The 62,385-nt window shown below is 36.0% G+C and overlaps 3 protein-coding genes and 1 pseudogene across 3 annotated transcripts; 3 read left to right on the forward strand and 1 right to left on the reverse strand.

The window, feature by feature from the left end:
• The first annotated feature begins 13,689 nt into the window (after positions 1-13,689).
• Positions 13,690-14,633, forward strand: LOC129073765 (olfactory receptor 51H1-like; annotated as a pseudogene).
• A 6,879-nt stretch (positions 14,634-21,512) lies between these two features.
• On the forward strand, positions 21,513-22,508 carry LOC129073766 (olfactory receptor 51T1). Its single transcript, XM_054577426.1, has one exon. It carries the CDS (start codon positions 21,531-21,533, stop codon positions 22,506-22,508), a length of 978 nt encoding a protein of 325 aa, XP_054433401.1. The 5' UTR covers positions 21,513-21,530.
• A 5,180-nt stretch (positions 22,509-27,688) lies between these two features.
• Positions 27,689-28,624, reverse strand: LOC129073767 (olfactory receptor 51A7-like). Its single transcript, XM_054577427.1, has one exon. The coding sequence runs from the start codon at positions 28,622-28,624 to the stop codon at positions 27,689-27,691; it is 936 nt and encodes a 311-aa protein (XP_054433402.1).
• A 29,821-nt stretch (positions 28,625-58,445) lies between these two features.
• On the forward strand, positions 58,446-59,397 carry LOC129073768 (olfactory receptor 51F2-like). Its single transcript, XM_054577429.1, is given in 2 exon segments — positions 58,446-58,790; positions 58,792-59,397. Coding segments are annotated over 2 exon segments (951 nt in total).
• Positions 59,398-62,385: the final 2,988 nt, after the last annotated feature.

Raw genomic sequence — 62,385 nt, forward strand, 5'->3', positions numbered from 1 at the left:
GGATATCTCCTCTTTTAAAAGTTCTTAAGATTTGGCAGAGAAGAAGTAGCAACACCAAGAAACTTAATAGCATAGAGAATGTTGCTAAATAATCAAATGGAAACTGACTAAACTCACATTATCAAACACATAGCTACACACATTCCATTGCCTTCACAAACTCATGTCCACATGAATCCATCTGTGTGTGTGACTATTTGCATGTGTCTAGGTCTGTCTGGAAAAAGTCCAGCCATTGTTAATATAAGGAGAACAGTTTGTACAAAATCGATGTAACCTGGCAGCTAAGGAGAGTGGACTGCAATGCATATGTCTGAACAATGATGACTTCACTGTACTAGTCAGTAGAGGCTGGTGAATGAGCATGTGTACTGTGTGGCCATCACATTGAAAATGACTGAGCGAGTAGAGCAGTGAATCTGCATCAAATTTTGCATTAAGTGTCAGCATTCCTCCACAGAATCCATTTGGATGATTCAGAAGGCCACAGCTACAGGCAACTGGTGATTGGCAGCTTCACCACAACAACTCGCCTGTTCATGCATCACATATCATGCAGAGTTTTTAGCGAAACATCAAATCGCCCAGGTGACTCAGCCCCATTATTGTCCAGATTTGGTGCCTTGAGACTTCTGGCTTTTCCCAAAACTAAAATCAGCTTTGAAAGGGAAGAGATTTCAAACCCTTGGTGAGGTTCAGGAAAATATGACGGCGGCTGATGATAACTGGGAGAACTGTGTGAAGTCCCAAGGTGCCTACTTTGAAGGGGACTGAGGCGTCACTGTCTTATGCACAATGTTTTTTGAATCTTGTATTTTCTTCAATAAATGTCTCTATTTTTCATATTACATGGATGGATACCTTCTGAACAGACCTTCTATATGTACATTCTCATACATACATATGTGTGTGTATATTTTCTTCTACATGACTAAGTTTATTTCACTGTATTTATAATGGTCTACATTTTTATGTAGACACTTCAGTGAAAAAAATTGTTCAAATTAATATTTAATCTTTACACATTTTAACAATTTTTAAATTCCTGTAACTCCCTTTTAAAATATCAAGGAACAGAAAATAAAGGTTATTGACCAACAAACAACCGTACATGAGATATGAGAGTAATCACTCACAAGATTTTTATTTTGAGAGTCTCCTAACTCACCAGAAACTTGGGGTCATTCTTCTTTCATTAAATAGTATTTAATCACTTTCAAACTTGTTTTCAAAACATATGAAATTACCCCTTTCTTCATTTTATATAGTTATTAAATAGTATAGTTCACTTCTCCCAGGCTAGTTAACTAAGTGTCCTTCTTCCAATAATTGTTTATTCTGTGGTCAGAATAAACTTTTAAAGTTTGGAATGTAATTTATTCATTACAAGCAAAAGCCATTACTTTAAGAACTTCTATTGTATTTAGAATAGAGTCACGGATCCTTAACAACCACAATAAGGCATGATTCAAACCCTGTTTACCTCTCTAGAACCAACTCACACCATTTCTCTCTACTTTGGTCTCTTCAATCCAGCCAAATTTTCAGTGTTTAAGTTCCTGGATCTCGCTAATATAATTCCTGATACAGGATTTCCACATATGGTCTTCCCTATTCCTATGCCTTTCTCCACTTCCTATATAGTTCCTCTTTGCCTAACCAAAGCCTGCCTGTCCTTTCCAAGTGAGCTTTTTTCAAATGCCCGCTGTCGTTTAAGACTCCTCTGTATGCTGTTTTCGCATTCTGGGCTTTTTCTTCTTGTTAGCTAGTACAGTTAATTAAACATTGTATAAATATTTGTTTAGTGTCTCTCTCTCTGACTAGAAGTTAAACTCCCTGAAAGAAAAGAATGTTAATCTGCTCATCACCTAACAGACCATATTCTAAGCATATAATAACTTTTGCATGTGTTGAAAAAATGAATAAAACAATGAATAAATTAATATGGTTATTCTTTTTTCCAGAAGTCTTGAAAACCATCAAACTCCTGCCTAATCTTCTCCATGTGGGTTGAAAATTAGAGAAAAATGTATTTTTATAAGAGAATGTGGAAAAAAACTTAAAAGAGGAGTCTTCGAGAGGTAATATGGCATCTTTGTTTTCACCTAGGTACCTGTTTTGAGAAACAAGGAAAAAAAATCTCTAGAGCTGTTTCGGGAATACTGAGCCCAGGTGAGCATAAGGGTGTGGGGAGGATCCAGTGCACAAACCAGGTGAACTTCCCTGCTTGCTCATCTCTCCTTGTTGTTTGGGAGAAAACAGTGCAAAGAAGTTAGTTTGTAGATTCTGAGGAATCCTTGAAAGATGGTGTAGTACATCTACAAAGTTTGTGTTGTGTGTTGTAAACAGAATCCAGGCCTCTTTCCCAATAAATCACAATGCTCAGATCTAAACAAAGTGTGTGATGGTAGTAGTCTAACCCTCTTGCTGGGTTTTGAAAATGGGGCTTTTTAATACTTTACATAGTAACTGAAAGCTCTTTGCTGCTGATTCCCTGTCTCTAGCAATTCTGATGGCTTTTGCTAGGGTGGAGTAAGCTGGTCCATCTTTACTGAATTCTTTCCTTGGAAAGGCTTGAAAAATCTTTGATATTCTTTCAATAAGCTCCAGGGTCTGCTGAAGCACTGCTGTTCTATGGAGATTATTGATTTTTGTTTTTCTCTTCCTTTTTACTGCTTTTGACTCTGTTTACCCAAATGTGTTTTACCCCATTTTCTCCCTTTTGTACTCATTCCCTTTTCTATTATCTATCTTCCTTTTCTTTTCCATTCTCCCTAAATTTTCACTTCACCTCTTTTTTTCTAGTTCCCAGTTTAATTCTCATTTACTCTTCCATCCAATCTTTATTTCATTTTTTATGCAGTAGTCCCTCCCCAACAATATGTCTTCTTTTTTTCCTAATAGAAACATCTGCATTTTACTTTCCATCTTTTCTTTATTTCTGCCACCCATGACTCTATAGACTTCTCATTGTCCTTATCATTTCTCTCATTAGAATTTCTATGAGGACTTAATGAAATAATGTTCATAAATAATCCTGCACAGAGCTTGCTATGTGGAGGGCATGAAAATAGATTTTAAGTTTAATGTATTACCTGTATCAACTTCTGGGCTCCAGTTCAGAATTAATTTGGCTTCTTTCCATCCCTGAGACTAGCAAAGAGAGCACTTATAAAGATTTCTCAAACCTCTGGTGGCACCTGGAACCATCACGATTCTATGAAAATTGTCTAATTGCTCTGGAAAAATCCCCTGAGGTGTGTTATGCAGTGCCACCTGAGCTTTTCCACCTGGATTTCCCTGAGAACCTCAAACCCATCTTGTTAGCCACATGTGTGTGTTAAATCACTAAATAGGTTCTAGGATTGCACACCAACATCAGTCTAGGTCTCCTAACTCCAAAGCCGGCCTCAGTCTCAGTGATGACACAATGCTGTGATTTATCCTGAAATGGGGTTGGGGTCTACTGTTGCTTTTGGATGGAGAGATAAGATTGCCTGAACTTTCCATCAGGAACACAGAAGACAAAGTTCTTTAAATTTGTTGGAGTTGTTTGACTTCCTGGCTTGTTATTTCAATCTATTGAATATAATTATTTTCATTTTTTTCTGTAATGATAATTTTCATCAATGAGATCATTCTTAAAATTACAGAAACAGCTGATTATTCCATCAGTGTGTGCCTCTTTATGGTTGGTCCTTAAATAGTTCACAGACCCTTCCCTTACCTTCATGTCCCTTTTGAGGTTTTCCTTCAAGGCATAGTCACATTATAACAGAATTGAGACACTGAATGCCAAAGACCAGCACAGTTCTTCCAGATTTCAAGGCAAACTAGGCTCTTGATTCCTTAAGATCCAATGAACTCAGAAAAAGCTGTTCATGTCTAATAAATTTATTCATTAATGACTTTAGATACATTGAATTCCTACTATATACTAGATGTGCCATGATAACCAGAGAACCAAAAGAAGGAACTTTTTTTCTTCCAAGATCCTTAGCCAAGTACACATGAAAAACAGTATCAGAAATGGGAGTGAAATGTATTCTCAAGCAGAATACAAAAATCAGACATAAATAATTCTTATGACGATATTCTCTTTTTTCAGGCACAGTAAAGAATTATGGCAGAAGTTTATCTATTTATTTTTGGTTTCTAAATTCATTTCTTTCCCAGTGTGTGTTACAACTTATAGGAGACCACATTTGCCATAAACATTATGAGCTGGTGCTTTGTAATTTGTTTCTGCATATTTTAAAATAAGAGTTTATGACTATGTCTAGCCAATATCATGTGTTTTCAAGAATGTAGAGTAGTTGAAATTCTTTTACATTGCTGATGTGAATGTAAAGTGATTTAGCCACATTGGTAAACAGCTTTATATTTTTCTCAAAATTAGACAAATACCTGTTTTCCTATCCAGTAGTTCCTTTTCCCAGATATCTGCCCAAGCATGTCCACACAAAGACTATATGCTAATGTTTACGGCAGCATTATTTATAATAGTCAAATGCCATAAACAATTCAATGTATATCAAATAGTGACTAAATAAATAAATGTTTTATTTATATAATGACATACTACTTAGCAAGGAAAAGGAATAGATTATGAAAACATTCAACAACATAGATAAGTTTAAAAACATTATGTAAGTGAAAGAAACCAGACACAATGGCAATTTATGCTATCATTCCATTTGTACAAAATTTCTAGTAAATGCAGACTATATAAAAAAAAGCATATTTATGGTTTCTTGGAACTAGAGACAGGTCCATGGCTATTCTCCAACCACCATCAGGAAATCTTTTCTTTTCTGTTATTGAGATATAATTGACATGTGCATTGTGTAAGTTTAAGGTATACAATGTATTAATTTCATACAACTATGTATTGAAATATGATTAATTTTATAATGTTAATGCCTCTATCACATCACATAATTATTATTATTTTTTTTTAGTAAAAACAATTAAGATATACTCTATAGTCTTTAGGACTTATTTATCTGCTAATTTCAACTTTCCCAATTTTTCCAACCCCAGTCCCTGACAACCACTATTCTATTCTCCATTTTTAGAAGTTTGACTTTTTTAGATCCCACATATAAGATATCATACAGTATTTGTCTTTATTTGACTTATGATTTACCTCACTTATCATAATGCCCTCAAAATCTACCCATGTTGTTGTAATGGAAGGATTTCCTTTTTAATGGCTGAATAATATTCCAGTGTGGTTGTTTGTTATGTTTGTGTGTGTGTATCACAACTTCTTTATTCACTCACCCACTAACTCTTTTTATGAGGTGGAAGTTTTAAAACTGGTTTGGGGTTTCACAACTATATGGATTGTGTGGATTGTGCACACAATGTATGCAACTAGGTTGATTGTGATATGGTTAGTGCAAGTTCCTTCCCTTTTGTAGTGAGGAAAGTTTAGGTTTGATCCTCTCCATTGTCTATCCCTAGTATTAAAGGAGATAGAGCTACACCAAATCTAGCTGAGAATACAAGCTGACCATACCAACTATCTTTAAAGCATGGCTTTGTTCAACCCCAAACAGACATGTCATTCCCATTTCTGATACTGTTTTTCATGTGTACTTGGCTAAGGATCTTGGAAGAAAAAAAGTTCCTTCTTTTGGTTCTCTGGTTATCATGGCACATCTAGTATATAGTAGGAATTCAATGTATCTAAAGTCATTAATGAATAAATTTATTAGACATGAACAGCTTTTTCTGAGTTCATTGGATCTTAAGGAATCAAGAGCCTAGTTTGCCTTGAAATCTGGAAGAACTGTGCTGGTCTTTGGCATTCAGTTTCTCAGATGGTTAATGTAGTGGTTTCTTTTGTTGTCCTAAACCCTCAGAATCAATTTTCCTTACTCTTCCTTTTGCTGATTTTGACTACCTACTAGTATATTATATTTCATTTCTGACTTATCAAAGGACCTGCTTCCAATAAATTCATTACAGTAAGCATTCATGATTACGTGAGATTGCTGAGCACAGATCCACAGGATCCACCCTCTTAAGCATGGCAACAGCCCCCATCTGCAAGCCAAATTAATGTTGGCCTAAAAAGGCTGGGGGACCAAGAGATTTCAGTGATATAGAATTGCATAAAAATATATAAATGACGTATGGGTCGCCAGGTAGATACATTTAGTAATAGATAGATTTTATAGCTTATAAATATCTTGAAAGATAATTTTCACAGTAAATCAAACATTACAAAGCTTATAGATAATGGATGAACATTGATTATAGCTAAACTTTACTAAGTATTTATTATTTGCCTGGTGCTTATCTAAGTACTCTATCAATAATCCTAACAAATATTCTTTACAATGCCATAGTAGGTAAAATTATTTTTAATTTTCATTTTAAAGAGTTAAATAATGAAAAGAAATTATTAATTGACTTGTCCAAGGTTGTAGAGCCAGGATTGAAACCCAGCTGGTCTCTCTTTAGAGTTTTTAGTTTTAAAGCTATTTTCCTCTGCAAACTTCCAGAAGTGCTTTAGGACAGAGATGTCTAATTATAATGAAGAATGAAGAACACACCATAAGAAAAAAAAAACCAAAACAGGGCCTGAGTAAATGAGAGATATAGGTAAAGAGAGACAGAGATTACACAGTATATAAGTGAAAGATCCTCAAGTCCAACTGGATCTGAGATTTTCAAGAAGTCAGCGATAATGTTGGTATTCTTTAAAACTGAAGCCCACAGTATTAATTTTTCAAATTTCAATAGAGCTTTCTGTAATAATGAAAATTTTCTACACCTGTACATCCAATATAGTAGGTATGAGCCAAATGTGGCTATTAAACCCTCGAAATATGGTAAGTACAATGAAAGTGCTGACATTTTAATTTAAGTTAAATGTAAATAGTCACATGTCTTTATTTACTTTTAATTTATTTTTTTATAGTTGAAGTACAGTTGTCTCCATTTTCCTGCTGCCCCTTTCCCCTGCCCCACTCACCACCACTTGTCACCCTCAATGTCCCCCCACTTGGGCTTTGTCCATGGGTCTTTTATATATGTTCCTTGACTTGGCCCTTCCCCTCTCTTTCGCCACTATCCCCCTCCCCGCCCTGCTCTGGTTACTGTAGGTTTGTTTTTTCTTTCAATGTTGCTGGTTATATTTTTCTTGCTTGTTTGCTTTGTCGATTATGTTCCACTTATAGGTGAAATCTTATGGTATTTGTCTTTTACTGCCTGGCTTATTTCCCTTAGCATAATGATCTCCAGTTCCATCCATGCTGTCGCGAAGGGCAGGTGTTCCTTCTTTATTTATGCTGCGTAGTATTCCATTGTGTAAATGTATCATAATAGTTTTTCGATTCACTCGTTTATTGATGAGCACTTAGGTTGCTTCCAATACTTGCTATTGTAAATTGTGCTGCTATTAACATTGGGGTGCATAGGTTCTTCTGAATTGGTGTTTTGGGATTCTTAGGGTATAATCCCATCAGTGAAATCAAAAGGCAGTTCTATTTTTAGCTTTTTGAGGAAATTCCACACTGTGTTCCACAGTGACTTCACTAGTCTGCATTCCCACCAGCAACATACTAGGGCTCCCTTTTCTCCACAACCTTGCAAGCACTTGTTCGTTGATTTGTTTATGTTGGCCATTCTGATTGGTGTGAAGTGGTATCTCATTGTAGTTTTAATTTGCATCTCTCTGATAGCTAGTGACGCTGAACATCCTTTCATATGTCTCTGGGCCCTCTGTATGTCCTCCTTGGAAAAGTGCCTATTCAGATCCTTTGCCCATTTTTAATGGGATTGTTTGTCTTCCTGGTGTGGAGTTGTGTGAGTTCTTTATATATTTTGGAGATCAAACCCTTGTCCGAGGTATCATTGGCAAATGTATTTTCCCATGTGGTTGGTTCCCTTTTCATTTTGCTAATGTTTCTTTTAGCCGTGCAGAAGCTTCTTATTTTGATGAAGTCCTATTTGTTTATTCTTTGCTTTATGTCCCTTGCTCTAGGGGACATATTGGTGAAAATATTGCTGCATGGAATATCTAAGAGTTTCCTGCCTATGTTCTCTTCTAGAACTCTTACGGTGCTGTGAGTTATATTTAAGTCTTTTATCCATTTTGAGTTTATTTTTTTGTATGGTATAAGTTGGTGGTCAAATTTTTTTTTTCTTGCATGTAGCTGTCCAGATCTCCCTACACGATTTGTTGAAGAGGCTATTTTTTCTCTATTTTAAGCTTCTTCCCCCATTTGTCAAATATTAATTGACCATAGAGACATGGGTTCATTTATGGGCTCTTTATTCTGTTCCATTGATCTAAGTGTTTGTTCTTAATGCCAGTTCCACACTGTTTTGATTAAAGCGGCCTTGTAATATAGTTTGATGTCAGGTATTGTGATCCCTCCTACTTTGTTCTTTCTCAAAATTGCTGAGGCTGCTCAGGGTCATTTATGATTCCATATAAATTTTTTAAATGTTTGTTCTATGTCTGTGAAATACATCATTGGTATTTTAATATAGATTGCATTCAATCTATAAATTGCTTTGGGTAACATGGACATTATGATGATGTTAATTCTTCCAATTCATGAACACAGTATATGCTTTCATTTATTTGTCTTCCTTAATTTCTTTCTTCAGTGTTGTGTAGTTTCCTGATATGGGTCTTTTACCTCTTTGGTTAAGTTATCCCTACGTACTTCATTTTTTCTTGTTGCTATAACAAATGGGATTTTTTTTTGCTGATTTCTGATTCTGCCTGTAAAACCATCTGGTCCAGTATTTTGATTACAGCTTCAATGTCATGAGCTGTTATTTGTCTGTTCAGGCTTTCTGCTTCTTCATTCAGTGTTGGATGGTTATATTTTTCTAGAAATGTGCCCATTTCACACAGGTCTTCAAATTTCTTGTCATATAATTGTTCATAGTAACTTCTCCTCTTTCACTTCTGATTTTATTTATTTGAGTCCTCTCCCTTTTTTTCTTGATGAGTCTGCTTAAAAGTGTGTCAATTTGTTTATCTTTCCAAAGAGCCAACTCCTGAATTTATTGGTCATTTGACTTGTTCTTTTAGTCTCCCTGTCATTCATTTCTGCTCTGATCTTGATTATTTCCTTTCTTTTACTTGCACTTGGCTTTGTTTGTTGTTGTTTTACAGTTCTTGGAGCTGTATGGTTAGGCTGTTTATTTGAAATGTTTCTATCTTGTTAGGGTAAGCCTCTATTGCTATGAACTTCCCTCTCAGGACTGCCTTTCCTGTGTCTCATAGGTTTTAGACTGTTGGGTGTTCATTTTCATTTGTTTCCAGAAACTTTTTGATTTCTTCTTTGATTTGATTATTGACCCATTCATTTTTTAATAGCATGCTATTCATTCTCTAATAGTTTGAATGTTTTTGAATTTTTTCCTTGAGGTTGGTTTCTAGTTTCAAGCCCTTGTGGTCCGAGAAAATGCTTGTTATGATTTCAGTTTTCTTGAATTTGTTGAGGCTTGTTTTGTGTCCTGTCATGTGGTCTATGTTTGAAAATGTTCCATGTGCATTTGAAAAGAATGTGTGTATTGCTTTTTTGAAATGAAAGGTTCTATATATATAATTTAAGTCCATTCGATCTAATGTGTCATTCAGTTCCACAATATCCTTGTTGATGTTTGGTTTGCAAGATCTATCCATTATTGACAGTGAGGTGTTAAAATCCCCTACTCTCAGTGTGCTGCTGTCTATATCTTTTTTGAAGTCCTTCAAGCTTTTCCTGATATATTTGGATACTCCTATTTTGGGTGCATATGTTTTTACAATGTTTATGTCTTCTTGATGGATACTCTTGAGTATTATGAAGTGTCCTTTCATGTCTCTTTTTATGGCCTTTGTTTTGAAATCTATTTTGTCTGATATAAATATTGCTACTCCTGCTTTTATTCCTGTCCATTTGCTTGCAATTTTTTTTCTATCCCTTTACTTTCAGTCTGTGTAGGTCCTTCATTCTGAAGTAGGTCTCTTGTTTTCTTATCCATTCAGCTACTCTATATCTTTTTTTTGAAGCATTCAATCCATTTACATTTAAATTCATTATTGATAGGTATTTATTCATTTTTTTCCCCTTTGTACCTGTGTTCCTCTTTCTTGCTCCTTTCTCTTCATCTTCTTTAAGCAGTCCCTTTAGCATATCTTACAGTGCTGGCTTGATGGAGGTGTATTCTTTTAGCCTTTTGCCTGGGAAACTCTTTACTTTGTCTTCCTTTTAATTGAGGGCCTTGCTGGGTAGAGTAGTCTTGTTTGTAGGCCTTTGCTTTTTATTACTTGGAATATTCCTTGCCATTCCCTTCTGGCTTTTAGTGTTTCTGTTGAGGAGTCAGCTGCTAGCCATATTGGGGCTCCCTCGTATGTTACTACCCATGTCTCCCTTGTTGCCTTTAAAATTCTCTCTTTGTCTTTGATATGGCACATGTGTTTAGTGTAACACTAAACTCTTGACTCTCAAGAAACTTGGAGTAATTTTTTCTGAGCTTCATTCATTCCACATATCCTCTTGTGCCCCACCCTGGGTTTTTCTCTAGAGACTTGCTCCTTTCTCTGATCCAGGCTCCTATTCCATTTTCTTTGACCTGTGTACTTAGATGGGCTGTAATGATACACATTTCACTTCATTTTTATGGAGAACTTTGCTTGTATTTGTGTGTATGAATGTGTATAACCAATCATATTTGGGAGACTCTCCAAGAGATTCTTATAAAGGTAAAACACAGACAACATTAAAAGCCACTATCGCACTGCTCCTTCTTTCAGTCCTGAACCCTTATCAGTTGTGTGGCTTAGACTAGCCTCCCAAAGAGGGACTAGCGCAGCTTCACATTTGGATATATCTTCCTTAAGATAACAGTAATCATTTAATCATTTAAATTGGAGAGAGCTAATTATGTGGCACCAGGATTTTCATAACGATTTTTGTCACTGCAAGTGTTAGTCATTAATGTCTATAATGGCCCATAGGTCTATCTAAGCCTTAATCAGAGTTACTGTAGAAAATACAGTTGCTGGTAATTTGTGGTGGAGTTTATTAGAAAAGCCACTAAATAGTATGAAATTCAGGTAACAAGAAGTTAAGTCTAGTTGAGTTTCCAACACCAGGGATATTGACTTCAATGTAAACAAAGTTTAAACCAGTCTTTGGGAGATGCTCCATGAACAGATTTCATCTGACCCAACCAGCTGTCAATTGTAATACTCTTTGCAAATACTAAAGGGCATTCTGCTCCATCAGGAGTAGCAGAGAAATGGATGTCAGAATTCCTTTCCAGATATACCTTAGGACAGAGAAATCTAATTGCAATGAAGAATGAACAACATGCTGTAGAAAAAAACAGGACCTGAGTAAATGAGACTGAATGGGAAGACTTGGAATATTTCTGAAAAAGTACTAAAGCAAGTCTTTGCTGGCTCATCCAGCTATTTGCTTTCTATTAATATGTCCACAATAATAAATTATTACAAACACAGTGGCTTTAAATAACATATTTATTATCTTACAATTCTGTATGTCAGAAGTCCAGCATGGCTTTTACTGGGCTAAAATCAAAGCATCAGCAAGTCTGTATACCCTTCTGAAGACTTGAGGGAAAATCCTGTTCCCATGCTTTTTCCAACTTTTAGAGGCCACCCATATTCCTTGTCTCCTGGTTCCTTTCACTTATCTTTACAATTAATAACTCTCATTGAGTATTTCTCATGCTGCTATCTCTGCGCTTCTGTGAAGCTGGGAAAATGTCTTAACTTTTAAGGATTCATATGATTAGTTTTGACCTACCTGGATAATTCAGGATAAATTCGCCATCTCAAGATATTTAACTTAGATCACATCTACAAAGTCCCTTTTGCCAGTGCAAACTAACTGTAGCACCGCGGTGAGACGGGGCATGCCAGCTGGAGGAGTGGGGAGCGCCCCTGGTCCCAGGTCCAGGCAGCAACTGCCACGGGGGGATGGAGCGCAGCGTGGGGAGCGTGGTGCTCCCAAATATGAGGGTTACAGTCAGGGGCAAGCTGGGATGGGAGCAGGGCTCTCAATTCGCAGAGCCCGCCCCAGGGTTGTCACGGATGGGGGAATAAACCCAAGTCCTTGCAAACACTTCTCTGTTTGCCAGGAGAGGGGACATGGCACATCCTTCTAGTGGGGAAGGCTCAGAGTCCCTTTGTTCAAAGGCTTTTATTGAAAAGGTTATCAGTGGGGCTAGGTAACAGGAATGTACAGGTTATCTTGTTACATTTGTATGTTAATGTTCACAGAGAATAGGTGATGCTTTGAAGAAAACAAATGGCAGGAACACACCAATTTACATGGGTCCGAGAAGAGACTAGTAAATAAGAGAGATGACTAAACATGAGAGCATAGTACACATGAGTGTCTAAGGGTATAGGGTTAGGGTCTGTGAGTAATGTAAATTTCCTTACCAGCATGAGCTGGCTATAGCTTTTGAGGGAAAAAAAACAAAGCACTCTTTAAATAATTTACTTTTAGGCCTGATTTCCCTGGGAACCTCCAGATCTGGTTTAGGACTGTCTCTGGTATTGTTTTGAGCCTGAGCCAGGTCGGGGTAGGGAGCTGCCAAGAGACAAGGAGAGTTCTTTCAGATAGAATGAGGATTCTGGCCATGTCCAAGCTGACCTGAGGGCTGTGGGCCTTTTTGCCCTTTCTCCATGTCCCCCAATTTCTTGTCTGCTGCCAATGCCTCAATCAATATCTGTCTTAGGTTGGTATCTCAGCATGAGATAACTTACCCGTCATGGATTACTGATCATCACATGACAAAGCAGAGAGGCAGGAGCTATGCCCCTGCCAGAAGGGACAGGTTCTGTCTCCTCAGGAGCCTGTTTCTCTAAGGCCTCCCTGATTATTTCCAGCCTTGGGGCACTCCTGCCTGTCGGCGAGGTTACAGTTCCTGAAACCAGACAGGGCATTTCCCAACAGCTAACATATTAATGTTTCAATGATTTGGAGGTGAACATCCTTGGAGACCATTACTCTGCTTCCTAGAGTATGTCCTTCCAAAATTACCTGGAAGACAAAAGTAACTTCTCCCTCCACTACCTGCTACACACTCAGGTCTTTTTAGTGCCCATACACTCCTAAAAATGCAGAAGGTCAGGGCTTTAAAGTCCTTAAGGAGTACTTTCTCCTCTGTCCTACATTAAACCGATGAAAAATTGAGTCCCAAAGAGAATTACCTCTAAATTCCAACAATTTAAGATCACAATCAATATAGACACATATATGCACATCTGCATATCTGTTTATAAGCAGCCTGTATATTATATCTGTGCTTGCTAACACTTACTGTATGGTTATTGGCATCAGTGTTCATTACCTACATAAATGTACAATGTCAAATTCTCCTTAGACAAGAAACAGGACAGCTAACGCCTTGGTGTTTCTACATGAAGTGTATCCCTATTGGGTGAGGTGTTGATTCAAGTTTTTTTTTCCTCCCATGTATTTTAGTATATAATGTTCAGTAATAGAATTATTGCTTCATGGGGCAGGGCCATTTGTTTCTGTATAGGACTGTGGACATGAGTATGTTAAAATAATATTTAAGTCACCCTCTCTTATGACTACCATCTCAATACTTAATGCCACTGATTAAAATTGAAGACTGGTTGACTTAATAAGGTTTTCTCTTTTTGCTTGCTCAGACTTTCATTCCACTATGTCACCATTCAACCAAACTTCTGATAACCAGCAGACCTTCACCCTGACTGGGATTCCAGGAACGCCAGATAAGGACTTCTGGATGGCCTTGCCCCTCTGTCTTCTCTACAGTACCACAGTCCTGGGTAATATCATCATATCTATTGTCATCAAAGTTGAGCAAAGTCTTCATGAGCCCATGTATTATTTTCTGGCTACGCCAGCTGCCATGGACCTCAGCCTTTCACTGTCTTCCATGCCCACTATGATTAGTGTTCACTGATTCAACTGGTACTCTTGATGCTTGCATCACTCAGATTTTCTATATCTACACCTTTGGGGAAGGTGGAGTCGGGTGTTCTGGTGGCCATGGCCTTTGATCACTTTGTGGCTATTTGCTTCCCTTTGCACTCTGCTACCATTCTCACTCATGGAGTTATCAGCAACGTTGGGACGGCAGTACTGCTGCGGAGTGTGGTGGCTGTGCTCCCTGTGCCTTTCCTTATAAAAAGGCTACTCTTTCGCTGCTGCAACGTCCTATCCCATGCATATTGCCTCCATTAGGATGCCATGGGGCTTGCCTGTGCTGATACCCATATCAACAGCATCTATGGCCTGCTGGCTGTGATCTTCATCATCGTACTAGATGCTTTGATCTTTTCGATCTCTTACATTCTAATCCTCCAGGCAGTATTGGGCATTGCTTCCCAGGAAGAGAGACTCAAAGCTCTCAACACCTGCCTCTCTCATATCTGTGCAGTGCTGTTGTTCTATGTGCCCCTCACTGGCATGACTCTGATTCACCGATTTGGGAAGCACTTGTCACCAGTAGTACACACACTCATGGCCAATATCTACTTGTTGTTCCCTCCTGTGCTCAATCCTGTTGAGTACAGTATTAGAACCAAGGAGATCAGGCAGCAGATTATCTTAATGTTTTGTGGGGGCAAGATTGGCCCTTAATAATGCTTGCCACTTCTGTGCAAATGCACCCTAGACAGAGAAGAATGTCAAATGTAGCACTGTCCAGTGGAAATTCCTGCAGTGGTTTAGACCATTTCCTAAAAAAGGTTCTGTTGTTGAATACAGTAACCATTAGCCATACATTGGGCACTTGAAACTTTCCAAGTGAAACTGAGGATCTAAATTTTAAAATTTTAGTTGATTGAAATGAAAATTAAAATAGCCACATGTAGCTTTATGACTACGCTATTACAGAGTTAAAATCTAATGGGTTATGATATGCCATTGCATAATAGTTTTGCAACCATTTATATTAGATAGCTTGATAAAGGTATGAACTTTTCTTCTTCAAAAGGGTATATAAAGACTTTTTCAACACTTATATACAATTATATTTACTCTTTTTGGTATATAGTTCTGTAAGCTTTGACAAACACATGAACCATGAACCACCACTGACATCAAGGTACCAAAAAATTACATTACTTCCCAACATTCCTTCATGATGCCCCTTTGTAGTCAGCTTCTCTATCCATACCAATCTCTGGCAAGCACTGATTTGTTCTCCATGCCTTTAATTCTTCTTCCTCCAGAGTGTCATGAAACCCTGAAGTGTGTAATCTTCTGTGTCTGGCTTCTTAGCACAATGCATTTGAGATTCACCTATGTTGTTGTATGTATTGGTAATTAATTTCTTTGTCTTGATGACTAGTATTCCTCTGTATGCTATGCTACTGTTTAACAACTTTTTTCAAGAAAAATTTCCAGATTGTTTTTGCTCTATTATGATCATTCTTGTATTTAATGTTGAGAATGGTATGCTTATTTTCTTTTGTCTTTTGTGTTTATTTATATATTCTTTGAGTATTTTTAATAAAAATAATGTGTATATGTGCAATGGGTTGGAAGCAAGACAGAAAAATATTAAAAAGGAAATAGCATGTGAAGAACATGAGAGCATAATGTTTTTAGAAAACTAAGGGCCTCTCTATATATTTTAGTTATCCATTTCTACCTCACATCAGTCCAGAAGGCTTTCCTGACATGTCTTTTGTTATGTTAGAATTTCTTACATACTACTATAATTGCCTAGCAGCACAGCTTCCCTGCTATTCTATATAAGAACAGAAACCCTTTTTGTTTCACTTCAGTCTATCCCAATTACTCAAAGTAGTTTAGATTCTAGTTTAGAACATATGGAGGTCATTCAATGTGTATTTTTTGAACTAAAGAATGAGTAAATATTTTACTTTATCATGATTGATCTCAAGCTTCCTAATTTCTTTGTCTCGTTTAATATTAATGAGTCTCATTCAAATTTTCCAAAGACATGCATCTTTCCTGATGGAAACAAGTTTACAGTTATTAATAAGGAAAAATATAATGATTAATAAATAATAATACAAGAATAAACTGTGTTTTTGTATTCACAACTGTAAAACTTCTTTTGCCACACCCTGTATATGCATCTGAGCATTACTTACTATGTAACTTTATAGACTTAGTCTGTCTACTCATTGGGATAGTCATCTTTGCTCAGTGTTCCTGATAAAAATATAGTGAGAATATGAATGGAAAATGTTTTAAGGGGAATAAAAAAAGTCAGTGATTGTTACATATGGTCAACATTATTTATTTAGCACCTACGATGGAGAGATAAATTCTGGTCAAATGAATCTTAAGCTAGATATGGACATGCAGTTAGGGATCAAGCAATCCATATGGTGGATAAATTGAAGACAATGTATTACAGCCATATTTATGAGTGGAACCATGAATATATGAGTGGAAGCAGTTGACCACAGAAGGTAGTATAGCAATATTAGTTAAGATCAGACAAAGCTTTGGAGTAAGACAGACATGGACTTAAATATAAGCTAACTGGCTAACTTTTAGGTAAGTAAATTTATTTAAATCCTATCTGAGTTTCAATTTCCACAGTTGCAAAATAATGGAGAATAATACTTAACCCATAAGTTTGATAATAAATAAATACAACAATGTATTTAAAGGGTAGAATACAATTTTTGGTATGTATTATGAGTTTATCAGATGCTAGTTTAATTATGTTTAGAAGGGGACATGGGCTGAAAATGTGACTTGGTTAATAAGATGGCTTCTTGGTTAAGAGGTACCTGGGTAAGAGGAGGGACATGGGGATGGCCAGGGGAACAATGAGACCCGTTAGGAAGAGTATATATTGGAGTAAGAAGCAAAAACAGAAACAAAGCAAACAAACAAACAAAAACCAGAAGGATGACTCTTTTTACACTCTCTTGATCCCTGTCTGAAATTCAGGGAGCTCCCTTGGCTGAGAATCTGTAGCCTAAGGCAGGGTGAAGAGGAATGTTGTAGTTATCTGACCCAGACAGGCAGCTTTTGAAGGCACCTATTACTGTCAGCTTCCAGGGCCAGAACTCTGCTTATAGCCCCTGATGTATGGGGTTTGCTTGGGCCCCTGAGCAGGGTTTGAACCTGTGTCAGGGAGATATATCTGAGCTGTTGTAGAGGAACATATTTATATGAGTTCTGTAAGTCTTGTTCTGACCAGTACACTCACTCATTAATGAAAATAGCTCTCTGTTGCCTGGTGACTCTACTAAGCTGCCTATAAAGCTCACACCCTCGGGAGCTGGTTTAGTTCCTATTCTGTGATGGGAATGAAGTTGGCGGTGTTTCCCACTGATATAAGCAGGTAAGAAGAGTGCATGAATGCAAAGGAATAGGAGGGGTGGGGTTAAAGAATGGAGGAGGGAACAGTGACAAATGATTAAATGATGAAAGCTACAAGTAAAGTGGGATGAAGAATTGGAGGGGTGTAATGGAGCCTGGAGGAAATTGAAATAGGATTATGGAAGAGATGAGGGGAAGAAAGGAAGAGCAAAAGAAATAAGACCCAGAACTCTCTGTCTGTTGTCAGGGTTATTCAGCAGTCAGTCAACATTATTAATTGAAGCTCTCTGTTATTCCAGATCTTACTTCAGTAGCTCACATTGAGAGAAGATAAACAGGCATGTCCAAACTTTTAAGGGACTCACACTTCAGGCAGATAAAAGAGAAGACACTTGCATATAAAAATTACCAATATTAACCATGATTAAGAGTCAAATGAAAGGCATAAACATGAAGTGGTGCAGAGATTTAGAATTAGAGGGTAAGTTTCAGGTTAACATGGCTTGGAGCTATCAGGGAAGGTTCTAGATTATGGAAAAGAATAAATGGAAAAGAATAAATGCACTGGCAGGTGTTTCAGTTGATTGAAGCATAATCCCATGCACCAAAATGTTGTGGGTTCGATTGCTGGTTAGGGCACATACCTAGTCTGCAGTTTCCATCCCCAGTCAGGGCATGTCCCAGGGGCAACAGATCGATGTTTCTCTAATATTGGTGCCTCTGTCTCTCTCTCTCTCTCCCCCTTCTTCTTTTTCTAAAATCAGTAAACATACCCTTGAGTGAGGTTTAAAAAATAGATTTCAGTGTTGAGAAATAAACAGAAGGTGGGGATATATAAATAAAGAGTATGGATCTACACCATTATTGATGCCATAAAACAGGGATGTTGACCTTTGGATCACTGAATTATTGAGTTGGGTGGATAACATCCTCATTTAATCCAGCCTTCTGCATATGAATTGGAAGGTGTTACCTTCTGCCTAGCCAATCAAACGGAAAACTAAAGATAGAAAGCTCTAACCTATTCTTCTGGTTAGTGGGCAATGCAGAGGAAACCTTGAACTGAGGACCAAATTTTGTCCCACAACTGGCTCTAGAGTGTATGAGCTCACTGGGTCTGGAGAAAAGGCCCTTTGATTCTTCTCCTGTCCACATTTCTGAATTCTGTAAGAAACAACTTTTCCACCAACAAAATGAGCTATTGTCTCTTCTCCTCCTAACCCTCACATCATCCAGTGTCATCTTGTCCTTTATGACATACAACTTAAAGAAGAGAAGATAATGAGCATCTGCTTTTTAAGAAGAGTAATTTCTTAAGTGCTCTTTCATTCTGAAATGCCTTGCTATGTACACCAGCACATAGAGACACACATACAATACAAACATATATGAACATTCATATATTCTTTTAAACACACATGGACTGAAGCCACACATTCTTTTTTAAAACTATGAGGACACTTTTCTTCCTTTTACTTATTTTTCTATTCCTCCTCTAAATCATACACACACACACACACACACACACACGTGTGTGTGTGTGTGTGTGTGTATAAAAGAATATAATCAATTTGTATGTTTTAAAAGACGGAAATCATACTGTCCAACCTTTCAGATTTTCTCATAAACCTGGCTTCTCTAATGGCCTATGGTTTAATAAAAAATAAGACACTTTGTAGTTAATAAACCTGGTTTTTAATTTTAAATCTGTATCTAACTCTTTTACTTTTGAAATACAATTTACCTTGAAGGGTCATTTTTTTTAATAGGAGAAAGACATCCATACCATTTTTCCTTGGATTATATAAAGTTATATATGAGATGGTTAGCAAGTATTGACATATACAAAGGATCTTAATTCTTTTCCTTTTCTCTTAACCTATCCCCTTTTTTCTCCCAATCAATGAGCAGACAATTACTCCCCTTATGTTCCACCGTGTCTGGGGAAATACTTTCCTTCGAGCTCATCCTTCCCTCAAAACTTCCATGCTCAATTTGTATTTTTTTCTAGTCTTTATCCATCCCTGTATTACTTCTCATTTATCCATCCCTCCATGCATTTAATATAAATCAGATTCTTAGAGTTTGTATCACCTACCAGTAACTGTGTTTTTCTTTGGAGAAAATATAAAAATGAACACCTATGTGTTATGCTCCCAGAAAGCCAGCATTTCAGAGGCAGAAAGAAATGTAGGTAGAAAGAACAATAGGATTTTAATGGTATAAAAATCATATACAAAGTAATATTGGAGGGGAGTGAACAGACAGTAATCCTGCATTGCAGAGAGATTCCTGAATTGTTATCACAGAAATACAGAGGAGGAGATTTACTCTTAATATCTGTGTTTATCAGATTGAGGAGAAGAAGAAGAAGGAGAATGAAACAAATCTTAACAGCCTTCCATTTTTCTTGTCTGGCTAGTGTTCCCTTATTTTCCTATATAGTAATTGCTTTCCATTAATATTTTGCCTTGGCTTCTTGATTATCCATTCCACTAGGTTGAGAGAGGTTAGAATACAGAAACTGTTCTTTACTCATTTCTGTCTCCCTAGCCATCCACACAGTAACTGGCATTAAACTAGTCGTTCAGAGTCTGAGTGGTTAATTTAATTCAGCATGACTCATCCATATCTTATTTGGCACTAGTTTTCCTGATTCTTAGTGTTATTTCTCAACCATGTTATAACATAATAAATCTAAATATTATAGCAGAAAAAGCAATTAGTCTATTTCCCCCTTTTGGAGTAACAAGTGATTATTTCTATCACCATCTTCAGTAGACTGAAAGAAGGGGAGAAAATTACTACCAATTCCTCATATTTGTTCTTATATAACAACTGGCAGGGTCTGGTACTAGCAAATTCCATGTATTTATTCAGATACAAATTCCTTGTATGTACTCGGAAATAAAGGTAGAAAGCCTAGATTACTGAAAAATAAGAATACTTTTGGCTGGCCATGTCCACACAACTGGGCTAGGCATATCATTCCTTGTTAGAGCTCTGTGATTACTAAGTGCCTTAAGTAAAAATTAAAAAATCAGCAGTGATGACACCAACACTCAGTGAACAAGTCCTGAATAGAATTGCAATGGTCATTTTAAATCTAGATTACAAATTCTGCCTCCTCTTTTGACACCATCTCTATGGCTCTGCAACTATCATTCTGTGGACTTTTTCACCCAGTGAACTACTTGATGTTCCAATTTGTAATGTCACCTCATATTTGTAATGCATACCTGTCCCTAAATGACTCCCTTTTAGTTTAATTTCTACTTCTATCTCATTCATGCTTTTCACAAAGTCATTCATCACATGTTGCTGAGTGCTCCCATTCTTTTCATATGGTGTTTTATCTAGGCTTACCCACTGTGCCTAGATTAGGATGCCTCAAGTCATGTATTTCTGAGTACTATTTGAAATTTTTCACAGGATTCATAGGCTGGTCAACTCACCTTGGATTGGCTCAAAGTAACATGATGCAATAGATATCCATGGGAAGGGGTAGAAATAAGTACCCCAAGGTATAAGATGGAGTAAAGGAGAAAAAGACCCATTGTTTCATTAGATCTGGACAAGTACAGAGAGAAACAGAATTAGAGCACAAGATGAAATTGTCTCCTACACATGTGGAGTGGGGAAGGGAGGAATTATGTGAAAAGGAATAAAGACTCCCTGATACAAAAGGATACTTCTAATAGAGTCTACTATGAGAGGGTGACAGATGGTTAAGGTACAAGGATATCTCCGACTACAATATCCCAGACCAGCCTCCAGCAAAGACATAATGGAGTTACGCTATTGTATCTGCCTAGTGGCTCTTATGTGCTTTTCCATTATTTCTGGAGCAACTTATATAGTTTGGAGACAAAGACACATTAGTTGCAATTGTTGCTGTTTTGTTGGTGTGGGTACATTTATGTAATGTGAGTCTACAAGCATTTTCTATTGCAGGTCATATCTTATCTGGGCAGTAGAGTGAGGATGAGCTTAAATTAATGGTTATAATTGGGAAAGCGCAGAGGAAGAAAAGACCAGATTCTGACCAGAAAAATTCAAGGTACTATGGAATTATGTATAAGAACCATAATTAGATTTGGGGTTTTGAATACAGAGAAACAACTGTGTAATTTGAAAAGAGCCTATAAAAGAGTCAGGGCTTGAAAAAAAGGATATGAAAAACACTAATTTTTGTCTCTTTTCAGGGTGTGTCCTCAACGCATCATGGTAATTTTCAATAACACCACATCATCCTCTTCAAACTTCCTCCTCACTGCATTCCCTGGGCTGGAACTGGTTCATGTCTGGATCTCTATCCCTGTCTGCTGTCTTTATACCATTGCCCTCTTGGGAAACAGCATGATCCTGTTTGTCATCATTGTTGAACAGAGTCTCCACAAGCCCATGTACTATTTCCTCTCCATGCTGTCAGCTGTTGATCTATGCCTGACCATCTCAACCCTCCCCACTGTGCTTGGGGTTCTCTGGTTTCATGCCCGGGAGATAAGCTTTAAAGCTTGCCTCCTTCAAATGACCTTTGTACATGCCTTCTCTTTCCTGGAATCCTCAGTGTTGGTAGCCATGGCCTTTGACCGCTTCATGGCCATCTGTAACCCACTGAAGTATGCCACTGTCTTCACAGACATGATGATCATGGCAATTGGATTGATTATCTGCTTACGGCAACTAATTTTCATTTTTTTCATGACTCTTGTCTTGAAGACTGTTTCTTTCCATGGAGGCCAGGAGCTTTCCCACCCATTTTGCTACCACCCAGATATGATCAAATATGCATATTCCAACCCCTGGATCAGCAGCTTTTTGGGCATGTTTCTTCAGCTCTATCTGAGTGGCACTGACTTCTTGTTTATTCTTTTCTCTTATGCCCTAATCCTCCGTACTGTCCTGAGCATTGTAGCCCCTAAGAAGCAACAGAAGGCTCTAGGCACTTGTGTCTGTCACCTCTGCGCTGTCACCATTTTCTACGTGCCAATGATCAGCCTGTCCATTACACACCGCCTCCTCAACTCCTCCTCTACAGTGGTCTGTAGCATTTTGGCCAATGTTTATTTGCTCTTACCACCTGTACTGAACCCTATAATTTATAGTTTGAAGACCAAGACCATCCGCCAGGCTATGCTTCAGCTGTTCCAATCTAAAAGTTCACGGGGCCCTAATGTAATGAGTCTTAGAGGTGGATAAAATTGAAGGGAAAATTTGCCAGTACATAAATTATATTTAAGTAGAAAAAGGGTTTGGGTTCATCTCATCCTCAGGCATTTTGATTATTGATGCAATTTTAATTAAATTATAGGAACAAGAAGAAGAGAATAATTTCCCCCTAAGCTTATCAGAAAGTTAAAAAAACATGAACACATGTGCATATACTTATGGTTGTTATTTATTCAATATTGAGTAAATAGTCCACAAATTTCACTTCAGAAATATAGTGTGTTTGAATACAGGGTAATGCCTCAAGGGTTGTAATGTCTTTTTAAAGCATGAAAAATTATAAATTCCAAAGGTTTTAGGTAAAAAAATTGTAGAAATGTGCAATCATTCTTCCAGTTTTTTAATGGTCAATATGTAACACAGTCTGCAATGTGTATGTTAATCTTTTATTTCTCTAAATATACTTTTCACATCTTGCTCAAAATAAAACTCATCTGCTCAATATAAAAAAAAATTCTATAGTAATTGTTAATAGAACATGAATTTGTTCTTTGTTATTTCAAAAAATGTTTTTAATATATTTGGAAGTTCTGATTGTAAATGTCATATACATACATATAATTATACATGCATATACAGGGCAGGGCAAAGGTAGGTTTGCAGTTGTTCATATGGAAAATAATACAATAATTAATAAGTAATACTATAAGAATAAACTCTGTGTTTTGTGTACTCTCAACTATAAACCTACTTTTGCCCCACCTTGTATTGTATATCATTAAATTTTTGAATATATTGAGAAACAGAAAAGTATTAAAAAGATAAAAATCACTGATAATACTACTACTGAGATATTATATGATTTATGACCTAATTTTTTAATAAGCCAATATATGTGCAGACACATAAATATTAATAAACTAAGATAATAGTATATATAGTTAAATGTATATCTTATTTATTCACTTCATATTATTCATTGTTTTCTATTATATTTTATATCAGACTTTACGTCCTCCAGAAAGCTTTCTTTTGATCCTCCACTAAAATAGGCAAATTGTCATTTTTTTACTTGTGCTTTTTCCTACATGTGCTTAAATTTACCATACTTTACTAGGTGACTTTGTTTGCTTACTTGCTTTTCCCACCTCCAGGCTGTAAACTCCTTGATAGTAGGATTATATTTCATGTTTCATTTAATCCTTAACATCTAATTCAGTGCTTAGTAAATACCATATAGTGGTTGATGCTGTGTTGTATAGGTGGACAGTATTTAATATCAATATTATTTGTATATCATGGTTTAAGTGACCATTTTCTATTATTTAACATTTACAATAGTTTACAGTATTTTTATCATAGAAAATACCCTCTCTATATATTCTTATAAATATCACACCTCTGATTATATTCTTAGGTTCCAAGAATGTGAATTATTAAATTTTTAAGGAGGTAAAATGACAGTTGTTCTAGCTTATTGGATGAGTTTGTAGGCTCTGGAAACATAGCACCTGGTTTTAAATTCAAGTTCTTAACACTTTATATTTTTGTCCTTAGAAATGTTGCTTAACTTTTCAAACTTTATCTTCTTAATCCATAAAACTGGATGAAGTAATAAGATCTAACTTCTTATATTGCAAAAGTTATTAGAGTTAATACAGGCAAATTTATAGCCCAATGTCTGGTAGCTGGTAAGCACTAAATATAACCTATGTTATTATCATCTAAATTATAACCATTTAAATGTTATTCACATACCTAATTGCTTTTCAGTAACAACACATAACATTTTTTCTGCTTTTCCATTTTTGTTATTTCCTTAGAAAATTGTTTCCATCTAGAGAGTATTATTTACATATATTTAAGTAAATTTTACAATTATTTTTTGTCTTTAATTCTTTATTTATTTTAGTTTGTTTTTGTGTGCATAAAAGTTCACACACAAATATGTTTTTTTAAATAGGTAATTTTTTTCTACCACTATTATTTGAATAATCATTCTATTTTCAACAACGTTCTGATATTCCTTAACTACATATTATTTTTAAATCATGTATGGTATATTGCAGTGTGTTTCTTTTTTGTTTTTCTTATTGATTTATCAAATAAACTACTCATGATTTTATAGAGTTTAATAAATGTCACTATCACATGAAACTATTATACTTTCTATTTTTTTGCGTTATATTTTCCCCTTTACTCCTGTAAACCTATTTTTAGAATTGTTTTTGGTAAATTCTCAATGAAACATTACAGGAAGCTTGATTGGAAATGCACTAAACCTGTATTATAATTGAGGCAAACAGATAAATTTTGCCCTATTCATTTTTCTGATTCAGAAATAACATTTGTTGACATCTTACCACTTGGGCGGTTTCTGGCTTTTAAAGATATGAATTTCTGAGTTGCGGGCAAATACTAAAAGGAAGAGTAAGTATTCTTCCATATTTCTTTCATGAGAAGTTGTTTGCTTTTTCTTGTACTTAAACAGGACACAGACTTTTTCAGGGCAGCCTTTTTGACTTAAAATTTTCAGCTACTTCTTACTGATTTGGCAATAGGTTTTCTTTCATTCCAGATGTTCAATGTGCTTGTAATTTATCATCATATTCTGCATCAAAGGATTTTTTGTTGCTATTATGATTTTTTTCTAAACAAGCTGGGAAATGTCATTTATATATACTGTACAAGTAGTGGAGATATGCCAACAAATTTGATGTGTATAGTTCTTTTGAGAAAACAAAATACAAGTAAAATAGACAAACATATAAAGTTATAATTATAACAATTGGAAACAACCTGGAAGGAGGTACAAAAGTTGTCCCTCCCTTCCTGGATTATGCCATGGGTTATAAAAAGGGTCAGGTATTGAACAATAACAATGAGTAACAATGAGTAATAACAATGAGTATGGAACTCAGTTGAACTCACCTGGGGACACAAACTGTATAAGAATATTTATTCATCAGAGAACATTTTGAAATGATTCTTTAAAAGAAATAATAGTAATTATTTGTGAGTTCACCTCAGCAGTAAAACTTTGAAATTTATTACCAATAGTTTTCTCCCAATTCACAGTACAAAATTTTTGATTGGTTGATTTATTCTAAATTTTATGTTTTATATCTTTGTTAAGAAGTTCTCACCAATAACAGGTGAACAAGAGACAAATGAATTTTACAGAAAATAATTTGAAATAGCCAATCATCTTTAGTTTGCTATTTATTATCTTTTTGAAATGGAACTATATATATATGAATATGATTTTATATTGTACTATATGGTGATATTTTCTGCTTGTTTAAAATGATTTTTAGCTTGTTTAGTGTAATTGAATATATCACAATTAAGAATACCAAGTACCTAAACAAGTATGAAAGCCATTATTTTAGAACATATATCTCAAAGTAGTTAACCAATAACATCAATGTTTTAAAAATTTCTCTACTGTTAGCTTTTCTGTTTCTCTCCAGTAGCAAAATAGTCCCTCTGTTCTCCTTTTAGTAACTACATCTTTTTGGAGCCCTGTTGCATAAAGGAAAAACATGTCTGTAATAAAGAGGGAGTTTATAGTCATAATTCAAGCCTTAGGGAACTATAAGTTAAGGAGAACCACTGGTCATTCCTATGTGATTATTAAGGGAAGTACAGAGGGATAAAATGTTTAACCAACTCATACCTGTCAACAGACTACTTTCACTTAAATGGAAGATCAGGAATTTGCATTAAATTGACTGAAGACCCTTCAACAAGTACAACATGTCTGAAGCTGCTTGAAAGAAAATCAGTAACTGGATTGGAGTATCATCCTTTAACTTCCAGGTCCTATAATATTCATTCTCTATAAAGGGGCACAATCTTTTCGTCAATGCATATTTACTCCTGTGCTGTAATCAGTGTAAGTGAAATTCTATATCAGTGTACTGATTCATGTTCTTTTTTATTTTTTAAATTTTTTAAAAATTATTTATTTATTTATTTATCAAATACATTTGTCTCAGCCTACCCCCCACTACTTTTCCCTGCCTCTCTCCCCCCTCCCTCCCTCAATCCTTCCCCACTTTGGCTTTGTCCATGACTCCTTGCTATGTTCCTCGACTTGACTCTTCCCTTCCTTTTCCCCACCCATCCCTCCCTCCTTCCCTCTTGTCTCTGTTGGTTTATTTTTTCTTTCAGTGTTGCTGGTTTTATTTTCCCTGCATCTTTGTTTTGTTGGTTAGGTTCCACTTATAGGTGAGATCATATGGTATTTGTCTTTCGCCCCCTGGCTTATTTCACTTAGCATAATGCTCTCTAGTTCCATCCATACTGTCACGAAATGTTGTAGTTCTTTTTTTCTTACTGCTGCGTAGTACTCTATTGTGTAAATGTATCATCATTTTTTGATCCAGTCATCTACTGATGGGCATTTAGGTTGCTTCCAGCACTTGGCTATTGTCAATTGTGCTGCTATGAACATTGGGGTGCATAGGTTCTTTTGAAGTGGCGTTTTGGGATTCTTAGGGTATGGTCCCAGCAGGGGAATCACTGGATCAAAAGGTAGTTCTATTTTCAGCTTTTTGAGGAAATTCCACACTGCTTTCCACAATGGCTGCACCAGTCTGCATTCCCACCAACAGTGTACTAGTATTCTCTTTTCTCTACGGCCTTGCCAGCACCTGTTGTTTGTTGATCTGTTTATGACGGCCATTCTCACCAGTGTGATGTGGTATCTCATTGTGGTTTTAAGCTTCATTTCTTTGATGGCTAGTGATGCTGAGCGTCCTTTCAAATGTCTCTGGGCCCTCTGCATCTCTTCCTTGGAAAAGTGTCTGCCCAGGTCCTTTGCCCATCTTTTGATTGGATCATTTGTCTTCTTGGAGTGGAGTTGTGTGAGTTCTTTATATATTTTGGAGATCAAACCTCTATCTGATGTATCATTAGCAAATATGTTTTCCCCTATGGTTGGCTCCCTTTTCATTTTTCTGATGTTTTCTTTAGCCGTGCAGAAGCTTCTTATTTTGATGAGGTCCCACTTGTTTATTTTTTCTTTTATGTCCCTTGCTTTAGGAGAAATGATTCATGGTTTTAATAATATTGCCCCTGTCAGTCCCGAGCTCACAGACCTTAGTGCCCTGTCCACATGTTCTGCTCATTCATAATACTTATGTAGAAAGGTATTATTTTATTCTCTAATCCTGGTTGACCCTGCCTCTCTTTTCTCTATACCTTTATTTTAGACCCAGTTTCCCCAGAATTTTCTCACGAATTTGCTGTGTCTTTACACAGTATACAATGGGGTTCACCAGAGGTGGCACTAGCAAGAAAATGTCAGCAATGAGGATCATGGCACTTGGGGACTCATGCTTGCCAAAGCGGTGCAGAAAGGCCAAAGCAGTGACGGGCACGTAGAAGATGAGCACAGCACAGATGTGGGAGACACAGGTGTTGAGGGCCTTGAGCCGTTCCTTGTGGGATCCAATTCCCATCACAGTCTTCAGGATGAATATGTATGACAGAGCAATGAATACACTGTCTGACATCATAGAGAGGGCAACAAAAAAACCATAGAAAAAGTCAACTGTGTTGTCAGAACAGGCCAGGTTCATGACATCCTGATGGAGACAATAGGGGTGAGAAAGGAGGCTTTCCTTACAGTATGTCAGTGTTTTGAGAGCTAAAGGAAATGGAAGCATTAAAAGCATGCTTTTAGTGAAAAACGCCAGGCACAGCTTAGCAACTCTGGCATTGGTGAGGATAGAGCTGTATCTCAGAGGGTTGCGTATGGCCAAAAAGCGGTCAAAAGACATTATCAGAAGTACTGAGGACTCCATATCCATGAATCCATGGATAAAGAATTCTTGAGCAAAGCAGACATTTGGGGAAATTCCTGTAGCATTGAAAACAAACGTCCTTACCATAGTGGGAAGGGATGAAAGAGAGAGGCCCAGGTCAGCAATGGCCAACATGGAAAGGAAGTAGTACATGGGTGTATGGAGTGAAGATTCTGTCCTGATCACAAAGAGGATGATGCAATTGCCGAGGATGGCCACCAGGTACATGAGGCAGATGGGAATAGAGATCCACACATGAACATGCTCCAGTCCTGGGATTCCAACCAAGAAGAAGGTGGTGATTTCAATGTCAGAGGAATTGAGAGTGTGCATGATAAATTAGTTGGAAAATACTTATTCCCAGGTCTGAAGTGGCACTTTCAACATAAGTCTATTACACTCACCTCCCTCCTGTCAGCACTTTTGTCTGAGACATAAACAAAGAAAATACAACTTTGAGAAATTTCTCATATTAAAGAATAAAAGAATGAAATATTTCTTCAAAACAGACAATTGATAGTGTTGGATAATGGAAATTGACAAAGAGAGCCAGAAATGTAAGTACTGTCTCGATCAATCACACTTCTCTACAATGTACTCAGAAAAAAATTACCCACATAAAGAGTAGTGAGTGACCTGTAAATAAATTTCCCCTTTCCTATTAGGCTGTCCCCTCCTTATGCCCACTGCTTTGCTCAAAAAGATTTTCAGGCCAAGCCTGGAGCTTCTAAAGGTGATTTTACTTAAAAGGTGATTTTACTCACAATTTCTCCACAGGAAGCAATACAAAGAAAGGGCAGGAAATAGGTCATGTGAGCTTCACTGTTGACACTCTCTTTAGAGTGAACGGATAGAATGTCCTTAAAAATGACTAATCTATAGCAATGTTCTCCATCCTTGAGCATAAGAGGAGAGAAAGGATTCTCGGACTTTCTCTATGGTCCAACATAGACATATAATGTGGCTTAGTCAATTGGACTGTTGGTGATAAGGAGATTGGTATAGTCTGAATCTTTTTTCTCTGACACCCTAAAATAAATAAATGTTCTATAACTATATATTTTTTCACAAACAACTGAGTTAACTATGTACATTTGAGAGGTTTCTCTTTATGTAATTAAATTCATCATGGATAGTGAGGTTCCAAGACACAGGAAGCATATCAGTTTCTACCCATTTACCTACAGAAAGTGAGGGTTTAATTGAGAGGCTCCACTTTGTCAGTGCCAACAGTGTTAGGAATCAGAAACACAGCTTTTCAACTAGTTCATTTTTCAAAATAAGACATTAATGAGTTGTCATTAAGGACCAATCTTCTTCTAGGAACCTGAGCTGCCTTCCAAAAAGGCAAAAGCAGTTAAGTCATGATCTGGGTATAAGCCACCCTCTCGCCTCTAAAATTCTCAATGTGAAAGTATGCAGAGGCCCCTTAAAACAGTGTTACCAGCTCTTTGGCAGCTCTATTTAGGTCAACTCAGAGGTGGCTTGCTCCCTGAAATCTTCATCCTGATCACTCCAAGCAGAGTTTACAAACCTTTATCATAACTTGCATTCGAACTCTATTACAGTACTGAAATTGTCCTGTGATTTATTTACTTATGTCTTTCTCAGTAGCCAATAAGTTCATGAAGATCAGTTTGTTTTCATATTAATGATCTTGATATTAGCAACATCAAGCACATTTCCCAACAAATAAAGCACATTCAATTGTTTTTAACTGAATATTATTAAACTGAATTGGTTTACATTTTGAGACCCAATTCCAATGTGTAGTGGAGGGGGAAGGAGGCTTCTCACACAACACTAAGCAATTGTCAGAACACCAGCAGGGTGTCATAAAATTATTCAACTCAATTCTGACACTATTCTGAGATAATATCATATCCTGCAGGTTAAGGGCTCAGTTCTACAAGATAAACCCCCTTCTCAGCTTCAAATCCCAATCAAATTCCAGGTTATCAACTCTGTTTCTGATCAATTGGCTACAGATCGGAGGGTTCCACCACCGTCTTCTTGGACTTCGATGCCTGTCACAAGTCCAGGTTGTGCTTATGACCAGCTTGTAATAAATCAAAAGTTACCACAACCCCCTCCTTGGATTTGATTTCTTTGCTAGAGCAGTTCACAGAAACAAGGAAACACATTTACTCACTAGATTATCATTGTATTATGCATGAATACAGCTCAGGAACAACCAGATGTAAGAGATGCACAGGGCATGGTATGTGGCAAGGGCCCGGAGCTTTCATGCTTCCCTGAGTGTGCTATTCTCCTCTACATCTCCAGGTGTTCACCCGCTTGAAAGCCCTCCAAACCCTGTCCTTGGGGCTTTTATGGACGCTTCTTTACATAGGCATGATTAATTAATCATTGGTCATTGGCAATTGTTTCAACTTTTAGCCTCTCTCCTTTCCCTGGAAGTCAGAGGTCAGGATGACTGAAAGTTCCAGTGCTCTAATCCAGAAGGTTGGTTCTGCTAGCGACCAACCCCCAAATTTGGTGAGGTTCAAAAGTCACGTCATTAACATGATAAAAGACATGTTAATTTCCTATCACTGAGAAAATTCCAACATAGCTCTGGGCTAAGAAGAGGAATAAAGTTCACGTGCATATTTCTTACTATAAATTACAATATCACATGGACAAATTCATTTAACTTAAAAAGCATTTTAAGTTCCCTAAATATCCCTCTGCTAAAGTCAATCTTTTTTCAGCATGGTTTTAACCCTCTGGCTTTGGAAGGATTGGAAGTGCTGTTTGCTTCCTGTCTTTCTCTTCCTGATTTCCTGGGCCTTTTTTCAACTTCAATCTATATGCCATTGTCAAAGTTATTTTTAACATTCCTCCCTTTACCCCTGCCTGTTTGCAAAACTTGTCTAAGTAATATATGAATTAAATAAACTTTTATTTAAAGGTTTAATTATCAAAACAAAGGCAGCAAAATCATAAATGGAAGTTTTTATTACGCAACTTATCTGTCATTTCTTTGGTATTTTCCTTCACGTTTATAATAAAATCTATAGTTTTTAGTGTAGCTGATAAAGACTACTAGGAGAAGGCTTCTAGATACCTCTCTAGTGTGCTACAACCACATTTCTTTTTGCTGCTCCTCAAATATTGCAACAGTCTTCCAATCTCAGCACTGCGATAATTGCTGTTTCCTTGGCTCTAATTGCTCTTTCTCAAAAGCCACATCCTCAGAGAGGACTCTCCTGACCAGGATAGTCATACTCTATTCCATTGTTCTTATTTTTTTTAAAAGGGCTCTTCTATAACTTTTATCACAAGAAAGCATATTTAATTGTCTTTTTTCACCTCTGGCAAGAAGATTTATAAGAACTTTATTATCATACTTCATCGCCCAAAATTTGGATTTTTGTAGCTTGGGCTCTGGAGATGCTTGCAAAGTATGACTGACCTTTTGGGCTCCAGGACTACTTGAAGAGCCAGCAGCCCACTTGTGCTGATTGTACTCCTTTCAATGCTGATGAATACCATTCCCTATATTATAATCGTGTACTATAATCAGAGACAGTTTTTTGTTCTACAGGCCTGAGCTGAAACTAGGACTTGATAAATGCTTAATCATATATTACCCATTGGTCTCACCTCATAATACCACTAACTCAGTGGTATCACTGAGTCAGACAACCATTGAAAGTTCAGTTGCCTCTACCAATTAGAAAACAAATGATGTAAGTTTATGATCATGTTTCCTGTACAATGCATCCCTTCGATAATCACCTCCTTGTAACTTTTGCTTTCATAAGCCTTGCCCATACTTCTCTATTCTGGAAAGTGTTCTCAGTTCATATAAAGGGCTATGTTTCTGGGTTTACAAATTACTACCTAAAGAAACTCTCTTTAAAATTTTAGATTTTTATTTACAGGCATCTAAAAAGTTCCCAATAATATTTTTTAGGTAAATAAATGAACAAATGATGTTTATTAAGAAACTATCAGTGCATTGATTGATGTGACAAAATATTTTCTGTATTTTAAAAATACAATTTAGAAAATCTTAGGGTTAGTATTAGTTTAAAAGAATATTCTTTTTGAAAGATTAAAATGATTAAATATAAGTGCAATAAAGACTGGTGCAGCCACTGGGGAAACAGTTTGGAATTTCCTCAAAAAGCTAAAAATGGAACTGCTTTTTGACCCAGCAATTCCACTGCTGGAATTATACCTTAAGAATCCCAAAACACCAATTCAAAAGAACCTATGCATTCCAATATTCACAGCAGCACAATTTACAATAGCCAAGTGCTGGAAGCAACCTAAGTGCCCATCAGTAAATGAGTGAATCAAAAAGCTATGGTACCTTTACACAATGGAATAATATGTAGAAGAAAGAAAGAGCTAATACCCTTTGTGACAGCATGGATGGAACTGGAGAGTGTTATACTAAATGAAATTAGCCAGGGGGCGAAAGAAAAATAGCATATGATCTCACCTATAAGTGGAAACTAACCAACAAAACAAACAAGCAGGGAAAATATAACCAGCAACATTGAAAGAAAAAAGAAACCAAAAGAATCAAGAGGGAAGGAGGGAGGCAGGAAAGGGAAAAGGAAGGGAAAAGTGAAGTCAAGGAGCAGGTATGGCGGACCCATGGACAAAGCCAAAGTGGGAAAGGATTGAGGCAGGGAGGTAGGGGAGGGAGACAGGGAAAAGTAGTGGTGGAAAAATGGAGACAAATATATTTGAACAATAAAAATTTTTTTAAATATATAAAATTAATAAATACACTTATCAATGTAGCTATAGTCTTTGTATATGTCATTATGTAATTATTAAATAAATAAATAAATAAATTACTTCAAAGATATATACATAAGGCACTTTATTTTATTCCCAGATACTAAATTTTGGGGAAGAGAAGAAGAAACTTACGGTGGATTGAAAGAGAAAATAGGGTAAAAAGAGGGTGGACATTAACATTTATTGCATTGCGATGGATGATTTATATTTGTCCTTTTATTTAATCCTTACATGATAGTATTATTCTTGTTTTACAAATTTTAAAACTGAAGCATAGAGAAATTAATTAATTACCTGAGAAAAATATTGTTATAAACAGACATAAGTTTTGAACTGATGTTATTTGATTTTAAGCTATTCAATTGTACTCCGTTTCTATCTTGTTTTGATTAATGTGTTTAAAAATTGAATAAATCACAAGTAAATTGCATTAATGGAGGATACATAAAAAATTAGTGATGTAATAAGTAATATACATCTCAGAGTAGGCTGAAGCTTTAAACTTTATTATGTGCCAGTTCCGGTACCTGAGAGTTACGTCTAAAACTATTTTAATTAATACAAGTCATTTCAATTTTATTTCTGAAAAATGTTGCTTCAGAGGAGAGATAAATGGCCCATAGAAGTTGTTAGTAGCTAAGTTCAGCAAGTGGCAGCAGCTGAGAAACAGTAAAAGCAGGGGTCCGCGATCAATACCAGCTCAGCCAGAACCAGAGGTGAGCAAGATAAGAGATGGCTCTTACCAAGGTGAGATGGAATGAAAGGAGGGAAAGATATTTTTAAAAGAGACAGAAAAGGAGAACACTGCAGATGATTACTATGTGTAGGCATTGAGTTAGGCTAATTTTACCTGCAGATAGTTCCATTTTCAAAATGTTTGCTCTACTTTTTATGTGAACTGGAAAACAGATATTTATATGTGAAACCTTGTAGCTTTACTGCTGAACAGTTAGTAATAAAACAGCATAATTTTATTAAGGATAAGAGATATAGTTGGTAAGTCCCTCATCAATGTGAAATATAAGAAACATCTTTTTAACAATTGATGTTTATTATATTAATAAATTAGCAATTATTGTCAAAAGGGGGCCAATGCATTTGCTTTTTTAGAAAATTGTATTATGTAGAAAAATTACTCAAATATTTCTCAAGTAAATTGTCTTGAGAGAAAGTCCCAAATTTTATTACTACCAAGAATTAAAATTCAGGAATACTTTCTCAGATGAATGATATCTTAAACTCTTTTTACATGTCATTTTATTTAATTTTTAGAGCAACCTCATAGGGCATCTACTAATGTTACCTCTATTCTATAAATTAGAAAAGAAAGAAACAACTAATAAGAGATAGAACTGGAATTCAAACCTGGCTGTGTCTTACTGTCCTGTTGAATGCCGAGCACTACCTTATACTGCTCCTGTATTACTTCCTTTCCAACTGCACATGACTCACTTGGCATGACTAGATTGTTCCCTGGTTTCTCCTACAACGTTCTTCTAATAACTTGAGATCATAGTGTCATATCACTTGTCCTTACTTCCCAGACTAAAACCCTCTCCTCTTATTTTAGTCTAGTGGCCAAGATGGTTATCAGTGGCCTGACTTCTGAACCTGGACTATCTGTCTTCCAATTTTTTGGTTAAGCAGATAAAATATAACATTTTGTCAGACCAGTTTTTCTATTTCTCAATCCCTATGTCACATACAGCTTTGACTCTATCAAGCATTTTGGTTAACTGTGCACGAATAATTGAATTTTTTTAAGATGAACCATAGATAGGTGGAAATAGTGAAAATGGGTGGCTACAAGTAGATTTAGTGCATTTTTAACTTTCATAGCTTCTTCCCCAAATTTCAGTTAAACTCTTCTCTTGTCAGGCAAAGATATCTCCAAGAGAAAGCTCCCTCCATTCCCCATGGCAATTAATATTTTTTAATTAAGTCCCTCTATAGTAAAATGACAGAGATTTTAGACAGTTTTAGTCATAGTCTTCTCTAAGTTGCAATTATTAGAATACTCATGTGTCGGACCTACTTTAGGGGACAAGGACATATTATAAGTCAATGTTATGTTAAGGCCCTGCTGAACTTACCATTTCACCACAGAGGGAAACAGAAATGACTTCAGGCTAGAGGCTTCTCAGCCTCAGTGCCAAGGCCTTTATTTGTAGATCCCAGATTCCTTGAGCTGTCTTCTGAGTTTTGCACTCATGGGACACCAATGTTTCCAGCTCTGCTACCCTCTCCAAACAAATGATTTCCCTGAGAAATTTCTTAGAAATTCCCAGAAAAGGACAGGGATCAGGACCATAGTTTTGACCTAGACTATGACGTTTCGCAGATTTTGGAGACTGGAACATATCAAGGAGGGCCTGCATCACCCCAGAGATTGGGGAAAGCAGTTGAGTCTACCAAGAAATTATTTCATTTCCAATAAATTGACATATTAGTTTAGGTTCACTATATCTTAGTTTCTTCTTTTTCTCTCATAGTCCATGTAGATGTTTTTTCCCTTATAATTGAAATATAATTTACATATAGTATGATGCAGAAACCTGAAGTGACCAGCTCAAATGATTTTTACCTACATATGCAGCCAAGTAGGTTTCAACCAGGGAAGTGCTAAAATCTCCAAATCTGATTATGAATTTGTCTTTTTATTTTTACTTCTGCTACCTCTTTGTAGATTTTGAAGCTTTCTTTAATTAAATATATAAGCAGTAAGGTTTTATGAGTTCTTTTATCTTTGCAAAATCTCCCCTTTTCTCTTGGTGATATGGCTTGCGTTAAATTCCATGTGCTCTTATAATAATAGGACACATTCATCATATATTGGTATGTATAACATAATTTTTATACTTTTACCCTATTTGTGTCATTACAGTCCATGTACAATTTTTGTAGTCAGCATGCCTTTTAATTCAGTGTGACAATTGCTGTTTTGTAATTGAGGTCTTTAGCCTCAATAAATTATATTTATTGTAATTATTAATATATTTGTTTTATGTCCACTATCCTTTTGTTTCTTCATTGTTTCATCGGTTCTCTCTCTTATAGCTACCTTCACTTTTTTGAATCTTTAAATTAAATCAATTCACGTGTTTCAATATTCTATTTTATTTTCTCAAATGACATTTTCACCATAGTTTTTTGTTTGTTTTGTAATTGCTCCTTGCGTTACTGTATGTAATCTTAATTTATATAGTCTACAATGAATTAATATTATATTGCCCAATAGCTTTCAACAGCTTAATTCCATTTATTTAATTTTAAGCTGTATGCAATTATTGCCAAATAATCGAACGTTATGAATTTCTACATATGTTATGACTCTCTCAACACATTGTCATTTTACTTTAAAATGTAAATTACTATTCCAGCAATTAAGAAAATAATATTCTATGTTTAGTCACATATTAATTCCTTTTAGCATTTTTCATCCTTTTTTGTTCATCTGAGTTTTGCCTTGTATTACTTTATTTCAACCAGAACATTTCCTTTACTATTTATTGTGTGCAGGTCTAGCAGCTTTGAATTTTCTAAGGTTTTATCTGTAAATTTGCTTTCTTTTTGAAAGATAATTTAAAACATTTACTAACCTCCTCTGTAAAAAAGAAACTCCAAAACCCATTTGAGAAAGGACTCATAGATGATGATTAGGATGAAGGGCTTTTTTTGTTGTTTTTTCACACTCTGTCTCTCTGTGTGTGCATGTGCATAAACTTTCAGTGAAAACACCTGTAAGGATGTGTAAAAATTCCCAAGTAGGTCACTGAAAGGGGTAGTAAGTGGGGCCACCCTTACTTTGTACATCTTTGTTCCCAGATACACTTATGCTAATTATTGAGATCTAGCTCCATATAATGATTGTTGATGTATTATACATACTCTACCTAGAATACATTGTCCCATTTTCAGAGGATATCAGCTATAAGGCAACTGAACTGCATCTTTTCATTTCTATAGAAGCTTGGAAACTTTTGGATGGCGTAGTATGTGATAGGACCATGGCCACCTGTCTACTGTTGTAATTATTTGCTCTAAATTGCATCCCTTTGTGCGAGGTAGTATTACTTGAGCCCTTGTGTTAGTGGATCAAACTTTCTGTAAGCCATAGGTTACTAAATTGGCCGTTGCCTCGCAAGAAGAAAAAGAAAATGTATTCCCATTATATGTGTCAATTACTGTCAAACTGATTTGTTGTCCCTTTCAGGGTGGGATAATTTTCCATCAAGTGGCTTATTTCTACTCAAGGGAGAATGATACATTCAGTGCTTAACATTGTTTTTGGTAACTGCCAGGTTGATGGTCAGTAGAAAATGAAATTTGATCAGCCTTGTACAGTAACCGTTACTGCTATCATAGTTACTGCATTGTGCCAGCACTGGGACTGCTTACGTTAGAAGCTAGATGCTAACATTTATCAGACCCATTCTGTGCACTGGGTTGTTTAGGCCATCTTCTATGCTATAGAGAACCAGATAAGCATTGATCCACACTATTTAGAGATAGGGAACATTGAATTATGACAAAAGCTGCTCTTCCATCACAGCTGCAGCTGATCACTGTTCTGCTGTCTGTCATTATAGACTGGTCATTTCTAAAATTTCATATAAATTGAATTAAGCACTATACAATCTTATATCTGCCTATTTTCACTAAGCATCGGGTTTTTAAACTTCATTCATGTTGTATGTATTTGCAATTTATTCTTCTCTATTAGTGCATAGCATTTCATTATATCAACATAGTATTATTTCACACATGAGATGTATTTTTCATCATTAAAAGTATGAATTTTAAACAGATTTTTGAACTAAAGGATACCAATTCATCAGCTCATTCAAATTTAGCACCTGCTCCATCCTTAGTGGCTTTTTTAGAACTACTGACTTCACCATGAAGCATCATGAGTTCCCAATTCAAATCTGGGCTTCTTCAGTATGTTTACTTTTCTAACGAACATATCATAGAAAAGATAAATAGATTATCAAATCTTTTTCTATGTCTTTTCTAATGTTGCCTGGAATCAATTTATTGATTCAACTCCCCTACTGTCTTCTGTCTAGGGGACTCTAGCTGGTATAGGGGGTAGAGAAACTTTGCTCTTATCACTATTATCAGTGTTCTCCTGAATTTGGTGTCTGTTTCTGTGACACCTGCCCTTCTTCCTTAAAGGCTTTAGTAAATCAAAAGCCAATAATGGACTTCATGTCTCTCTGCCAATAAGTGAATGAATGAATAAATAAATAAATAAATCCATAAGCCTCAGTCAAGGTCTGCCATTTTTCACTAGGGAGTACATTTTGTACAGTTAAGATCGACACCTTGGAAGATGGTCAGGAAGTTTTTACCAAAAACATCCTCATAATTAGCTTGAATTTTCTGAATGTAACTCCATTGTTCTATAAAACAGGAAATTTTGGAGGACTCTGAGAGAGATACACAAAACAACACACTGATAATAGCAGATTTTAACACCCCACTGTCAACAATGGATGGCCCTCCTAAACAAAAAATCGACAAGGATATTGTGGCACTGAACGATGCACTAGATCAAAAGGCCTTAACTGATATATACAGAACTCTTCAACCCAAAGATGCAAAATAAATATTCTTTTCAAATGCATATAGGACATTTTCAAAGATAGACCAAATGATAGAACACAAAACAAGCCTCAACAAATTCAAGAAAGTGGAAATCATATCAAGCATTTTCTTGGACCACAAGGGCCAAGAAACTAGAAACCAACCTCAAGGGAAAAAACTCAAAAACAGTCAAAAGCAGGGAGATGGTATAACATGTTATTAAACAATGAATGGGTTAACAATGAGGTCAAGGAAAAATAAATTGCATTTGTTTTTGGAAACAAATGAAAATGAACACACAACAGCCCAAAATTTATGGGACACAGCAAAGGGAGCCTTGATAGGGAAGTTCATAACAATACAGGCATACCTAAAAATGAAAGAAAAATTTTCAAATAAACAACCTAACCTTATATTTACAAAAACTGAAGGAACAACAAGAAACAAAACTTAGAGTGAGTAGAAAGAAGGAAATAATCAAGATCAGAGCAAAATTGAGTGGCATAGAGACTAAAAAGACAATTCAAAGCACCGATAAATCCAGGAACTGGTTCTTTGAAGAGATAAACAAAATTGACAAGCCTTTAACCAGACTCATCAAGAAAAAAAGAGAAGACCCAAATAAATAATACCAGAAACAAAAGAGGAGAAATTACAACTGACCCCACAGAAATACAAAGGATTGGAAGGAATTACTATGAACAAATGCATGTCAAGAAATTTGGAAACCTGGATGAAATGGACAAATTTCTAGAACATATAATCTTCCACACTGAATCAAGAAGAAGCAGAAAGCCTGAACAGACTGATAACTGCTGGTGAATTTGAAACAGTAATAAAAAAACTCCCAACATAAAAAGCCCTGGACTGGATGGTTTCATAGGAGAATTTTACAGAACACTTAAGAAAGAGCTAACCCCTATCCTTCTCAAACTATCCAAAAAATCCAAAAAGAGGGAAGACTTCCCAACTCTTTTTATTAGGCTAGCATTATCCTGATCCCAAAACCAGATAAAGACACAACAAAGACAGAAAACTACAGGCCAATATCACTGATGAACATAGATGCTAATCTTCAAAAAATATTGGCAAGGTGCATCCAGCAATACATTAAAAAGATCATGCACCACAATCAAATGGGATTCGCCACAGGGATGCAAGGACGGTACAATATTCACAAATCAATGAAAGTAATACTTCATATAAACAAGAAGAAAGACAAAAAACACATAATCATACCAATAGATATGGAAAAAGCATTTGATCAAGTACAGCACCCATTTATGATAAACATGCTCAGCAAAGTGGGAGTAGAGGGAGCATACCTCAACATAATAAAGGCCATATATGAGAAACCTACAGCAAAAATCACACTCAACGGTCAAAAACTAAAAGCCTTCCCACTAAGATCAGGAACATGACAAGGGTATTTGCTTTCACCATTTTTACTCAACATAGTTTGGTAGTTCTAGCCACAGGAATCAGACAAGAAAAAAAATAGGTATCCAGATTGGAAAGGATGAAGTAAAACTGTCATTGTTTGCAGGTGACATGATAGTGTACGTAGAAAACCCTATAGACTCCACCAAAAAAACTACTTAACATAGTAAGTGAATTTAGCAAAACAGTGGAATACAAAATTAATGTTTAGAAATTGAAGGCATGTTTGTGTATCAACAATGAAATATCAGAAACAGAAATTAGGAGAAAGATCCTATTTACTATAGCAACAAGAAAAATAAAGTACCTAGGAATAAACTCAACCAAGGAGGTGGAATCCCTGTGCTCAGAAAACTACACAACACAGAAGGAAGAAGTTAAGGAAGACAGAAATAAATGGAAGCATATACCATGTTCTTGGATTGGAAGAATTAACATCATTAAAATGTTCGTACTATCCAAAGCAATCTATGGATTCAACACAATCGCTATTAAAATACCAATCATATATTTCGCATACATGGAACAAACACTTCAAAAACCCATACAGAATAATAAATGGTCCAGAATACCCTCAGCAATTTTGAGAAAGAAGAACAAAGTGGGAGAGATCACAATACCTAATATCAAACTATATTACAAGACCATTTTAATCAAAACAGCCTGGTACTGTCATTAAAACAGACTCATAGATCAACAGAACAGAATAGAAAGCCCAGAAATAAACCCATGTCTCCATGATCAATTGATATTTGACAAAGGGGAAAGAGCATGAAATGAAGTAAAAATAGCCTCTTCAACAAATTCTGTTGGGAGGTCTGGACAGGTACATGCAAACAAATGAAATTAGAACATCAGCTTATACCATACACAAAAATAAACTCAAGATGGATAAAAGACTTACATATAAGTCATAAGAACATAAAATTACTAAGAGAGAACATAGGCAGTAAAATTTCAGATATCCACAGAGCAATATTTTCACCGATATGACCCCTAGAGCAAGGGATATAAGTGAAAGACAAAGCAAATGGATTACATCAATTTAAAAAGCTCTGCGCAGCCAAAGAAAACATCAGCAAAATGAAAAAGAAATGCCCCTATGGGAAAACATATCGGCCAATGATACCTTGGACAAGTGTTTGATCTCCAAAATATGTAAAGAACTCATACATCTGCACACCAGGAAGATAATCCAATTAAAAAATGGGCAAAGGACTAGAACAGACATTTCTCCAAAGGACATACAGAGGACCCATAAACATATGAAAGATTGCTCAACATCTCTAGCCATCAGAGAGATGCAAATTAAAATCACAGTGAGATACCTCTTTACACTGGTCAGAAGGGCCATCATAAAAAAAGGAACAAAGATGTTCTGGTGAGGTTGTGGAGAAAAAGGAACCCTAGTACACTGTTGGTGGGAATGCAGACTGGTGCAGCCATGTGGAAAACAGTATGGAATTTCCTCAAAAAACTAAAAATAGAACTTCTTTTTGACCCAGCAATTCCACTGCTGGGATTATACCCTAAGAATCCCAAAACACCATTTCAAAAGAACCTATGTACCCCAATGTTCACAGCAGCATTGTTTATAATAGCTTAGTGCTGGAAACAGCCTAAGTGTCCATCAGAAAAGAGTGGATCAAAAAACTGTGATACATGTACACAATAGTATACTATGCAGGAGAAAGAAAGAAGGAACTTCTACCCTTCAAGACACCATTGATGGAACTACAGAACTAGGGAGTATTATGCTAAGTGAAATAAGCCAGGAGGTGAAAGATAAGTACCATACAATCTCACCTATAAATGGAACTTAAGAAAACAAACAAACAAGCAAAAGAGAACCAGAGACATGGAAATAAAGAACATAATGTTAGTGACTAGAGGGGAAGGGGAGGGAGATAATGGGGGAAGGAAGGGGAAGGGTCAAGTCAAGGAATGTATATAAAGGACCAATGGACAAACATAACAAAGGAGAGGACTGAATGTGGGAAAGTGGGGTGGGCACAGCAGGGGAGAGCAATGGGGCAGTAATGGGCAGTAATGGGTACAACTGTAATTGAACAATAATAAAAGAAATTTAAAGAATTAAAATTGCTTCTTTAAGATAGAAAAATAAAAAGGACTTTGATATCATCAATCTGATTTTAGTTGCTTGAACCCTTGTGACTCTTTATTTCCAGTATTTCATATATTGAACATAGCTGGTGCTTTCATATCCTACTGATATTTCTCAGAAAATGTATCAACTACTTTCTTCTTGGTTCATTTTTGATGCCTCTTTAATTATACTTATTCTTGCCCATTTCTATGGCACTTCTCAGAGGACCTCCCACATTTTTTTATATTTGCCTATCAATGGCCTTGAGTTATTTCATGTCTTAATTACTATGCATAAGTTTGTTATAAATGTTCATGTTGAAGTAATTGTGTACACAATAATTGTTTTCTTCTGAGTTGATACCTAGGAGTCTAAATGCTGTGTGACATGATAAGTTGATATTTAACTTGAATTTGGTTTACATAACAATGAAAATAGATTATTTTCAAGATTATTTTCTATTTTTACTTTTACTGTTATCTATTGTCATTATTTGTCAGTTATTGTGTACCTTGTGTTAAATTTTCTTTGCATGATATTAAGATGACTGGTATCTTCTTTACTTTTATATTTGTGCCATAATCATTATTTTTCCTTTCTTTTTAGATACTTTTAATGTGCTTTTGTTTTAATGTAGCTTTTGAAAACTGCGTATTATATATTTTTATTTTGTTTTTAGTTCAGTGCCTATCTCTATGTTTTTAATGGGAAAGTTTAGTGCATTTAAATTTCCTATGGTTATATCTTTATTTAGAATTTTTTCTGCCATTTTATTTCATAGCCTTTATTTATTGTGTTTTAAAAAATTTCCCCTCTTTTCTTGCTTTCATTTGAGTACATCAAATCCTACTCAAAATTGTTTATTTTTTATTTTTAAGGACCCTTTCTTAAATTCAGATCCAAGTTCAAGTTTATTTTTCCTATTGATTTATTGTTAGTATTGAAATTTTCCATAAAAAGTGATATAAGTTGCCAATTCAGAATTAGGTTTTATCATTTTGGTTCAGAGTTACTTCTTGGTGCTCTTGTTGAGTTTATTGATTGTCACAAAGCTACACAATAGCCATCTTGAGCTGGTTCAAGTGCAGGAAAATAATCTGTTTATTTCATTCACCAGTTAAGACTGATGGCTTCTGTAAGCAATATTGATCACTCACTTTTTAGCCACCTTTTATGAACTGGTTGCATATAATTGTGAATCCCCTGGATATAAAGAGACTCTGAAAAGAATATGAAAGCAAGTTGAATTGTTAGCCTTTAATCTCAAGAAATCAGGGCATGATAGAGAGTTATAAAGCAAAAGAAAAGTGGCCAATAACTGTTAGGGTATCAAGTAAGTTAACTGCTTAGTCTTACTCTTTCTGGGTAACTTCCAGAGCAATTTCAGAACATGTGCTTCAAAGTCATCCTGCCTAAGGGATAAAAAAAAGCTGGGATATTTATAAATTTACATGTATGTGTTAGTGGTTTAGAACTGTTGCAGATAGACTTCTGCTCTCAAGCACTTTGCAAAGCTTTATATAAGATAGAGTCTACTCATAAAGGCTGTAACGTAAAGAGAAGCAGATATTGGCAGCTGGAAGTCCAGCTGCCCTGTAATAAAATGTTGTTATAAGAGGACAGGTTATGGTCAACAAAAATATCCTCTAGAATGGCCATTCTAATTTTTAGCAAGACAGTTTGGTTCAGATGTCATCATCTCACATGGAGAATGCTTAATTTCATTTGTCAGATGATAATTCATAGTCTGTCCTGAAATGAAACCCAGCAAAGAGTAGGCTTATCCCACTCATTGTTTTGAATTTCTATGCCTTATTCACAGAGATGCGATTCTTGTATTTAAGACTTATGTCTTTTTAAATTATACTTTTGATTTTTATCAAATACCATTCTCATTGTTATTAATGTATAACCTGACTGCATTGGTCAGACAAAACTTTTTATTAAGGAATATATACATTTTATATACCTAAAACAAATATAAATCTGTGTGATGATAATTTTACTTAAATTACCATCAAAATTTCATACTTCATAATATTCAGAAAATATTATTTAATTTACGTATTGAACCACTATATGACTTGTATAAAAATTATAAAGATGTAAATGAAGCAGAAAGATCACCTTTAAGTAGCTTCTAGTGAATGAAATACATAATGTAAAATGCATGTAATTTGGGATACCTGGTTGGAAATCCAACAGCAAATGGCAGGACATGTCGATTTCAATGCTTATCTAATGAGATTTGCCAAACATGGATCAAGGGAATAAGTATGTTAAATAGTAAGTCATTTTGTAGTTTGTCAAGTGCTTGCATAATATTTGGTATTTGTGGACTACGTTCCCTGTTTCGTAGGTAATTTAACTGAGGTGAAATAAAGTGTGTGGCTCCAAGTTAAAACTAAAGTGTTTTGATTCCTAATAACCTGGTCTTTTAACTGTGTTGCCTAATCTCTGTGAATGCTACATGTCTTACTTCGTTTATCAATGTGATTTCTAGCATTTACCTCAAAATTGAATAGTTTTCCAATTGTTTTGCCTTACAACTATCTTAAGCTCTAGCTGGGGATCCCGGGTACCAAATACTTATCATTTTGGGCCCCACCGTTTCCCTGTAAATTCCCTGTGAGATCCTAGGAAGTAGGCTGTTTTTCTGTTCCTCCCAAGGGTCTACACCCTCGAGAGAAATAGGAGTATGTACATCTATATAAAGTGGTCAAAATATAAAGGTCTTGCTCCTATTTTTCAGGGATATATTGAGCATCAGTTTTGGTAAGTGCAAGTAGCTGAAAAGCCCTTTGAAAAACAAAACCTTGGGCTTTGTTAGACAATTTAAATCCAAATAAATGATATTGAGGTAAGAAGAAATGCTGTGGGGGGGTGTGTGTGTGTGTGTATGTTTGTGTGTGTGTGTACGTATGAGTGGAGGTGGGATTGCATAACCTAAAATTTAAAATAGAGTTTATTAATCCTGATATCAACAGGGTCCTATATACTTGATAGTATTACAATAAAAGTGACTCTCACTGTTACTTAAAAAAGAAAAATCCCTCTGCACCCAATCTAGGACTTCTCATGGCAAAGGAATATTCAGAGAATTTTTTTGAAGTAGTAATTAACACAGATATTCACTGATTATCTTCATTATGCTAAAGACTATATCATAGCTTCTAAAATAACTATTTTAGATAGATCCTTTTTTTAAATAACATTTAACAGAAGAGCAAACATCTGCTGGAAGGCCTAAGCAGCTTACCCGAACTCAGTTTCCAAGCTGAGATTTTTACCCAGATGTTTTTGCATCAGACTTGAGGGCTGATTTTTTTACCTTGAGGAATGGAAATTCTAAGAGGTCAGGGCAATGCTTGATCTGATGAGTATCCTCCTTGAAGCACTCTCTTCTTTATTACCTGCTCCATCCTCTCTCCTAGGTCTACTCCCACATTGCTGGATCTTCTTGTGCAAGATGCTCTCAACAATCTTGCTGCTCCTCATGGTTCTATATGAAACTTAAATTTTGTACTTTGTACATTTTTCCTGAGTGATCTGATCTTCTTTCATGACCTCGGGTACCAACTATCATGCCAACATTTCTGAATTGTCAGCTCTGTTGGGTTATTTCTCCTGAAGTTCAGAGTCCATGTCCAAAAGCATACTCAGTAATAGATGAAGTTTACCATTGAAAATGTTGATGAGTGGAGTGACTATAAATATCTCTTGGTTAATATTACAGAAGAAAAGGAGAAGGCATTAAGAAATGATTCCATGCCTTACATTTTTTACCATTGACATTCATTCTTTGCACATTTGCTGAGAGTTTTTCATGTTCCAGAAACTATGTGGATGATAGGTATATGAACGTAAATAAAATCCATCTATGCTTTTCAGTGTTTAGCACTCAGTGTATATAGAGGTGGCGGGGTTGTGTGAGATAGCGATCAATGCATCATAACACAGTGTAGAAACTACCATAATAAAAGATGCGCAACAGCAATGTTTCCTGAAAAATCTAAATCAATATACATCTGCCAAAGAGGAAAACAAAAGGAATAAGTGTTAATTTTTTGAAATTGGGAACTTTTCTTATGACTCCTGGGAAGAAGGAATTAGAATGATATTTGCTAAGCAGTCATTCTGACACATTATATACAGAATGATTTTCATGGCACTTGAAAACCTGGTACTACCTAAAATGTATTTTCCCTGGGCTTGGCATTTGGGTTGCTGACTTGGCGGGAGATAAGGAAGGCATGAAATACTGCATAGGAGCTGCTAGGCTAGCAGATGCAGCTCTTTTTTACAAGCAAACAAATCAGATCTCTGTGGATAGTACCCTCAAAATATCAAATATATTGGTCCAGTTCTACTTGTTTAATGTCTTTCTTGGTTATTTTCTAAAAAAGTTACAAAATACCATATAAGTTCCCAATCAAGCTTTAATTTAGTTTAGAAGACACTGATAATTTTTATTGTGCATATACTTCCCACTGAAGATTGATGATTTTTCTTCTACTACAATTTGGACATTAAAATATTCTGGAATGAGGTTAGCATCTAGTGTGAGCTTTTTTGCCTGTTTTCTTCCTTTATTTTTTGCATCTTTGTCTTTTATACTTTCAATTGAAATTATCAATTTAATAACTTTTATTTATTCATGCATGTATTCCTTGGGCTCACTAGATAAAAGGGGATGTATGATGGTCAACTTAGGTATGTGTCTCTACAGTAAATTACAGTGATTATTCAACCTTGGTTATCCTGAGCTGCAAAAATTAATAAGTTGTAAGATTGTATATTTTTCCTTTGATAATATAATATTAATTTCTTAATAGAGACCTTAAGAATAAAATCAGGGTTTAATTTAATATATAGGTGAATTTAAAAAATTTACTTTACAAAAAAATGGATTGATTTGGAATTTTTTCACATAGAGTTTCCTTTACTAATTTTCTCAGGTAGAATATGAGATAATTTGATGAAGAGAGATAAGATTAACAAGCCCATGAAGTTACTGTATGACTTCACTACTTTCCCTCGATATCTCCTATTGTTTGAGACATCAGGGATGGAACTGGAGAACATTATTCTAAGTGACATAATCCAGGCAGTCAAAGACAAATACCACATGATCTTACCTATTAGTGGAACCTAATTAACAAAACAAACAAGTAAGCAAAATATAGCCATAAGCATTGGAATAAAGAACAAACCGACAGATACCAGAGGGGAAGGAGGAGGGGGGAATGGGGGAAAGAAGGGGAAAGGTTGTCAAGGAACACATATAAAGGATCCATGGACAAATCAACGGGGGTTAGGATTAAAGGTGGAAGGTGGGGGTGGGTCGGGTGTGGAGACCAGTCGGGGGGGAAATGGAGACAACTGTACTTGAATAACAATTAAAGAAAAAAGGGAAGTGATTTTGTTCTGTTCTCTGTATCACCAGTGCAAAACCCTGGAATGTGGTAGATAAAGTGATTATGAAGAATTAACGAAGCTTTTATTTATTTATTTTTCTTGGCAGTAACGAAAAGTTTTCTAAAGAGTACAAAATTCACCCAAGTGATGCTGGAGGATACATTTATCAGCTGGGTTGGGGGAATGTGGGGATCAGGAGTGAGCTCATGCATAGAGCCGGTATTCTTGTTTCAAATTTTATACTCATACGTTTACTTCTAACAAAATCTTATCAAGACATACAACCAAGAAATTATAACATCAGTCCCTGCAAAAGTAATTGTAATGAGGCAGAATGGAAGCAAGTTGTGAGGGAGAATGAAGTCTTGGGAAGCTTCATGCTCAGGGGCCACAAAGACAAAACCCGGAGTTTTCTGACTAAGAGATTTCATGCAGCCCGAGTCGTGACTCCTTACGTCTGTCATCTATCGCTGAGTAAAACGCCTCCCTACTCCTCAGGCTCTTTCCTGGAAACAAAGGAAGGAATGCCACATCCCCATGTTTTGTAAATAAAAGTGCTGCATTCAGGGAAAAATCAGACTGCACACACTGGATTTCTATGAGAATGAGGGAGATTTATTAATTGCAAAGAACTCTTTTCCACTATTTGTATTTCTGGGGACATTCTCTTCTAACTCATAGGGTTCTGTGAATCCATGGGGCATATGTTTCACTGCTTGGAGCAGGTTGTTAGTGCTCATAAAACTGGTGAAATGAGAGTGTTGGGTTGAGTTACATTTCAAAAGTGTCCCCTGAGGCCAGCTGTTTGTGCTGCCACCAACCACCACCACCATCATCCTTATCCTCGTTCTCACTTACCATTATTAAATGCTCCCTACTATTAAATGTGATAGTATATTAGGTGCTTTACAAATGAGCTACTAATTCACAGAAGTGGAATCTGATGTAAAGTTGTTATTTGGACAACCTCAGCTAGTTGGTGACACAGCCAACATTTGAGTCCAGGCTTGCCGGACCCTATCGGCAGATGGCTGACTCTAATCAAGGAGAGAGATACCTCATGGTAGCTCCCTGTAGAACTAGCAGCATGCCTGCACAGTGGGTTTGGAGTATTAATTTACAAAAAGGAGAGAATGACTATCAATAAACGGGGGAGGGGACACATAAGCATTCACAATAAAAGAAAAGAGTCTTCCATAAAAAAACAACAAAGAACCATACATACACACAGAGGCACAAACACATACACAAATCACTCTGTGGAAATGAGGGTGAGGTGAGTAAGATAAGTCCAATAGCCACATGTGCAATTTCAGGAAACACAGAACAATTTAAATAGGCAAAATGAGAATGTGTTTAGGTCCTGATATATTGTCATAATCTTTGATTTACAACTCTTTAATTTAATTTATAACATGTATATATTGTTATCCCACATTATATAGAAGAGAATGCAAGATATTTGGAATATAATGAATTAGCAATGATCCAACTCCCCATAGCTTATTTTAGTTGGAGAGTTTTTATTTTCAAATAACTTATGATTATGGAAAGAAATAACAACTATTCCAATGTATAAATAAAAATAGATGCTTCTCCAGAAGAAGTAGTAAATTTTTCAGACTTGACATGGAGAAAGTGATGCCACAAAAATCTCCCTAAAGTAAAAAAATTAATGTTAAATTTATAAATGGGTCAATGGAGCAAATAATGAGCTTGAATTTAGCTCATTCAGAGAAGAGTAAGAAGTAGGTGAATTAAGGAAAGCGCAGCAGTGCGAAAGGACCTGCTGCATTTGGTAGTTTAGAGAATAGGAAAAACCCAGGTTGACTATATAAACAGGTTTCTAGGGTTGGAAAGACGTTAGGGAGCAGCAAGAGTAGGTTTGGTGATATTGGGAAGATCCTTGACTGCTTTGGTAAAAAGAAAAAGAGTTTCAATATAGTGCTAAAGGCAATAAAGAACTAGTTCTGTGTGAGAACTGATGGGAAGATGCATTTTTGAGATCACACTTGCATCAATATGGAGAATTTGGAAACACCTGCATCTGAGGATAGAGAAATTACTTATGAGAATATTACTGTAGTTCCTTCAAAAACTAATGAGAGTTTTAATTTTATATGGAGGTGATGGAACTAGAGGATAAGAAAGGTCAACCAAAGGCCATGCAATATTTGAATTTATAAGCTTGGAGACTGGGTAATCTAGAGTTGTGTAGGTAGAATTCTAAAAGATCACTCAAGATTCCAACCCCTTAAATGCTAGTCCATCCCTTGAGTGTGAGTGGACCTATGAATGCAATGGAGTATCACATCTGTGATATGTTACATTGCATGGCAAAAGAGTTTAGAGATGTAAATGAGGTACCCTGATTATTTGATTCTGAGTTCACCAAATGGGAGAATATGCTGGGAGAGCCTGACCTAATTATTTGAACCTTTAAAAGAGATGAGAAACAACAGAGAGGTTCCTCTGCTAGATTAGAAGATGCGAAATGTCCTATTGTGACAAGTCCAAATGGCTGGAAGCTAAGACAACCCTCAGCTCACATCAGCAAGAAACTTCATCCTATACCACAAGGAGCCCAATTCTGCCAACAGCATGAATGAGTCTGGATGAGGATCTTGAGCTACAGATGAGAGCACAGTCTGGCCTGAAACTTTGATTTTAGGCTTGTGAGATCCTGAGCAGAGACCCTATTTATGTTGTGCTCAGATGTCTGACTTACTGAAATGTGAGATAATGAATGTCTTGTTTTAGGCCATGAGTTTGTGTTAGTTCTTATGCAGCAATAGCAACTAATGCAACAAGTATGTTTCAGTCCAAAAAGAAGCCCAGTGTGAACAATTTGTTCTATCTTTCATGAATTTTCCAAGTTTATAGATCACCGATTATACTCTTACTTATCCAGTGATACTATTGATCTAATCTTTATTTCAAATCCATATTCTTCCTATGGTAGGGTGAGAGTAATATGGGCATGTGTGTTTTCTCTACTTTCCTTATAATCTGGAATTCATCTTTGTTTTTCATGTAACACTATTGCTATTGTGATACAATTCACATACAACAGAATTCATCATTGAATGTGCAAAATGTAACGGTTTTTATTATATCCACAGAGTTGTGCAACTCTCATCACAAAGATTTTTGGGACACTTTCACAATCATAAAAGAAATGCTGAGCAACTCCTTTCCTACCTGGGTTCTATTCTTACGATTGCCGTGATACTGGCAAACCACTGGTGGGCAAACACATGGCTAACTCGTCAACACCATTTGTTCCTTACTTTTGCCCTATGAAGTTTTGGCTTGCAACTCTTCATGGTCAAATTGCTATTGAACGAGAACTTGAATTGAAATTCATCCCCAGGACTACATTTGGGGAAGTGAGAGTGAGCTAGACTGAAAATAAATTGCCCTTTATACTCTGTCATCTGGGGCACAGAACGTTAGCCGGACACAGCTGTATAGAGTTCTCCCCTAGGAATTTGTGTTTCTGCTGGGAAAATGTCTCTTACCAGGCAGCCCTGGGCTCTTTATAAGGGCTCTCTTTGTCAAATCTGATAGCTCTGTCACTCTGTCTTCCTGAGAACTTCCTATGTCTCCTGGCAAAAGAGAACCTCTTTGGAGATGGTTTAAGAGGGCAAGATCGATCAGGGTCTCTGTTTCCCTTAGTGTCAGGGATCTTTTCTTCCCCCCCCCAAGGTTGTGATGTTGAAATAATCTCTCTCTCTCTCACCTCTCTTCTCAAGAAACAACAGGGTCTGGCAAGGGCGTAGTGTAAAGGGACCCCTTGTATATTGTTTGTGGGAGTAAAAATTGATCCAACCACTATAGAAAATAAGGAGTTTCCTTGAAAAAATAAAAATAGATCTACCATATAATCCAGCAGTTCTATTTCTAGCTATATACTCAAAGGAAAAGAAACAGGATTTGAAAGAGATATATACTATCCTGTGTGTATTGCAGCATTTTTCACACTAGTCAAAATATGGAAATACCCCAAATACCCATTAATAGATGGATGGATAAAAAAATGTGGTACATATACCCAATGGAATATTGTGCACCCATGAGAAAGTAATATATTCTCCCATTTGTAACAGCATGAGTGGATCTTGAACACATTATGCAAAGTGAGGTAAATCAGACAAAGACAGACAAGACAGACAAGGACTGCATAATATCACTTACAGTGGAATCTAGAAAAGCTAAACTTGTAATAAACAGAGTAAAATGGTGATGACCAAGGAGTAGGAGGTGGGTAATAGTGATGGTGCCTACGGGTACAAACTTGTAATGAGTAGTAAAAAATCCATAGAGATACAATACACAGTATAATGAATATAGACAATATTAAACTATAATTGTTAATAAAGTAAATTCTGGTATATTAGAAATCATATTATAATATATAAATGTATCAAAGTAATCAAAGTAACACTCTGTATGCCTTAAACTTACAGTGTTACACACCACATTTATTAATAAATAAATATAGTTATATATACTTCCTGGAGTGACTCTTCAATGAGAATGGGATAAAATTAAATGACCTCCCCTTCCAGACCCAAGACTTTTTTTTTTTTCACGAGGTCAGTGCTTAGGGCATTGAAATCTTTTCTGAATACATCAGAGCTGCATAATCTTCAGATAGCTTATAAAACCAACAGTTCAGAAATTGGTAAACTTGGTAGAATACTATATATTCAACATATTCATTTATTATGTCAGTATTAAAATGTTTGCTGAAATGTTTAAAATAGTTATTCCAAATATACAGTCAGGATCATGTGTTCATTTATTACACAATTTTTAAAAAATTAAGTTCTTTTAAGGGAAAGATTGGCAAAAACATGGCATTTAGAGTCAGAAAGAGAAAAGTTCAATTCCTGAGTCTGCCATTGGCTTATTAGATGAATGTGAGAACTTGATTCCTCTGAGCCTGTTTTGCCTTAGTTCTTCTACCTTAAAAAAGAGCTAATGAGACCCAATGTGTGTTGTTCTGATGACAACGGATGTGAAACTTTGTACTGGGAACTATCTATTTATATGTTCCTGGTGGTCTGGTTATAAAAATAATTCTCAGAGGCGGGATACAGACATTTCCAAAAATAGTTATTTATACTGGCTGAGTAGTTTCAGTGCAAGAAAATTCAAGAGTAGTTTAAGAACCATAGAATTTAAGAAAAGGGAATTCTCAGGTGACCTAGACTTTGGGTGATAATGATGAGTCAATATAGGTCCATCAGTTGTAACAAGTGTACTATATGGTGGGGGATGGTGCGAATGGGGAGAGCTCTGTGTGCGTGGGGGCAGGGTGTATTTGGGAATTCCCTGTATTTCCTCTCAATTTTGCTGTGAACTGAAGACTGCTCTAAAACATAAAATCTTAAACAACAACAGTAAAAATTAAATAGTGGGACATAATGTTTTTCATTTTGATTATTCCTATATCTAAATTGATATTATTAATTTTAATGTACTTTAAAGTTTCAATATTGTTTTATAATCCTCTACAGAAAGAATTTGCACTAATCCAAAAAAAATCTAAAACAGGATTCTCAGACAATATGAGAAGAAAAACACATTTTTCAAAAGAGAACAGGATGATGTGAAAAGGAAAAGAAAAACATAAAAAGAAAGCTATCCTTCCTCCCAAGCTCTGCTAATGGAGATCTCTGGGTTAGAATAGTCCTACTATTTCCCAGGAGTTTTCTCATTAAGAGGTTTCAGGCAGCCTGCGTCACAGCTCCTTATATATGTCATCTGTCTCTGAATAAAACACCTCCCCAGCCACCAAGGCCCTTCCTGGCAAACAGGGCAGGAAAGACCACGTCTCCATACTCTGTAAGTAAAACTACTGCATTCAGGGAAAAATGGGACTTTACACATACTAGTTTCCTTTAAGAATGAGGAAGATTTGTTAACTGCAATGGGCTCTCATGGGTGCCTAAGGAAAACTGGAGATTTTCCCCCTGAAATCTGTATTTATGGACACCACAATCTAACTGACTGGGCTTCTTGGATCGATGGACCATATGTCTTGATGCTTACAACAAGCTGGTAGCCTGCCTCTGCAACTGTGAGTTTTCTCATTAGCTGTGTCATATTTAAAAAACACCATCAGGGCATTGGTGCTACTGCCCCATCCATCACTGTCATCCTCATCCTCATCCTCATCCACATTTACCGTTATTAAATGCCGCCCATGTACTAGTTAGCAGATTAAATGCTTTATAAATGCTTTCTCATTTACTCCTTACACATTAATGCTTTTGGTAAGCTACTAGTTTCACAGAAGCAAATCTAATGTAACGTGCTTATTTGGAGAACTTCAACCAGCTGGTGGCAGAGCCAGTCCTTGAACCTAGGTTTGCCTGCTCCTATAACGATATTAGTGACTTTTTATAACCAGGGGGGGAGAGATCACTCACAGTGGTCCTGCACAGAGCCTGCACCATGCTCCTGCAGTGGGGATGGAATCTTATCTTCACATAAGGGAGAGAATAATTATGAAAAAACAGAGTGAAACACATAAAAAGCTTTATCTAAAATCTTAAGAATCTTCCATTAAAAAAAATCAAACACACACATATGCACACACAGAGTATTTTCACCTTTTGAGAATAAAAGAAAGTTCAGTGAGATTCTTCCAATAGTCACAAGAGTAATTTCAGGCTATATGGTATGAATAGTCAAAAGAAGAATGTGTTGAGATTGCGATGTATTTCCAGAGCCCTTGGTCAGTTTACAACTTTTGGATTTAAATTGTATGAAAAAGTATCTACAGCTTCTCACACTGACAAGACAATGCAAGGTATTAGGAATATAAGGGCAGATAAGCAATTATCTACTCCCCAGTAGCTTATTTTAGTTGAAGAGAAATATTTTTGAGAAATCTATGATCACACAGTAGAACAACTACTAAGCCAGATGTATAATAAAAAAGGTGAATTCAGAGGGAGAAACATTTCTTTCTGACTTGACCTAGAAAAGGCAATGCCACAAAATGCTTCCAGAAGTCAGTAAATTAATGCTGAATGTATAAATAGACCAAATAAGAAAGTAGTGAGTCTTTAGACTGTGGAATTTAGGCTCATTCAAAGAAGAGTGGGAAATACGAGAATGAAGCAGAGTACAGCAGTGTGAAAGAACCTGCTACATTTGGTAGTTTGGTGAAGTAGAAATATCCCAGGCTGACTATATGGGGTTGGGAAGAGGTTAAGTCGCAGCAAGAGAGGGTTTTGGCAACAGTGGGAAGATCCTTCAGTGTTGTAGTAAAGAGATAAAGAGTTTCAACTTCATGTTGAAAGCAACAAAGAGCTCTGTGTGCGGAATGATGTGAAAATTATTATTGAGATCACACTCGCATCAATATGGAGAATTTGGAAACACTTGCAACTCAGGACAGGGAAATTATCTATGAGAATATTTCTATAGTTCCTGCAAAAACTAATGAGTTTTATACAAAATGGAGGTGATGGAACTGGAGGATAAATGTGGTCAGTCAGAGACCATGTAAGATTTGAACTTTTTTAACTGTGGGGATTGGATGACCTAGAGGGTTGTGTAGGCAGAATTCTAAAAGGGCCTTCAAAGTTCCTGCCCCTATGCAGTTGTCCAATACAAAACCCACCCGTTGAGTGCGAGAGGACCTATGAATGTAATAGGGGATCACATCTGTGATTGTTACATTGTATAGCAGTTCACAGATGTAAATGATGTCCCTGACTATTTGAGTTAGTCAAAAGGAGATTATACTGGGTTAGACTGACCTAATCATTTGAGCCTTCAAAATAGACAGGAAGCAGCAGAGAGATCTGTCTACTGAATTAGAAGATGCAAAATGTCTTATTGAGACAGGTCCATGTGGCTGAGAGCAACCCTCACCCCATACCACCAAGAAAACAGAGACTCAGTCCTGCATCACAAGGGCCTCAATTCTGCCAACAACGTGAATGAGTCTGGATGAAGACCCTGAGCTCCAGATGAGAACACAATCCTGCCTTAAACCTTGACTTTAGGCTTGTGGGATCCTGAGCAAAGATCCTATTTATGTTGTGCTCAGTTGTCTGACTTACTGAAATGTGACATAATGAGTGTGTCTTGTTTTAAGTCATGAATTTGTGCTAGTTTTTATGCAGCAACAGAGAACTATTTCAATAGAGTATGTTTCAGTCTAAAAGGAACCAGATTTCAACTGTAGGTGTGAGCCATTAAAGAGGGAAATGAAGATAAACAAGTATTCAATAAATTGTTGGTTGAGAGAAGTACTTTAATGCTATAAGGAGCCATGTTTAATAAGAGAGGGCTTTTTTTGTTTGTTTGTTTGTGTTTGTTTTTGTTTTAAAGTATGTTTATAGCAGTGTGGAATTTCCTCAAAAAGCTGAAAATGGAACTACCTTTTGATCCAGTGATTCCCCTGCTGGGACCATACCTTAAGAATCCCAAAACGCCACTTCAAAAGAACCTATGCACCCCAATGTTCATAGCAGCGCAATTTACAATAGCCAAGTGCTGGAAGCAGCCTAAATGCCCATCAGTTGATGATTGGATCAAAAAATTATGGTACATTTACACAATGGAATACTACGCAGCAGAAAGAAAAAAAGAACTATTACCTTTTGCGACAGCATGGATGGAACTCAAGAGCATCATGCTAAGCGAAATAAGTCAGGGGGTGAAAGACAAATACCATATGATCTCACATATAAGTGGGACCTAACCAACAAAACAAAGATGCAAGGAAAATAAGACCAGCAACACTGAAAAAAAAAAAAAAGAAACAAACAGAGACAAGAGGGAAGGAGGGAGGGGTGGGCAGGGGAAAAGGAAGGGAAGGGGCAAGTCTAGGAGCATATAACAAGGAGTCATGGACAAAGCCAAAGTGGGGAAAGATTGTGGGAAGGAGAGAGGGGACTGGGGGGAGGAGAAAGTGGAAAAGAAAATTTAAAAAATAAAGTATGTTTCAGTTAAAAAAGATGGCAATTTACAGACTATGCTAATGTTACCAATAAAAGGGAATGCAAATTAAAGAAAAAAGGGGAAAAAATATTTCCTGAAGTAAAAAGTGATCTATGTATTCATTTTTTGTCAGTTTGGATAATTTCCACATTCCTTACCCTCCTAATGATAATTCCATATGGGATTCCAGTTGTCTTCAAACATCACCTTTTAACACTTTGTATTTTACACTATAGTGACATTCTGGAATATCTAAATCTGCATACCATGGATATGCCTAGAATATTTTCATGGTGATTTTTACCTATCATCCCCTGCGCAAGTAATCTTCATGTTCTCAAGGAAGCCTTTCTTGACCTTTCCCACACAACTTTTTAGTACATACAGCCTCTGTATTTTAAACACAACCCTCTTACTATGTGTATTATACTGCATTTTATTTGTTTGTTGACATGTTTGTTTTCTTCGCAGTCCTATCCTTTGATAAGTATCCTGAAGGGCAGGTGCCATGTCTAATTTGGTTCTGTATCCCCACTATCTCCATTACAGGATACGTTCAGTAATTTAATGCTGAACTAAGCTAACTCCAAACTTGATTGAGAAGCCAGGTGGTAGTGTTATCTTTGGAAAGAAGTAGGAGTTCTTGTTCTGAATAAGGAAAGAATTAAGAAAGGTTGAGAAAATCATAGGTGTGGAAGAAGAAACCAAATGAAGGAGATATTAACCCGGAGACAGTGTCTCGGTCAGAGAAACACTATTTCCATCTATTATCTCAGCTATCAGGTGATAAAACACATAGGCAAGTATAAGCAGTATGCAAATTGAAGTGTAAAAGGAAGTGTAAAAATTTGATTGTATAATGTTTTAACTTTAACTTTTTAAAGTGACAATAGCTAATGTTTGGTGATCTTTTACATCACAGTGAGATAGTCAAGTTTTTCACATACCTTAACTAATGTGATCCTCACAATAATTCTGTGTGGTACATATGTTATTAATAATTTAGAGATGGAGAATTTCAGGAACACACACTTTAGTAATTTATCACATGGATTACTCAGCAGATAAATATATCACTTCATGCTTGAACCCGTTAAGAGTTTAAAATATGTAATCTTTAAAAAATTGACTTGGGATGTTAAATAAAAACTCATAACATCAGAATATTCATAATACTGAATTTTGAGACCCTCCATATTCAAATAGTTCTGTTTATAATTGTCTTGGTTGCTTAGACTTGTTATGTGATATGAAAGCTAATTAGGTACGGTTCAGGCTGTATTATTACAAATAGGATGTATATTCATACAGGATTATCACAACTACTAACAGCTACTAGGGGTTCAACAAATATTATGTCTTTATTATCATTAGATATAATCACCCAGATTGACAGAATGTATCATGCTGAAGAAGAAAAGATTTCTTTTTTGGTCACTGGAAGTTAACTTTATTGCCTCTGGTGAATTACAGCATACTGTTTGCTTATCATCTAAAATTTCATACAATTCTATAGCCAATTTCAACAATATTTATTGACTGCCTGCCAAGTGCAATCAGGAAGTGATGGCTACAGTCTCCTTGAACAGATGTGAATTTACACAAAATGGGCCACTGTTAGATTTGTTTGTGTACAAATCCTGTATCCTCATATAATCATTCATTTCCTACTTTCTTCTTCTTAATTAGATATGGTCTTAGTTTTCTTTTTTTAAACCACTCTTTATGAGCTTTATGTATAGTATAGATATTGTAGTTTATGAATATTTACCCAGTGAAATAATTAATTTCAAGTACTGCACTCTAAAGAAACATAATTTATCATTGCAGGATCGTCAGTTTAAGATTCTGCAGTTTGAGTTCAACATGTCAACTTTCCAAAATACCACATCCTCTTCCCTCATTTTCCTGCTCACTGGGGTCCCTGGGCTGGAAGCTTTCCACACCTGGATCTCCGTTCCCTTCTGCTTCCTCTACGCAACCGCCCTCTCAGGAAACAGCCTGATTCTCTTTGCCATTGTCACTCAGCCCAGCCTCCACGAACCCATGTACTATTTCCTCTCCATGCTGTCCACCACTGACCTCGGCTTGTCCATCTCCACCCTAGTCACCATGATGGGAATATTCTGGTTCAATGCCAGGAAGATCAGCTTTAATGCCTGCTTGTCACAGATGTTTTTCATTCAACTCTTTACTGTCATGGAATCTTTGAGTGCTGTTGGCCATGGCCTTTGATCGTTTTGTGGCCATTGCTAGTCCTCTTAGATATGCCTCTATATTAACTGATCTTAAAATAGCACAGATTGGAGTAGCAATCATCACCAGAGGGACACTAATACAGACACCTACGGTGGTGCTTCTTAAAAGACTGTCCTACTGCCGCAGCCGCGTGCTGCACCACTCCTACTGTTTCCACCCTGACGTGATGAAGCTGTCCTGCACAGACACCAGGATCAATAGTGCAGTTGGGTTGACAGCCCTGATCACCACTGCTGGGATAGACTCTGTCTTTATCATCCTTTCTTATGTTTTGATTGTTAAGACTGTCCTCAACATTGCATCCCCGGAAGAGAGGAAGAGAGCCTTCAGCACATGCATCTCCCATATGGGGGCTGTTGCTGTATTCTATATCCCATTGATCAGTCTGTCCTTTGTCCACAGATTTGGAAAATGGGCCCCACCCTATGTACATACTCTGATTGCCAATGCCTACCTGCTGATCCCGCCTGTGATGAACCCCATCATCTACAGTGTGAAGACCAAACAAATACGCAGGGCTGTGCTGAAAGTTCTCCATGTCACGGCAGCAAAGAACTAGATGAGTTTTTAAATTTCCTATTTCTGATCATTACACAGATGAGCAAAATGCCACTTCTGGCAATTAAAATGTTGAGTCTCAGGCTTGGGATAAGAGCATTCTAGAAGAGCACTTTAAGTAAGAAGACTGGGCTACAGAAATAAATTTAGGGTCGAAAATCTCTGTCATTATTTTCTTCAGATAGACAAGTTTACCTGTGGTCTAAAATATGGCACAAAGAGTCCTGTAGTGTGGTTAGAAAAACAGGAGTAGAATGACTGAATGTTTTACTAGAGTTCTCTAATCCAACACCTCAGAGCTTTGAACATCCTTTAGAGTAGCCTCTACTTCTCCTTCAATATTCTCCTGTACTTATTTTGTACTATAGTCTATTAGTGTTATTTTATCTTTATTCTGTATTTATGAACTCCCCTAATTTATAGATCACTGATTATATTTGCACTTATATTCTGGTGTTAGTATTAAGTTATCTTTTTTCCAAACATATTTTCTCCTCTTCTTTTAAGGTAAAAGTAATTTGGCCACATGTTCTTTCCACCTTCCTTATGTAATGTCCAATCTTCTTCCTTTTAAAAAAATATTAGTTTTATTATATTGCAATTTAATTCACATATAGTTTAATTCACTCATTTAATATGTAAAAGTTTAATATTTTAGAGTATATTTACAGTTGTACAATTATTGCCACAGTAAATTTTAGATCATTTTTATAATTCACAAATGGAGCTCTGTACCTTCCATCCCATCTAGCCCTAGGTATCTACTAAGGTACTTTCTGTCTCCATAAATTTGCCTATTTTGGACATTTTATATAAGTTAACTCATATGATATTTAGTCTTTTGTTACTGGTGTTTTAAATTAGCATAATAGTTTTCAGAGTTTATCCATTTTATGGAAAGTGCAAGCACATCACCCTTTTCATTGTCAAACATTCCATTATATGAATCTATCATGTTGTATGTAGCTATTTTTCAGTCAATGAACACTTGAATGGCAGCAATATTTGTTAAAAAAAACTATTCTTTCCTCATTGAAATGTCTTGGTACCTGTGTCAAAAATCAATTAACAAGAAGTGTGAGAGTTTATTTTTGTACTCTTAGTTCTGTTCCATTGAGCTCTATGTCACTCCTATGAAGTACCACATTGTCTGGAAGACTGTAGCTTTGTCTTAAAATGTAAAATTGTTAAGTGTGAATCCTCTAACTTTGTTCTTTTTTTTTCCATGATGATTTTGGCTATTCTAGGTGTCTTAAAATTCCACTGGTATTTTGGGTCCAGCTGTCTCTTTATGCAAAAAAACAAACTGAAATTCTGATAGAGATTGTATTACATCTATAAATCAATTTGGGAAGAATAGCTGTGTTAACAATATTGTCTTCAGCTCTATAAACATAACATATCTTTCCATTTACTTAGCAGTTCTTTAATTTCTTTGAAGCAGTTTCTTTGAGTCTGTGTATGCGTGTACGTTCTCAGTGAGAAAATTTTGCACATCCTTGACTAAATTTATTTGCAAGTATTTTTTATTATTTTTGATGTTATGGTAAATAAACATTTTTCTTAATTTCAGTTTTTGATATTTCATTGTTAGTTTTTGATAACAGAAATATAATTGATTGTTTATATATTGCTCTTGTGCAACTTTAAGTCATTTATTAGTTTTAATAACTTGTACATTTCTTAGAAGGTTCTATGCAAAAAACAGAACAGATGTACATAGAAATAATTTTACTTCCTCCTTTACAATCTGGATAGAATTAATTTCATTGCTTTCTCTCATTGACCTGGCTAGAATATACATAATGTGGAATAAATTGGTGAAAATGGACATCCTTGCTTTTTTATCATATTAGGGGAAAGTATTTCATCTTTGTCATTTAGTATAATGTTACTTGTGGATTTTTCATCGATACCTATTATCAGTTGAGGAAATTCCTTTTTCTTCCTAATTTTTAAATGTTTTTATTATAAGCTGATGTTGAATTTTGTCCAAAGCATTTTCTGCATCTATTCACCATGTGAGATGATGATGTGACTTTTGTTCTTTATTCTATTGTTTCCCCCAATGTTAAATCAACCTTGCATTTTTGGAATGAATCCCACTTGGTCATGACATATAATCCTTTTTATGCATTGCTGGATTTTGTTTGCTAGTATAGATTTGCATCTATATTCATAAAATAGGTTTTTAATATTGTCTCCCTGGTAAAATGGCTTCCTAGAAGGAGTAGGGTATGTTCCTTCTTCTTTTCTTTGGAAGAACTTGTAGAAAATCGATATATTTTTTTAGGCATTTAGTTATTCATCCATTTAGACTTGATGAATCCATCCATCTACACCTAGATTTAGTGAATCCATTTAGGCCTGTGTGTTTCTCCTTTGGGAGTACTTAGTAAAATTATTAATTCAGTGTCATCAAAGAACCAACTTTTGGTTTTGTTGACATAATTTATTATTTATTCAATTCTCTATTTTATTAATTTCCACCAATATAATCTTTATTCTTTTTCTTTTTCTTTACTTAACTTCAGTTTTCCCTTTTTCCCTCCAGTATCTTAAAGTGGAAATTTAGATAATTGATTTTAGTTATTTCCATTTTCAATATAGGCATTTATGTCTATAAATTTTCTTTAAGCACTCTTTCACTTCACCTCATACTTTTATTCATCTCAAAGTATTTTCTAATTCTCTTTGTGATGTCCTTTATGTACCATTGATTATTGATGACTGTATTGTTTAATTTTCAAATATTTGTGTATTTCTAAATTTTTGTTATTGATTTAACTTCCTCTTGGCTCACTTCTCTTGGAGCTATACCCTTGTTTTACATGCATGGCACCAGACAAGATAACATATAGTCTTGTCAGTTTCTGACTCTGACTTATGATAGATGTGGCAAAAGGGTGATTGGCACCCCAGTATTCTCTGACTGCCATATAAGCTTCTATATGAATTATAATTGAGCTTCTGCCATATAAGTGGAGCT

This window comes from Pteronotus mesoamericanus, unplaced genomic scaffold, assembly GCF_021234165.1.
Source record: "Pteronotus mesoamericanus isolate MK-2021 breed Mesoamerican mustached bat unplaced genomic scaffold, CSHL_Meso_final contig_425, whole genome shotgun sequence".
NCBI classification, from domain to species: Eukaryota; Metazoa; Chordata; class Mammalia; order Chiroptera; family Mormoopidae; genus Pteronotus; species Pteronotus mesoamericanus.

What these genes read in the sequence shown, in the direction of transcription:
- LOC129073766 (XM_054577426.1), top strand. Translation starts at nt 21,531, where the DNA reads ATGGTAATTTTCAATAACACCACATCATCCTCTTCAAACTTCCTCCTC.
- LOC129073767 (XM_054577427.1), bottom strand. Translation starts at nt 28,624, where the DNA reads ATGCACACTCTCAATTCCTCTGACATTGAAATCACCACCTTCTTCTTG.